This window comes from Nuphar pumila, chromosome 11 (assembly GCF_984573655.1).
Source record: "Nuphar pumila chromosome 11, dmNupPumi1.hap1.1, whole genome shotgun sequence".
Lineage (NCBI taxonomy): Eukaryota > Viridiplantae > Streptophyta > Magnoliopsida > Nymphaeales > Nymphaeaceae > Nuphar > Nuphar pumila.
This window is the reverse complement of record NC_143259.1, coordinates 112,995,484-113,067,572: the sequence shown is the minus strand read 5'-3', so window position 1 is coordinate 113,067,572 and position 72,089 is coordinate 112,995,484. Positions and strand designations below refer to the sequence as shown.

The window sequence follows — 72,089 nt, the reverse complement described above, 5'->3', positions numbered from 1 at the left end:
ATAACCAAAAATTGCAAAACCCCCATCATGGGTCCGACCTATTTGCATCCCTAGTTATGAGGCTTAGGCCTAGACCTTAGGGATGGCAGTGGACCAGGGGGAAATGGGGCCCCGCCCCCTCCTTGCCCTGTTTGGACCAGGGATGGAGGACATGAAATGGGAATGGAGGCGGGGTTCGCTTTCTCCCTCTGTGCCTCGTTCTCGTCCTGATCCCCGCCTTGCCCTGCCCCGTCCCCAATATTTCTTTAGAGATGGCACCTCGCACCGTTTGGACCGAGGATGGAGGACATGAAATGGGAATGGAGGTTAAAATCAAAACCCGTGCGGGGATGGAAGCAGGGATGAAGGGCAGGATTTTGAGACGGGGCGGGGGTGAAGACCTTGTCCCCCGGCCCCACTCCGGTCCACTGCCATCCCCACTAGACCCCATCCTTATCAGGCCTAGTATCAAAACTAGGCATGACTAGGTCATATGTAACATCAGGCTGGCTTTGTGAGGATATATTTCAATAGTGATGATCTTTATTTCTATAAGATAATAATCATGTTCTTATTACATTAGGCACACAATGAAAGCAACACCAAGGTGATTGTAAGTCTAGACTTGGACCTGACTATCCTATCATAGAAAAAACTATACTTGGTTCCAATAAGGATTACAGGGACTAAACCTTTTGTTCATGCCCAAATAAAATAACATAGTTTATTTTTTATACTAAAAATTTGTAGATCTTAAATGGAACTCAAGTCGGCCCCAAGAAAATGCTAATTGGACTTCACGAGTTTGACCTAAATAATTAATCAAAGTCCTTCCTTTGTTATCAAACCCTGATCCTACCAGATTCGGTATGGGTCTGCAGGATCGAGTCATACTTATTGACACCCCTATATGACACCATATTGATGATGATGATGATGAAGGTAAGGATGAAGATAACAAACTGGCCTTAGCAACTAACAGGACAAACCAGACTGACCTGGGGAAGACTAATAAGTGCGCTAATTCAGCCATCCCTGATAAAAGCAGTTCCAAGAGTAACAAAGAGTAACTACTCATTTTTTCTCTTTTTTTTTTTTTGCAAAGTAAGCTCGATCCATGGACATAATCTATATGGTTGCTTTAGTTAAAAACATCTTTTAAATGGTGAGCTTGCACTTCATAAGTTGAAGAAATCAATGGTTGATTACGCATCAAAATCTTATCTTATCTTACTATTTAAAGACGGAAGAGGGGCAGTGGTGCACTAAAATAATTTGCTTTAAAAGCTTTTTAAAAATTACATAGAGGTTTTGTTGGGTTCCAATATCATTTTTTAATTTTTACTAGAAAACGACCCCTTCTTATAAACGCATTGAAAAATAAGAGGCTTGCTGCCAGCTAGTATGTCCAATACTCAAATTTGTTATAGCTTTTATTCAAAAATATTAGTGTGAATTCATTAACCATCTCTAATTTATAATCATGTGCATCATGCAACATATTGTAAATAAGCATCCTAAGAGTACAAAACAAAATTGAAAGACAAAGTTATTTAAATAGACAAAACATAGAATGTGCAATTTATATGAGAACATTGGGAAAATGCCTGCATTATAGAAAAAAATATATGTAAAGATGCTGCTAGCATCATTTCTGATTATCAAATTTCATCATCATAATTTAGAGCCAATCTTTAATGCACATACCCTTCTTCAATCTTATTCTCCAACCATGTTGAATATTAACATGGCATATTGTCGAAATTCTTTATTCGAACATTCCTAATATATCAGGAACTTGAAATATCCATCTATTTCATGCTAAGTTGTACCTCCTAAACAGATTATATCATATTTTTCCTAAAAAAAAAAACAAATAAAGTTGAGCTTCTGACTGTTAACCTTCCAAAAAAATTTGTTTGCTTTTATAATATTGGCTTCAATATTTTTTAGTCTTTAAAAGTTCTAGTGGCAACATAAAGTGGTCCTGGAAACTCTAGTCTACACGTCTAATAGCTCCAGTTTGCAAGTGGTTTTAGGAATTGAGATATTTCTGGCTAAACCACAAAATGTAAGAGCACTGATAATGGCAACTCCCTTGGGGGCAAGGGGTAAAGCTCATGGAGTTTACGCTGCTAGGACAGTGATCGTAAGTACAGCAAGCAGAGCCAGTGCTGCTAAGTCTCTGATCTTGGTGGTGGTTTCTCCCTCTAAATATAAAGAAAGAGCATTGATGAATTGGCTTAGGAGTAATATTAGTTTTTGCTAGATTGAGCTTTTAAACTGGAGTATTATTCAAGATCAACTGCAGCATAGGAGAAATGAAGAAAAGATCACATTTGGAGCTTAACATTTTCTTTTTTACAGATATTAAGTTATTAAAAGGTCTGAATTTTGAAAAAAGTTCAAATTTGGAACAAATCCAATCTATGGATGGCATATATGACATTTGAACCTAAAAGACAGACAACTAGGGCTAAAATAAAGAGGATACGGGTATATTATGGATCTAGATTACACCATATATATGAGCTACTCAACCCACGTCCATTTTTTAGTATTACCAAATTAGAAGTTGACCATGTACTAACCCCTAGATTGACGAAAGTTTTTTTTTTTTAATCTAAAAGGAATAGGTGCATGTGTTTAGTATTACCAAATTATTCTTTGAAAATTTTCCTTATTGTGCATTGAAACATTAGGCTTCAACAATAAATTTTCACAATAAATGAAAAAAAATAAAAAAATGATAGCACAAGACATTTTTTTATCTGATGCACTTTTGTTGTTAGTCATTTTGCTCAAAAAATTATTATGGAAAAAGCACACTTGAGGGGCTTCGTTTCGAAAATTGTTGATTGACTACAATCTATGTCACGATGATTAGTAGACTTGAGGATGCGAGATGAGATTTGGGTCCGAGATTTTGAAAATATTTTCAATTTTTTAATCAGTACAAACTATTTTTTGCATATTTTAACATTTAAAAATATCTTTTTAGATGAAATAAATTCCAAATAAACTTAATATAATCTTAATATGTATGCTATATCTAAAATATATATTATATATTATATATTAAAATATAAAATTATAAACTGAAAATATAATTCTAATTATAAATTAAATATAAACTTATATATATGGCGGATAAAACAGAGTTACCGAAAGCTTCTTAGATTGGTGGAAAGCCTACTTTTCGAAAACTCGCTTCAGAAGCGCGATATTCCTTGCTTTCGAAACTTGATGAGAATCTCATTTCTCTCACACTTTTTCTATATTTTTCACTTGCTTCTAACTCTACTTTTCATGTTTTTTATGTGTTTCCTCACAATTCTCACTTACTTTGATGTGCTTACTTTAAATTAGTAGTCGATATTTTTAGATTTTGTTGAAAATTTAATTTTTATACTAAAAACTCATAACATTTAACAATAGTTACTTTTATTTTAGTTTTAATTAGTCTTTTACTTTGATTTTCATTCATTTCTTATATATATTTTTTATTTTTTATTTTGCTTCACTCATTCTTTACATGTTAAAATGCACCACTTCTGGCTTCCCTACCGCTTCCTAGTTTGAGAACCATCGGATAAAATGGTGTGTTCGATGTACTCTTGTCGACACTTACGGAGAAAAGAAATGTAGTGTCCCGCTACCATAGTTTTTGACTTATGATTAACCTGAGTTAAAGTGCAACAACAAATATAACGGAAGCTATATCTGAAATACAAAAAATGTAATGATTTTTTTAAATTAAAGGCAAATTTTGGCCCTCAAATGGAATTTTGCCTAACGAATTTAGGAGCTAAACCCGAGCCTGTTTACCGCCAACTATAAATTTCCTCCCTCCCCTTCTTACCCTTTATTTTTCATAAAACTTCCTCTATCCTTCTGCGAATCCATGGCGGATTTCGAACCACCGTCGTTCTCCCTCGGCTTCGATCTCCAAGCCGATGATGACAAGCCCCAAGAAACCCTAGCTCCGCCAGAAGAAGCCCTACACCTGACCTTCGAGTTGTTACCAGAAGGAGAAGAAGAAGAAGATCCGCCGCGTCGCGTCCTGAAGCGACTGAAACGAGGCCCTTCCTCTCCGCCTCGCCCTCGATCTGCCGCTGAAGAGCCCACGTCGCAGGGCATGTCCGATGTGGACGATGAGATCGAGGAGTTCTCATCGCCGGAAGATCGATGCAAAGGTGAAAATATAGGGTTTCTTTTTGGGTTTTCGGAATGGGCAATGCCTTTTTCTCTATAGTTTCGCTACTTTTCTTTCTTGGGGAATGATTTGGTTGCCTGAATAGTTGACATTCTTTGTGGTTTTGGGTTTTTATTTTGTGTTTCGGAATGCGATCTGTGATCGTTTATGTTGTTATTTTCGTTCGTTTTGATTGTTGGGTATCTGGGTGTGCACTAATTTGGGGGAAATGATTGAATGCTCGTGTTTTAGCCTTTTTCTTGATGTTTATTGGAGAAATTTATGGAAAATCTAGCTTTGTGGTTTCTGGATTGATAAATCTACCAATGAGGGTCGAAAAGGATTCAGGCGCAAACTTTAAGTGCGATTACAGCGAGCAAATAGTTGATTTTTTCTTCATTCTCCTTTAATTGGAGTTGAATGCCTAATTCTACGTAAGATGATTCGAGAGTTTCTTGACCGCAATTGGTGTTTGTCCCTTCATGTATTGATACATTCATCTAGAATTAGAATTTTATGCATTGATTCTAAGGGGCATAAAATTTTCCAGCCTTTGTCAGAAATGCCTTGTATGCTGCAATGCTCTTTGCTTTATAAGCTTATGCTTGGTAGGAATGAGAAGGTGCACCATGGTAGCTAGCTGAGGCATTGATACCTTTTGCACAATGAGCATTTCTCCCTGTTCATTAGCATAGTATTTTCTTTCGGTGACGCATTATTTTCTATCGTCTCAGCTCAAAGACATTCGATATGTAGCAGCTCAAAGCTTTCGTTGCGCAGCCAGAGTGTGTTGACTACTCAATCAACGGATGGGTCTAGTGTGAAGAGAAGCTTAGCTGGTTCTAATGCCTCTGTGCTTTCAAAATCTGCGGCGAGTACCAGCAAACCGGTGTTCCCTTCAGCAACTATTAGTCCTCTAAGGAGAATCCATCTACTTGATTCTGATTCTGATGAACCTTCTGCTAGAGCGGACACATTCGAAATTGATCACAGCGCAGATGCACCTAATGGGAAGGGGAAACCAGGATCTTCCCAAAGCAATGCGAAGGTCCAAGAAAAACTGGGTGTGAATGCCTCGTCCAAGAGCCATTTGGAAACATTATGGAAAGACTTCAATGAAAAGCAAAATATAAGTTTGGCGACTCCTGCTCTGGATGAGTTCTGCAATGAATATTTCAGTTCTGTGAAAGGTAAGGGGGTGGTGCAGAGCAAGAAAGGAGATGCTGGCTCTGGAAGCACTAGGTCATGTTTCTCAAGTCAATTTGAAGATACCAGCATGGGTTGCTCTCAGAAAGCTAAAATCCATGATCAAGTGAAGCACCTTGGGGGCTTGGGTGATGGTAATCCTCCTTCTTATTGTTACTTCTATCATCACGATTCTAGGATCCAAAAGCTAGTATCTGAACGATTACCATATTTCCGCCCTCTTGGCTATGAGGATCATGGAACAAATGATTTGGCAGGGGAAGGAGTCATTGATTACATGTAATACCTGTCACTCCTTTTCGTTTGAAACTCTATTCTCTTGTTGCCTTTTTGAAAGATCTTCCAGATTTGGGTGAAATTAATGATGTGCTCTTGCTATGCCATACAGGAGTCAGTTTGGACAAAAGGAAGCTCCAGCTAAGGCACTACAAGTTCGTAGAAGTTTGAATAAAGGATCTGAAGGAAGCCGTAGAAAAACTACAAAACGTCAAGGCCGTGCAAAGACAACTGAAGACTCTCAAGCCACAACAGGCTGGGTAAACCCCAAAAGCTCTGTGGCAGTTCCAAGGGATGCTGGTAAAAGGAGAGTTCAAGCAGAGGTACACTCTGTGGGCCACTGGTACACTGCTGGAGATGGAAGAAAGGTACCTTGAAATGTTCTGAGATTGTTTGGTACTTCAATTGAATGTTAACTTGAAAAGGGAATGGTTACCCTCCTGCTTGATGGTGTATCATGGAGATCATCAGGATCTCTTTGTGCCAATGACTATATTAAGCCATAGCTCATCAAGCACCGTCTATAATTCTTCTTCAGGTATATGTTTCAAAAACTGGACAGGAGCTGACTGGTAAAATGGCATACAGGAATTACAGAAAGGTACTCCTTGCATTTGCTTGTTAGTCGAATTAAATCATTAAGTTGCTAAAATTTGGTGGGGATGTTTCACAATGATCTTTCTTTATGTTAGTGTTTTCATCAGTTGCCTGGTGTTGGTTATTGTCTTGTAGTTATATCTTAGATTTGTGTCCGTGATGGTGCATTAGGTGTTTCTGTGACATTTATGTTAAATACACTAGTACGATTTGCTTGCCATTTTCCTCCTCACATTTCTGTGCAGACATGCACTCTAAAATCTTTGGCGGATACCTTCAAACTTGCCAGCCATTATATTTGTCTTGCCCACCACCTTCCATGTTTTAACATGATATACATCTGGTTACATCTTGCATGAGAAATTAGCTTGTAAATCAACATCTTGAAATTTCAAATAACAGCATAACAGGGCTAAATTAGCTATTAAGGTCCGTAGGAAGGGTGATAGAATTTTACACTGCCGGTCCCAAGCCCGGATAAAGGAGGAGGGTTGCGGTAGGCCTGTGACAGCCAGCATAAAAACTTTGTCATATCCTATGAAAATGAACCAATATGAGAATTTCGTTGGGGCGTTCCCTACTGAGCGACGCGCTGTACTCTCTAGGCCCGGAGGCAGTGATAAATGTGCAAGGGTTGCTAGGTCGTCGCCCAGAAGCGACGCGTCACACCGGCGCCCGGGTGTGGTGTCAAATAGGCAAGGGTTCCCTCACTTTGTTGGACGGGTGGGGGTAAAGAAGTTAGTCCAAGACCATAAAATTAGGTTAGCCACTTGGAACATAGGGTCTTTAACTGGTAAGTTGGTAGAGTTAGTAGATGTTATGTGTAGGAGAAAGATTGATATTTTATGTCTTCAAGAGACCAAATGGGTAGGTGAGAAAGCTAAAGTGATAGAACCTTGGGGATATAAGATTTGGTATACAGGAATAAATAGGAATAGGAATGGAGTAGGGATTGTTATGAGTCGTCAGTTTATAGATAATGTAGTTGAGGTCCGTAGGAAGGGTGATAGAATTTTACTTATTAAATTAGTATTAGGTACGGATATTATTAATATTATTAGTGTTTATGCACCTCAAGTAGGTTTAGATGATTCCATTAAGCATCAATTTTGGGAAGATTTAGATGGAGTAGTACAAGAGACATCTTATGGAGAAAAGCTTTTCATCGGCGGTGACCTTAATGGACATGTAGGCATTAGTAGGGATGGATTTGAGAATATCCATGGAGGCTATGGTATAGGAGAAAGAAATGAAAGTGGAGAAAGGATTTTAGATTTTTGTTTGTCCTATGATATGATCTTAGCAAACACTTGGTTTAGGAAGAGGGAGTCTCACCTAGTAACATTTAAAAGTGGGGTTAATACGAGTCAGATAGATTTTTTCCTACTTAGAAAGAGAGATAGGGGTTGTTGCATCGATTGTAAGGTTATACCGGGAGAAAGTGTAGCTACACAACATAGAGTCTTAATTTTAGATCTTAGAATTAGACAATGCCGCAAAAGGGATAGACATAGGATAGATCCTAGAATTAAGTGGTGGGCACTGAAAGGAGCTAAACAAGGAATGTTTGTAGAGCAGGTAGTTAAGGAAGTTGATTGGTGTCTCGAGGAGGATTCAGAATCAATGTGGAATAAGATAGCGGGTGGTATGAGAAAAGTAGCTAAGGAGGTATTGGGTGAGTCTAAAGGCGGTGCACCACTAGGTAAGGATACATCATGGTGGAACGAGGATGTCAAATTAGCTATTAAGGTTAAAAGAGAGTGTTATAGAAATCTAAGTAAGAGTCGTGATAATGAGAATTTGGAGAAGTATATGATAGCAAAGAAGGAAGCTAAAAAAGTTGTTCGAAACGCGAGGGCTAAGGTATATAAGGAGGTTTATGACAAGTTGGATACCAAAGAAGGCGAGAAGGATATTTATAGGCTTGCAAAGATGAGAGATAGGAAATCGAAGGATTTGGGTATGGTTAGATGTATCAAAGATGAAACGCAAAGGGTTTTAGTCAAAGATGAGGAGATTAAGGAGAGATGGAAAGATTATTTTGATAAGCTATTTAATGATAGTCATGCTCAAGATCTTGGAGACTTCTCCATTCCTTTTCATGAGATAAATCGTGACTTCATGCGCAAGATTCAAAAGAAAGAAATTGCAGAGGCTTTGAAGAAAATGAAATCAAGAAGGGCAGTTGGCCCAGATGGTATACCTATCGAGGCTTGGAAATGCTTGGGAGAGAAAGGTTTAGAATGGTTGACAAATCTTTTTAACTTGATTTGGCGAACAAATAAGATGCCTAATGAGTGGAGGAAGAGTACTTTGGTGCCTTTATATAAGAATAAGGGTGATATACAAGATTGCACAAACTATCGTGGTATAAAACTCATGAGTCATACTATGAAACTTTGGGAGAGGGTGATTGAGTCTAGGTTGAGGAAGGTTGTCATGATATCGGGGAATCAATTTGGTTTTATGCCTGGAAGATCAACTATGGAAGCTATACATCTTCTTAGACAACTTATTGAAAGATATAGAGAGAGGAACAAAGATTTGCATATGGTTTTTATTGATTTAGAGAAGGCATACGATAGAGTACCTAGGGACGTTCTCTGGTGGACAATAATGAAGAAAGGTGTTTCTCTCAAGTACATTAGTATAATTAAAGATATGTATGAAGGAGTAGTAACCAATGTCCGCACTTGTGGAGGGGTGACAACCAATTTTCCGATAACGGTTGGGTTACATCAAGGATCTGCTTTAAGCCCTTTCCTATTTGCGATAGTGATGGATGAGCTTACGAGATCAATTCAAGATAATGTACCGTGGTGTATGTTGTTTGCTGATGATATTGTTTTGATTGATGAGTCTAGAGCTGGGGTTAATGCTAAGTTAGAATTATGGAGACAGACATTGGAAGCTAGAGGTTTTAAGTTGAGTAAGAGTAAGACTGAATATATGGAATGTCGGTTTAGTAAGCAACGAAGTAGTGATGGGAGTGTAGTGAAGCTTGGTGAGCAAGATATACCGGTGAATGATTATTTCAAATATTTGGGATCCATCATTCAAAAGTATGGAGAAATTGATGGAGATGTAAATCATAGGATAAAGGTTGGGTGGATGAAATGGAAAAGTGCTACTGGAGTGCTGTGCGATCGTAGAATGCCATTGCGGTTGAAGGAAAAGTTTTATAGGACGACTATTAGACCCGCTTTACTATATGGTACGGAATGTTGGGCTGCCAAGAGACATCATGTTCAAAAAAATGAGTGTAGCTGAGATGCGGATGCTTAGATGGATGTGTGGAAATACAATAAAAGATAAGATTCGGAACGAAGAGATACGTAAGAAGGTAGGTGTTGCACCCATTGAAAATAAGATGCGAGAGAATCGTTTACGGTGGTTTGGACATATTCGGCGAAGGCCTAATGATGCTCCAGTTAGAAGGTTGGAGAAATGGGAAAATATATTAGTTAAAAGAGGTCGGGGTAGGCCTAGGAAGACTTGGATGGAGATGATAGGAAAGGATATGAATGCTTTGAACCTCACCGAGGACATGGCGTTGGATAGAAATGATTGGAGGAAAAGGATTCATGTGGAAGACCCAAAATGAATTTCTTTTTTGGTTCATATCGCTGACCCCAATTGTTTTGGGATGAAGGCGTAGTTGTTGTTGTTGTTGTTGTAGCATAACAGGGCTAAACTACCAAATTCATTAGTAACCATGACGTATATTTCTATGCTAAAGGGTATGCTATGACCAAAACACTCACTGTCCCTACCATGCAAGGTCTGCAATTTGAGTTATATAATTAATGATTAATCGAAGGTAGAATGTTGGTCTACATGTATGCATTGTTTTGCTGTCAGGGTTTGAGTTCTCATTGGAGAGTAGCATAAGTTAGCACTTGTAGCTGCATATGATTGTGTTGACCACAGGCTTTATGCTGTGGGAAAAGCAAGCTTTTAGGCTTCTTGTATTTTGATAAAACATGAAATCTTATTAAATGGAAAAGGGGTGATGAGAAATCCTGAATGGCAAAAAGAAAATGGACAAAACAAAGGAGATCAGATTAAAACATTTCAATTCTTATTCCACCCAGAAATAGTGCCTACTGCCTATCTTATTAGGGCTTATCCATGCAAGATAACGCCCAGCCATCTAGTGCATGTACTGATTGTATGTTGTAATATAATATAAATAGCTTCCACAGTTCCACTCTATTACCTGTCTCAAAGTCCTCAAGTTCCTTCCCAACCAGCTAAGCCACCAAACAAAGAAAAAGCCAATGACACCAAACCAAAATATCAGTCCTATACACACATCTCCTGGTGCTCGAGCATGTATTCCACCTAGTTCGTGGATCCTTGGATTGCCTCTTCCATGTGAAGTTCTTTTCTGATTATTCTAGCTGGTTGAACATCAATTACCTGATCTCTATCAAAGGCTTTTGCCAAATCTAAACCAATTGCAAAGAACCTGTTGCAGCTGTTGCCCCTTCAGTGAGGTTACCCTCATTCCTACTTGTAGATTGTACAAAGGGTATGAATCTTTTGTCTCAGGCACTCAAAGATTTTCTTATATTTGAAGACCCAAGCGTGCATTTTAAATATAGGAATGTAAAAGAACTTTGGTTTCCAGGCACAACTGCAGAATAAGGTTGTGGTATAATATAGTCAAGGTGCAATATCTCGGTATTCTGGATGGAAATCTCGAGCTTTGTAGGTCATCTTCCGGAAGTAGCACCTATTATTTCGAATAATAGATATCACAGCCATGGTGGCTGCAAGCATAGACACTTGAAGCCACAACTCCTTTCCAAGGAGTTGATACATAATACTCTACCGGTGGCATCAAAACATGATGCTTTTCCTTTGTTCAATATTCTCAGAATATGCAAATTGCTGCACATTAATCCTTCAAGCTATGATTTTACCTTCTTGTCAACTACATGGTAAACCTGCCTAACACACTGCTTGTAGCTTGTATACCATCTGTTCATGATCAGGCTGTGGCCATAATTGTCGTTCACCATTTTTTTGCTTCACATCATCCCCTCTCCTTCCTTTATGTATCTTTTTCTTTTTTGTTTATTACAAGGAGAAACCACAATCAGGATAGGAGACCTGGCCACGCTGGTCTTAGCCTGCCATGCCTACGATCACCATCTCTGTGATATAAAACTACCTCCTGCTTCTCATCTCTTTTACATATCTTTTAACACTATAAAGCCATTTAATTTCTAAAGTTTGTTGTGATATTGTTTGTATATGGTGGTTTAACTTGCAGGAGAGTGGAAGGGGCTTCAAGAGGAGGAAGAAAGCAGCGACAAGAAAGAAATCAAAGTGATTGAACACACTGTGTTGCATGTCTCTCCAACCTCTCCTGAAACCCCTTCAAGCATGGTCTGCATCAATTTTGAGTCACTTGAAGTTTGGGGGCCGAAACTCTAGCACGATAATTCGGCAATGCTAACTACAATGACTGGCTGTCGTAGTTCACCACAAAAAATTAACTGTCATGGTCGAGAACTCGTGTGTATGGCAGATGATGTGCAGTCATGCTCGGGCTGATTTGATCTGTAATAGTGCAAGATGTTTGATTATGTAATCGAACTGAATATTCCAAATAAGAATTGTACTAGTACTACTTGGAAGTTCGAAAGAAGCTGATGTAAATTCTTTTTTTAGATGGAATAAAAAGCTGATTTAATCTGTCTTTGACCATCAATCAATCACCCATGCCACAAGAAAATCTTTTAGAAAGCTGCCTGTTCACCTGCTAGGGATGTAAATGGTTCGATTCAGTTTGGATATATGTAGCAAACTAAGTTTAGTTTGTGAGTTTGATATGGCCCAACATAAATCATATCTGGATTCAGACTTGGGGTGGGAGACCTGTTACAAGATTGAGTCTGACGTGTACAATAACATAATTGGCCTTGAGACTTTGCCAAATCTAAGGGCATGTTTTGCAACACCCTGTGATTCTTGGATTTTCTTAAGATCCTGCGGTTGTAAAATCACAATCACAACGCCCTCGAGGTTAGTGAAACATGAGAAAAATACAAAGTGATTAATTGCTAGCTGTGATGCTTTTGCCTTAATCTTGTGAAAGTTGGTCACAAGATTGACCTTATGATCAACAGTCACAGCTTCTACTTTCTCAGCTGTCATTGTTCATCTCATCCCCACCTGTGACCAAAGCAAACATGCCCTAAATGTTCTAGGGGTTCTTAAGAAATCAACTTTGAAAACCTATGCAAACCCACACATGTATCAAAACCCGGGCACAGAAGACTAGCCAAATCTAATCTAATAGATTCAGTTCAGTTGGGGGCTGGTCTAAATCCATATTGTTGACATTGCTAGCTCCACCTGTAAGGAAGCTGCCAAGAGTGGATCCACAAACAGATCCCCAACTCAAAGCAACTTCATTTCAAGGTAAAGTACCTTTCGAAAATATCGATCAGTGTTAGTGTCACTAACAGCGTGTCAGTTTGTATCATCAAGGACATGCGGCTAAAATGACGTGTCACTGTGATAGTGGTGTGCCAGCATGCACTAATTGAGTATTGATTCCACTGCAATAAGGACCGTAAATACAATATTAGAGTCGCATGAAATAACTGGATGGTAAGGTTGCGTTATCATAACTGAAAAAGGTCTCCAAATGCCACGAGTTATCCCACAGCTTGTCTACTAAAAAGAAAAGCAAAAAAAAAAAAAGATAATCCACTCTGACCTGAACTGTACCATTCTCTTTCACATGACAAATATTCATTAGAGGGGTGATGGTGAAATAAGTTGACAGATAAGCCACATGTCCTGGCTCGAGTTATGTGTGTGTATATATATAGGGATAACTAGAATATGTAAACCAGTAAAATATGTACACTGGTTGAACCAACAGGAAAAGTCCGATATGAAAACCAGGCGGTTCTTGTGTAACCCTAACCCACCCACACTGGAGGACCACCACCACGGCAGGAAGCCGTCCAGTGGGGATGCCATCTGGTGATACTAAGGGAGAGAGATAGTAAGAGAGGAAAGAGGGGCGGCAAGGCAGTGGGAGGCTGTCCGACAGGGCAGCGATTGGTGGTTAGAGATCGGTAGGTGGTAGGAGGGTGATAGAGATAGTGGGAGGGAAGAGGGAAAAGAAGAGAAAGAAGGGTGGGATAGGGTTACTCAGGAACCGTCTGATCTGAAGGAGAAAGAAGCGTGGCTTAGGGTTACATAGGAACCGTTTGATCTTCAGACATGGTTCCTGTTGGTTCAACTAGTATACATATTTTACAGGTTTACATATTCTAGTTATCCTATATATATTATACATATTACATCTGACCATCCAGATGTAATCTATATGTTTGGTTTAGTAGATACCAGATCTTAGTCATGTTTTAATGATGTGTATGTCAGATTTTTTGGAGTTGATTTTACTGTATTGAATTTTCAATTATAAAAAAAGTTTGTATTTCTATATAAAAAATACGATCCAAGGATCCATTCCTATTATTTTGACAATGATATGCACATCCATAATGGACATAAACAAATGTTTTAGAAAGAGAAACGGAAACCAAACAGTATTTGAAACACTACACAATTCCAGCGGAACATTGGGAACTTTTATTAGATATCTCACAGAAGAAATGCAACTACGTTGCCAAACCTATAAACAAATAATAGGTCATATTATCTGAAATTATGAAGACATACTGGCAGCACCTCCGAACCGGAGATCTCCAAGAAGTTCAACTACAAAATGGACACTGGTACACTGACAATTGATTTTGTTCTTTACATGGACTGGAGCCTTTCTCTGCTTGAAAGAAGATGGCATACCTCTACAATGTGCCTTCACTGGGCATGCAAATAGGAGTATGCAAGAGAGAGAGAGAGGATCATAATGCCACAAAAACCATGAAGGATGCTAAGAGTAATGAAAATGCACTCTTCTTTCCCCGGCCTGCACGGAAAAAGAAAACAAAAAGAACTTGAAGAAAATTAAAAATAAATAGAGCTTTCACATGGACAAAAGAAATGGGTGCCCTGATGAAAGTTCTACACCAAATATACAAATATCGCAATCAGCAAGCACTTTGTAAAGTGACTAATTATTGATGAATTGGCCTCATCCGATGAAAACAATAATGGAAGATGCTCTTATTAATGGCATCGGTGACAGCAGGACAATGCAACTAAGCTATTATGAAAAGAGAACTGCAAGAATGCATAAAATGGATACACCATCTATCAGCATGTTGGCCCAGCATTGCAAGAGTGTAATCATGATATGTTTAAGCTTTTCAAGGCAAATAAAGACAGAAATTTCTCTAGCATGATTGGTACAAATTAATATACATAAAAGCCATAGTAGCATGTTCTTGCCCGATATTTTTTGGGGAAGAAGATCCATCTAGTCTATTACCATACATAACCAAATACATGGATCCAGACGCTCTCAATGCCATGGAATACTACATGATGTCACACAATTGAATAAGAGTTATGTTGATTAGTGGGGATAGAGAAGAAAAGTGAAAAAGCAGCTCACCACTCTGAGAAGATGTTGCTGTAGGAAGTGCCGGTAATGAAATTGCTGCAGTATAAACATATTAATGGTCAGAAAATTATAAGCGACTTTAAAATAGATAAAGTTGCATGATCTGATAATCCTTAGTCTAACTATAAAATAATATAGACTATAATAGATAGCATTTAATTCCAAGGGTTCTCAATGTTATCAGCATGATTTCCATGAGGAGGTAAGCGACCTTGTGATAGGCTTTCCTGGACCTTCATATTGTGAACTTGAGAAGAGAAAGGGAGAAGGGTGGCAGCTCTGGAACACCAAAAGGGATAGATCAACTGATTTCCTCGTGTTATTTCATTTATATATTAGGGTTCTGGGCAGGTTTCCATAAACACCCTTGATGTGGACCAATATTATAGAACTGTAATTACAGCATATATGACTGTTGTACATAAACAATACATATTATTGCATTAATAACCACATGGATGATGTCTAAAACCCCAGTCAAGCCGTGCACGGGCAACAACCATAGACAGCTTGACCTTTAATCCCCAATCCTGATGTGTGGTAAAGTTTTGGTAAACAATCCCACAAGTCTCACCAAAGATAAATTTGGTTTCAAGTTTTTGATCTTCAACCTTCTTACAACAAAATGCCTATTCAGCTCAGTATGCTTGGCCTTTTTATGATGAATTGGATTGAATGACGTGGGCATAACATTCTTATTATCACATCAGAAGAGCATGTGATTGGTTATTCTAAAGCAGTGAGCAAATGAAACAGCGAAGAAATCTCCATTATTGTTGAGATCATGACTTCATGCTCAGCCTCACTGCTAGATCTTACAATTGTATGTTGTTTCTTGCTACTCATTGAAACTAAGTGCTGCCTCAGGAACACACAAACACCCTATAGTAGAATCGTGCATCATTGGATCTCCAACCTAATCTACATTTACATACACAAGGATATTTAATGGTCCTACAAGTAACGGAGGATGCTGCATAAATCAAGACATATTCAGACACAGCATTTATGTGTTTTATTCTCTTCACAGCTTAAAGATGACTCTTTAGGGGCACACAAACTGTAAGGCCTGATTCATGGAAACACTGCGTATCAATGTGAATGAAAGATATTATAGTACTCCCGGTAGCTTCTATATTTATCTAGAGATGAGTATGAGCTTCCTCCCAACATCAGTGAGATACTTATTCATGGAGATGGGACTTGCACCGAGACATCTCAATCTTCTGCATAAGATCAATTGCATACTTGTCTGGGAAAGAAACAGACAATCTTCTTCGATCTACTTCTATCTAAGAAAGTATTGTGATACAAAAACGGCACCAGAGAACTCAAATCCACCCAAAAAAAAACTACCAATAAATCCTAGAGCATCAGATTTCACAAATCTGCCCCTCAAGATAGCCGATTTCCAGAAAATTTGCAGAAAATCAGATACACCTCTGATGATGCCGATTTTTTATTCCAGGATCTTCAAAAAATGAGTTCTAGTGAATCCCCAACTCAAAACATCAAAATCCAGACCTTCGTAACCCAGCCTACTGAGGCCAGCTCTCCTGAGCATGAGCCCCAATGCAGGAAATGGACCAGCAGAGATGAAGCCTCCTGCTTTCTTTCACTCAGCAACACCCTCCTCTCTTGAGATATGGCTTTGATACCATATCGAGCAATGGAGAACTCTCAAGAAGAAGAGGAACAATGGTGAAGAAGATAGAATACGTCATTCATTAGAGAATAGAAAGGAAATACAACTTAAGGGGTCAACCTCCTTTGGTTACACAACAGGACAAAAAGTATTTACTACTAACCACTAACCACTAACCACCTGCTAAAATACAGAAATGTCCCTCATTAAATAATCTATGTACATTGAAAAGGAGGGTAGCACAAGAGTATCATTGCATATGGTACAATAGCGATATTACACTTCTCAAAAATAATCTCACTGACATGAAGGCCCTTGGAGAAAGCATACTCATGTATTGAAAAAGAATGTTTAACACATGCAACGCCGACATCACTAGTCATTGAGAAATGCCCTAATGCTGAAAGTTGTACTGATAAAACAAGCACAATAGAACAAATAAGTAAGATAGGCTTACGGATAATTTCAAACAGATAAATAAGATAGCTTCAGGATAAATTCTAAAAGAAAAGCAAAAGGGAGCATACATTTATTGCAAGAGGGTGATGACACTAGAGATGCGGATGGCCATGGAGCTGCAATATTGTCATTCAGATCACACGTGAAACTGAATCCTGATGTGCGGTCAAGTGTTGCATCTGAAGGCAAGCTCGGTAACAGGCAACCAGATTCTAAGACAAATGAAAGAATATGCAGAAGTAAGGACCAAAACAAGAGAAAATTCATTTTATTTTTATACTAGAAATAGTAAACACAAATACACACATGCAAAACACAAACAAATACATTGTGGGTGTGTGCGTGCGTGTATGTATGTATGTGCTACTTCACAAGTATCGGCAATATTTTGAAAATATCACAATCTTATCGCTATATTTTCACAGGCTGATATATGCCCACCAAAAAATGATATTTTTGAAATAGGTGATGTTTCAAAAATATTGTGTTTCTATCCTTATATCAATGTGATAAAACACATTTCTATAAAAACTGAGAAAGCATTTTGATAATTTTGTAATAATATCAGAACAATATCATGATAAATACATTTAAGAGATTTTCAATTTATCATGATGCTTTACCCTTTTCATTTATAAAATGAAAAGCTTCAAGAATGCAAGTAATTGAAGATATCGTGACATAGAGTGACTGTATATGTATTCCAACTGAAAAGCTATGTCAATATCGGACATGTGTTGACATGGATACATACACATGTACAACTTGGACATGTGAGAACATTCCAACTTTTACTTTAATAGAGTATACCACTTTTAGACAATGATGCAACCCTTTTTATGGTGTCCAATACTTTGAAAAAACTGCAATTTTTTCTTCCAATGGGTGCCAAACGATTTTCCATACATACACCTTTCCATTGCTACCAGAGTGAAAATCATCAATATCATAAGTAGGGTTGTCAACAACTTAGACCTTGACAGGATACATCCAGGTCTGAACTCAGGCCCGATCCACATTGGAGTGGTTAAAAACATACTAAGGTTAATCAGGTTAGACCCCTTGTAAACCCATAAGTAAATTATTCAGTTCTTAAACACATCTCAGGTTAGGCTTAGGTCTAACACCCAAACCAGGTCTAAATGATCAAATTCAAGCCAGGTTTAACATGAAATGGACCGGGAAAAATGCATTTCATGGATTGATCGAATAAAAATAAACAAGTGTGTGCCTCTAGGACCAAGATTGTTTGGAAGAGGAAGAATAATAATAAATCATTCCTCCAAGCATGACCAAAATATGCCACACATAGGAATTATACATGTTTGTGTATGTGGGTATGTGTGCATGATTGCATGTCTTTTGCATTTGTGTGTGTGTGTGTTTCATGCTACTGAAGAGGACAACTTCCAAATGTATCAATCTTCTATACGTGTGCATGCACTCTTAACACTTTCATAAATATAAACAAGTATAGTTCCAGAGTGGACTTATCATGCACAAGTTGTGTGCTTACCTTGTGATCCAACTATCCAGAATCGAAGATCCAACCATAGCAGTGTTCGGAGTCCAGAAGCCAAAACATCATGTTAAAATCAGTATACTGAAATGGTCTAATAGTTGTGATGATAATAAAGAAATGATGAGAATATGAACTACAACAACCTAAATACAGAAAAATAATGTCTTATGGATAATAGCAGCACCAAGTAGAATCTAACCTTGAAGAGAGAAATCTTTGAGGGTTATATGGCACAACTCATAAATGTTATCAGTGATGTTAGCGTTTTGCAATTGCATGCCAAGCAATGCAGCACAATCCAAAGCTTGCAAGTTTGTAATAAGACTTTGCCTTTGTAAATGAGATATGTAGTTTGCCAATGTCTTGCAGCAAGCAGTTTGATTACCAATCACACCTCCACATTCATTTGAAACATTTTTAGTGGTGGGGAAAACCAGTGGACAAACTGCAATCAGAAAGACAAATGTAAGCAAAGTTGAATGATATGAGAAGAATGGTAGCAGCAGTAAGAATTAAAAGAAAGTCAATTTTTAATCAGACTGTAAGCTTATAGTCCGATTGAGCTCTGAACTTTCATCACAAGATGCCAGCTTAACAGCTTATTAATGTCCTGTTGTGGCCCATTCCTTTATTAACCAGCAAGCATTGCATTTTACAAATGGTAGAGGATACCTGCATGCACTTAGACGCAGGACTCTGCACAAAGTAATCTAATAAGAGTCCTGAAATAGGCAGCTCCAACACAAAGATTTATGGCATTTTTGGGAGAAAGATAAGAGTAGATAGCCTGTACGAGAAAAGTAAAACTTTACATGCACAGGCCACACCATGCTCAACCGATAATAAATGAGCCAGCCAAGGGTGACAACAGATAATGAGCAAATCGGCTGGGGGAAAGTAAAAATTTACATGCAGAGACCACCCTATGCTCAACCAATAATAAAGAAGCCAGATGGTGACAACAGATAATGAGCACACTAACTGAAAATAAATGTAAATCTAACCATGAATCGAAATACCCATAAAATAAAGGCATCTTAACCTCAAACAAAATCATGATAGATGACCTTTTCTCCATACCATGTCAAACCCAGGCTATGTTTTGTAAGCTTTCAGTTTCCATCACTTGCGCTTGTTAAGCTAAAATAAGATTATTAAGGTGGATGTGGATTTTGGGAGTTCACGTTTGGTTGATACACTTGTTCAGCATTTCATAGACTTTTTTTCACATTTTGCTATTCTTGACAAGCTAAGTGTTAAAAGATTTTACAAGTGGTTATGCTTAAATTTTAAGTCAATAATTTGGACTGCTTGATTATACATCAGCTTGGATCTCCATCACAACTTCTGTCGTCTTCCATCGGTCTAGAATCTGTACTATTTTAAGCAATTTCCTAAAGCTGAAGATCATTGAGCTTCTTGTGAAAGACAAGGCCTTGGCTCATTCATTTGTGGAAGACCTGAAATGATTTTCTTTTTTGGTTCATATCGCCGACCCCATTTTTTTTGGGATGAAGGCGTAGTTGTTGTTGTTGTTGTTGTTGCTTTCAGTCGGTGTCAGTGTCTGCATCACACCGTGCCCGCTCATTTCGCCATGGACAAACTCCCAAAACGGCATGTCCTTGTGTGCAGCTTGTTGGTATTTTCACTCATACAACCAAAATTTGGATCACATCTTGAGACGAAGAAAACATAGTCAAATCTTGTCTAAAGATCGAATTGCCATCGTTGATGTTGCTTATTAATACAACTGAATAATTTCATTCAATCTGCTTACCAATAATTTATCTTCACCTAAATTCATGATTAATATGAGAACCTCCTTGATATATTATGTGTATGCATGCACGCATGCACACTTTGATGAATTTAGACAATTTTGCAACATTCATTGTAACATCATCCTACATTCAGTTGTAGGCATGTAGCAAGTTCATATTTTACAAGTGAACAAATTGCTTTCGAAAACAATGAAATATTGATACTTTTGTGTCTTTCATCATTTTTCGTTTGTGATGAAGAACCTTACGGAAGCAAGGAAAACCCCAGGTGATGATCACCTTGCCTTACGTGGCCCACCCCTGAAAGTTATGGACACATTCATGCACCAGTGGGGTTTAATCCAAAATCTCTATCTTAACGCCTTTACAACCACCCTACTAGCCATGTGAATGACCCTAGCGGTGGTGTCTTCCATCAATTTTCAAGTACATGGTAGCACATTCTTTTCAATGACAAGCTTTTTCATGAAAAAAAAAAAAGAAAAAATGAAGAAGAATTTGCCAACCAATTGAGAATACTGGAAGTTTCTATTCTTTTTCCATGCACTTTGGTGCTGTTGAAAACTTTGCTACTTACATTCAGCATTTGGGGTGTTATTCCTTGCTTGAGGTAATTGTAATTTCAGTTGTGAGTCATCCCTATTTGTGTGCATGTTGAAGATGAAGATTGCTTGGTTCAATGGCTAGAATTTAGTCTCGTGAAGTTTTAGTTGGAGAAGTAGTGCTTCAAGAAAACAAGTGTAATCAGTTTTAGGTGGGTAGATGAAGAAAGGAAAATTTCACCAAATTTACAAAAAAGCTAGAATGACTCATAGATGGGCAATCATTAACAGTTCTGAACTGAAACAGATACAAATTTTACAGCTACAAAGCTGATCCCAACTAAAAAAAATTTCCAGTAAATTTAACAATGTTTACAAAGAAAGAAAGAATTAATTAAATATGTATATTGAAGTCAGCGTAGGTCATGAAGCTCTTCGTAGACCAGATCAGGCATGACTATATCAGCTTTTCAAAATGGCATCAAAGCACTGAAAAGCTTTTAAACAGAAATCATTACCAGAAGTCTTAAAGACTTATTTATACTGTAATTTAGCACAATGCAAAGCTGGTAATTAAGATCGAAAAACCTTTCGACATCCACAAAGAACCAGTAAAAAATTGCTGAACAGCTATACATAAAGAAACAAAAAAGAAAACAAAATCAAAGTGTCAAATATGTTGCCCATGGTTATTTTCAAGAAAGCTGGCCTGATGCTTTACTCCCACAAAAAAGAATGGACAGAAAAACAGCTTCTTTCCCACACAGACATCAGTGGAAAAGAAAAGAAAGCACTTGGAGAGAAGAAAAAAAAGAAAAGCAGAACTGAAGGAGAGAACTATTAGTCACAAAAAAAAGGAAAAAAGGTGGATAAATCTCCCTTGAAGCAACCACAATCTGTATGAAGAGGAGCTTCCTTTGATTACCTTTATTGACATTGCAATTAGAAATACGTCTCAGAACCTTCTTTGCACCGTCTGGATCCAGTCGACTGGCTAACCATCTATAGACAACCCTCATGCAATCATCAATTGCAGTTGAATGCTCAGGAACATTTGGACCCTCCATGGGAGTCGAAAGAGAAGAATCCATCAAGGCAATTCTCTTTGCAGACTCAGATACAGCACTTTGACACACCTGGCTGCAACACTCCTTTACTGCATCAACCTTCCCACATGCAGCCAAAAGTTTAGACACATCTGCAGTGGTCTCAAACTCATTTACATCTTTAATTGGACAAGAACCTTCAGTAAGATTGGAAGGCTGTATGGAACATATGTGTTGAAGGTTTTCATTTGCACCCTGGTTTGTCAAGATCTTCTGAACATCTGACAGGCAGTAATTTGCATGATTCATGTCTAAAGCAAGTAAACCAGATGTTTTGCTAGATTCCCCTATAAGAACTGTAAGAGTGGCTTGCAACTGAGGACAACAGATAACATTGGCAAGAAAGGGGGCAAATGATCCCCAACAATCAACTGCAGTCATCCCTAACATACTCTCAGCAGCAGAAAAATTCAATGTACATACTCCTGCAAAAAAATGAAGAAGAAATGTGTGAGTCATAGCAACAAAAGCTCCAGCCATCATTCAGTATTTTCATGAAACAAGGAGTATGCTATGCAAGCTTCACCTGATAACAATGGCACACTGCTATTTCCAAATGGTGCCAAAGGTGACGGAGCCAGAAGGGGAATAAATGTGTCAGGAGCGCTGCTTGGGGAGGGAACTGGGGAAACAAGACCCTTTTTTTCTGCCTTATTAACAGCATCTATCTGATATGAAGCAGATGTGTATCTTACAGGAAGGCTGTAGTTTTGAAAAACATCTTCCCATGGTTTGCTCTGGTAGCCATACAAACCTGGAAATTGGAAGCATCAAAGAGTTTTGCTTTGACAAACAGGTAAGGTAAAGACGACTTAGTAATTTGAGCCTATAAATGTAGGAATGTCTCAGCCCATACACAGAAAAATAATAGTTGGCTTTAAAGCAAGAAATAACTTGGATGATTCTACATAAACAAGAGCCATAACGGAAAAAGAGAAGGTAGCAAGAATACCAACAGATCAGCTTGTTGCTGTATTATATCTGATAGAAGTTGAGTTTGCATCAGATCTAGTCTTCAACAAAGAAAGAAAGAGAAGAAGAAAGGTAGAAGAAGAAGAAGAGGGAAAATGCAAAGTCGTGTGGCTGCACAGGTACACGATTTTTCTTAAACATAATTGTGACCTGTTTTGTGTATATAAACATTAGGTTACAAGACAATACATTTGTGGACATGATTGTCCTACAACAAAAGGCAATATTACATTTGTGCCCCAGACGTCAATGAGATGCGCAATCCCAGTTTGGGTCTGGATCCAGCTACACGGCACTTAATACCCTCCCTCAAGTTGTGCATGGTCTTGAACCATGGACAACTTGTTCTTTAGGAACCAAAAACTCTTTTGCGTCAAACCCTTTGTAAACAAATCTGCCACCTGGTCTTCCGTAGGAATGAAATGAGGCTCAATCTTTTTGTCTTCAACCTTCTGTCGAATGAAATGCTGATCTATCTCAATATGTTTTGTCTTACTGTGGAAAATGAGATTAAAAGATATTTTAATGGCACTTTGATTATCACATAATAAAATAGATTTGAAGATCTGTTCCTCCAATTCATTCAACAAATGCCTTGTCCAAGTAGCTTCAGCAGTTGCAGCCGCCATTGATCGAAATTCAGCCTCAGTACTTGATCTAGCTACTGCCTTTTGTTTTCTACTGCTCTAGGATACTAGGTTTTCCCCAAGAAAGATGCAATATCCGGAAACCGATCTTCTTTCATTAGGATCTCCTGCCCAGTCTGCATCAGTGTAGATCGTAACATCATGCATGCTTCCTCTTTCCAAACTTTTCTTATATACCAACCCATCTCCAATGGTACCTTTTAAATACCTCAATACTCTTATGCCCTGTTCGCGGCTCATGCATGAAGTGCGACACTTGATTGACAAAATAAACAATGTCAGGGCGAGTAAAGGTAAGATATTGAAGCATACCGACTAAACTTTTATATCTTGTAGGATCTGGGTACAAATCTCCATCCTGTGAACTGAGCTTTTGATGTAAGACACTCGGTGTAGACAAAGGCTTGCAATCTTGCATGCCAAATTTCTTCAATAAATCGAGTTTGTATTTATGTTGTGTCAAGGTCAGGTAACCATCCTTCCTGTCTACCTCGACGCCAAGGAAATAACGCAAATCTCCCAAATCTTTCATCTTAAACCTCTGACTTAATAGTCCTTTTATTTCTTCAATGTGATTTATTGAATTCCCTATAACTATAATATCATCAACGTATATTAACAACATGGTGATTATGCCTTTACCCTTGAATATAAACAATGAGTGGTCTAAGAAAGATCTACAGAACCCATGCCTCTGTATTTCTAAGGAGAAACTCTCAAACCACGAGCGTGAAGCTTGCTTCAAACCATATATGGCTCTTTTTAGTCTGCATACATATGTGCTTGGGTCTCCCTCAGCATATCCTGGAGGTTGTTCCATGTAAACTTCTTCTTTCAAGTCTCCATGAAGGAATGCATTTTTTACATCTAACTGACTTAATGTTCATCCATGTTTGACAGCTAAACATAGTATAATTCTTATTGTCCCCATTTTGACCACGGGACTAAAAGTCTCATTCATAATCCTGACCATATTCCTGTGTAAACCCCTTTGCAACAAGTGTTGCTTTGTATCGTTCTATGGTACCATCGGGTTTGTACTTGATTTTATAAACCCACTTGAAATCAACAACATTTTTGTTAGGAGGTCTGGCCACAATTTCCCATGTCTGACACTCATGAAGCGCTTTCACTTCTTCATTCATTGCCTCAATCCATTTGTTTGATTTCACAGCTTGATGAAACCCTACGGGTTCATCATGCTTATCAACCTGAGACAGAAAAAGTTGAAGATCCATAGAAAAATTATTGTAGCTGACCCACCTGTCAATAGGATGTCTGACCCTATTCGAACTCCTTAGGTTTTCAGTTGGCACACAAGTATCTGATCCAATGTGAGGAGTAGCAGGGGCACCTTTTTCTCTCCGCACATACACATACCATTTAAATTTATCAATAAGGTGAGATTCTGAGTCTGCCCCTTCTTCAGTGTGTGAAGTTCCACCGACCTGATCGCCAGATTGAGGTAAGCACGCTTGACCTGAGTCAATATCATTTGGGTCTGTTGGATGTGTTTCTTGAGTACACTGAGGTGAGCAATCACCATAAGCATCTGCAAATAATTCGGTATTCATCCACAAATGATAAACCTCTTCTCTGGGAATCCTCTGACAAGTATTAAACGCTACATCTCCAAGATCATTCTCATCAAACACAACATTCCTGAAAATCTTGACACGCTTAGTCATAGAGTCATAACACCAATAACCTTTATAATCATCTGCATATCCCACAAATTTGCACCTGATAGACTTTGGTTGGAATTTATTCTTGAGAGAGTCATCAATATGAATATAACAAATGCATCCAAACACACGCAGAGCATCATAATCGGGTTGGATGCCGAAAAGAGACAAGAACGGTGAACTATTTTGCAAAACTGTCATAGACAGACGATTTATAATATAGACAGCTGAGTGGAATGCTTCTGTCCACAGACTAATGGGAAGATTACTGTCGTGCATCATGCTCATGGCCATTTCAATAATATGTCTATGCTTTCTCTCAGCAACCCCATTTTGTTCTGGCATATGTGGGCAAGACACTCTACGCTTTATTCCATTACTCTGGAGAAAATCAATAAATTCCTTCAATGTATACTCACCACCTCCATCACAATGAAAATGCAGAATATTAGAAGAAAAATGGTTTCGAACAAAGGCATGAAAGTTGCGAAATATGGGAAAGGTTTCAGACTTATGCTTCATAAAGAATATCCAAGTATAACGAGAGTAGCTGTCAATAAAGATGAGATAGTATTTGCTACCAGAAGAGGAGCATACGGGCGCAGGACCCCAAACATCTGAATAGACAATTTCAAAGGGTCTTGAAGCTCCTTTATTTATAGAATCAAAAGGAAGTACATGACTCTTACGCATCTGACAACTGAGACACTTTTTATTACTGTCCTCAAGAGTTAAACTTGATTTAGGAATTAATTTGCTTGATACAAGTTTCTCAAGAAAAGAATAACTTCAATGACCAAGACGATCGTGCCAAAGACTTGGCTTATTACATTTAGAAAGACTAAAACAGACTTAGATGACTCAGACTGAAAGGACTTAGACTTTAATAAGGGCTTCAAGACGAAACTGGTACGCGCAAATGGATCTTCTTTGAAGATATACATATTTTGTTTTCGCTCTCCTTCAGCAAATGTCACCCTTGTTTGAAGATCCTTGACATACACAAAAGAGAGAGTAAATTCAACATAACAATGTGTATCATTAACAAGTTTGGACACAGAGACAATATTCTTTTTTATGTTAGGAGCATGAACAACATTAAGTGTCGTGTAGCTGGACAAACCCAAACTGGGATTGCGCATCTCATTGACGTGCTTACTGGGGCACAGATGTAATATTGCCTTTTGTTGTAGGACAATCATGTCCGCAAATGTATTGTCTTGTAACCTAATGTTTATATACACAAAACAGGTCACGATTATGTTTAAGAAAAATCGTGCACCTGTGTAGCCACACGACTTTGCATTTTCCCTCTTCTTCTTCTTCTACCTTTCTTCTTCTCTTTCTTTCTTTGTTAAAGACCAGATCTGACGCAAACTCAACTTCTATCATGGTATCAAAGCGAGGCTGGTTCTAGGGCTCGGTGTTGCTTCCAAAAAGGTACGACTATAGAGGTAATCTGATTCCAGTCAGGAAAGTGTTCTTATTTCTCTCTCTGTTTGATTTCTTCTCTCTTCTGCAACCTATTCTATCATGTTTTCTTCCAAAGGACAATCCCTGATTCTCCTATCGTGTTTTCTTCTAAAGAACGCCCCCTTTCTTTCTCATCTCTATCTCTTCTTAAAACTATTTCTCGTGTTTTCATCTGAAACACGTGTTTTACCTTTAAAGGCTGATTGAAACCCTATTCGTGACTCATTTTGAAGCTTGTAACTTTTCGGTTCTCCTTTGAAACCCTACGTAACCCATCTTAGAATTCGCTCCAACTAAAACTCGTGTTTCCTGTCAACTCATCTCAAAACTCATCGCTGATTCATCTGAAATCACGATTCATCGTGATCTTGGTCCACACTAATCGAACACGGCACTTAATAATATCAACATTCCATTACATGTTAGAAACTAATAGATGCACAAAGAATGAATTAAATTTATGCTTAGGAATCATTTAAGAGAAAATTCTTAAACGTAGGAGCTTTATGAGGCCTTCTGTGAATCACATTCTCATACCATCAGAAAGATGTACTTGGACATATTTCACATGATGCTCTCACTAATTCATAAAGGCTATATTTGGCGTCTTGAGAGAATGGACAATGACCCAAAGCATCTATAAGGGGCATCTTTGATTTTTCGTTGATATTCCTCTAGAAGATCCTACAAGAAGAGCAGTGGAGCTCAAAACAACTTGTGAAACTTCATCAGCTAGAAATTGACTTCCAATAGAAGAAGACAACTACTAGCTGGCAACCTCTCCCTATTGGTCTCTGATATCATGCCCTTATTTTAATAAAATGGACACCCTGGCTTGATTAGCTACCAAAGGACAAAGGAAAGAACAATACCAACAACTTACAACTACCACTACAAAATATGCCAGTGTACCCCAAGGGTTTGCTAAGGAAACTGATGAATTTGGAAGTACAAGTGGTAGAACTGTGCACTGCAGATTTTTGTGAATCTAAATGCTCCAAGTATGTGGAAGGAATCATAACATTAAGCGGTAAGGATAATGTTACAGTTAAATGATGTTAATGCAAAGCTATGGACTTAGTCGAACTTTCAAAGTAACATCACCCATATCACCCTTGTCAAGTAGCTTCTCTGAAGTTTCTACCAAACGATATTGATAAAATGATCTGTTTTCCTCCACCTTTTTCACCAACGAACATATCCAAAAGCCAAGCACCCTCCAGATGCAGGTATTTGATTTTTTCCAATACTTTTTGTCGTGGTTCTGCAGAGAAAATGCATGCTTGCTGCCCTGATAAACCTCAAGGAGCTCATACTTAGGTTTGGTTTCCCAACTTAGGCCCAGTCCAATACTTTTGGGGAAAAAATGAATGAAGATAAACTTGGGAGCTGGGCTTCTTTGGCAGGATATGCACTCAGGTTCGGAAAATTTTTGGGGCCTCCGTAGAGCAATAGCTTCCCAGAAGTTTCTATAGAAATTATAAAGTAATATGCCACTACGAGAAGCTCCTTCTCTCTCTCTTGAAGCACCTATCTTTTACCAATCAAAGAATATTTTCTATCTTTTTCTGACCCAAACAAACATTCTCAAATTAACAAAACTTCACCATCCCCTTCCTTTAGCAATGTAAATCTTACTTGCATCAATCCAGTGTCCGTCAGATCCTCGATTTCAAAAACCTATCAGTTACAACTTGGTAAAATGATGATTTTTAGTTACTCTCAGCTTTCTCACACAGAACTATCTGCTGGGAAATTTCGATCTCCCAAAACCTAATGAATTTCTCTTCTTTGTATCATGTGTCCTTCTTGCATCCATGAAGACTTCACCCCCGTCTCTTCAATGTTTGCATAATGATCCAATGCAGCCCAAAGGTTCAATCATGCAGGCAAGCATCCTTGACTATGCGAATGAATGCAATATCATTCTAGGAAGTATACAGCGTGCAGTAAACCGAGTGGGTTTCCATTTCGTATGGAGAGATTAGAAAATGGTCCAAATTCCTTGAATTTTCATTAAGTGATGTATGGTTATTTTATCATGTGCATTTGTTTCTCATGTGGCGGGCATCAGTAGGGTTAAATTTGTCTCCAATATCATGGGAACACCAAATGAGTGTGCTGCCATTCTCAAGTGGGGAAGAAGGCACAATCAACTTATTCAAACTATTGTCAGTGTTCCATTTTCCCCAGTCACTTGTGAAGAAAATAATCACTGCGTCTAAAATAGTTCTAGTGAGATAAACAAATCTTGGTTTCCACTAAAGAACTCATGTATACAGCACAACGTGATTAAACGTTAATGCATAAGCTTGGTTGCGTCCAAGAACTTCGAAGATATTAAAGTTGAATGTGTAGCCGCAGTAAAGGTTGTATACACATGCTATGGAGCAGAAATTTAGTTTCTCCTTTTTTAGAAATTTGAAACATATAAGCATCACAACACAATAAAAAAACTAAAAGGGGATTTGATGAAATTTGGAAATTCTTAGAGCTTGATTTCATGCAATGATCACCTTATTATAATCTCGCTGCCATGTTTATCTCAATATTTCAGGACACAACAACCCATTCCATACACGAACGATACCAAAAAGATGGGTTATTTTACAAAAGCACAACAAATTACACAACATTCATTTAGCATTTCCCTGCATTACAGTACAGCATGTCGAAACAAAGCAGTACATTATCTGATTTTCTTGTTTCCAATACTATGATTCCTACTCCCAAAAAAACAAAAAAACTAAGGAAATGAAATGAAAATGAAACCTGCTCAAACTAAGCTGCAAACCTCATTACCCACAAACACAACTTCTGAGGCTTAATGCATCTCAAAGGAAGGATTTGGATCCTTCCAAATCCTTCTGTCCCAAAATTCGACTATTAGAAAATGCAACAGAAATCTTTAGCTCAACAAATGCAACAAAAGCACCACAAATTTTCCAAAGAAAGAAACTAAGCAATCCCAACCAAAGACAACAACAACCCACAGCCCATAACTACCAGTTTCACTGCCACTACACTTAAAAACATCCACAAATTGAACCAAAACCACCAAAAATTCAATTTTTGAGGTACCCATTATCAAAAGAGTGGCAGAAAACACTCACAGTTGAACAGGATCAGTGCTCGCAGGAGCTTGAGCCTGAGAGAGAGCCCTTCTCTCATTTTCTGCTCGCTACCCACAAAGGATCGCAGCTACTGGCATGCCAAATCCCCTTGGTTAACCCTGAGAGAGAGAGAGAGAGAGAGAGAGAGAGAGACCACTGTGGTGGGAACGTGAGCAAACATACCAGCTCTCGCTTCACACGTGCCGAAACAAGTGGGGAGTTACTGGAGTCACATAATGAGCCAACTTGCGTCGGCAGAAACCGGGTGTGCTTAAAACGATACGGTTCGATTGAGTACGAACGATTCGATTCGATTCGATTAGACAATGAATCGGTTGGGTTAGTTGGCTGCCGTTTACTATCTGGCTGTTTGTCAAATGGAAGACCCAACAAAGTGCCTGTGGTCCCTTTGGACCTCACTAGAACGTCACCATGCGGTGCAACAACTTACTCTGACTTGGCCAATAGTCAGCTAACCAGGCCATGAACTCGAAGAATAGCCAAGCATGCCAAGATTCACCGGATATGAATCCACCAACTTGGACAATTGTTATCCGGTCCATTTACATTGCTCTTTGTTATGCTAACCTCAACAAAAAGCCAAGTAAAACAAAAGATAGAGAGCAAAAAGAAAACAAGAAAAGACGTGGGATTTATGTGGTTTGGCACTCACGCCTAAATCCATGGGTGAAAGGAAGAATAATAATCCACTAACAAGATACAAGAAAAATATAAAGGTGATAGAGAATTGTCAAAAGTGTAATTCCTAATACACCCTAAAACTCTCATACTCAACTCTCAAAGGAGGCTGCTATATATGACCAAGGGCATAAAATACTAGTTGGTATAAAAGGAAAATAAAAATTAAAGTGTTTTAAAAAAATGCCTTATAATTTATTAAATTCATCAAAAAGAACAATTTTGTATGTTTCTATTTTTTTGGCTGCTTTTACCTTTAGTAGCCCTAAATTTTTAATTTTCACAATTCACGATACTAAAAGTGGATTGGCTCACTAATCATGAGAACAACGTGGAATGTAAAGTCAACAATGGCATATTGTGTTTTCTCCTTATCAAAGATATGGTAATATACAATATTCTTGAGGCCCAAGAGATGGAGGTAATTCTTCATGTACTATATTTTCTTTTGATAAAAAGAATAGTGAGAAAAAACATTATTGCAAAAGAATAAAGTGAATGCAATATATGAGTAATTTTAGTTTATAACAGAATAGAATAAATGCAATATATGAGTGACTTCATTTTGTAAAAAAATAAAATGAATGCAATATATGAGAGACTTCGCTTTGTAAAAGAATATAATGAATGCAATGTATGAGAATCTTCATTTTGTGAAAGAATGAAATGAATGCAATGTATGAGTGACTTTATTTTGTAAAAGAATGACGTTTTGTTTCCTTTTTGCACCCTAAAGCCTTATTTTCGCAAACTCTAAATGCTACCTCTTTTTATGATTTTTTCAGCAAATCTCTTGTGAATGGTAGAGGTGAATAATAAATTTTGCAAGAAAAAGAATTTTGCAACTTTCATGCGAAATTTCTTATGATTTTTGCATTTATAGTATAAAAATCACAACATTTCTTGTGAAGTTCGTCAAAAGTTTCGCGTTGTTACTTATGAAATTCATGAAAATTTTGCAAAATTTCTGAAATATTTATGAAATTTATGAAGTTTCCCATGCGGTGTTGCAAAATTTATTTTCAATGTGCAAAATTATTGCTGCATTAAATGCAATGTTTTGTCTTCGGTGAAACACACATCAATGATACTTCATCGACGATACTTCATATTGTCGCTAATTTTTTACCCAAAACATGAAAGAATAAAAAAATTACAAAAAATAGATATTCTAAATGAAAATATATTTTCAATAATATTTTATTCATTAAAAAACAACAAATGGGCACTAAGATAATGTTCCTAAAACAGGAGATGAATAGGTGCCTATCCCTATAATTATATGTGATGTTTCAGCTACCTATGCCGAGAATACAAAGAAATAGAAAAAATAACATAGGAAGATCAAGAAGTTAACTTTTCAATGCCTCCAAGATTACAATGATTTGATAAACGGTTGGAAAGAAAACTCCTTCTGGAACACAAATTGTTTTGTTGTAATAGTCTACAGAATAATTTTTTGTTTCAGTTTTAGATCTTAGATATGAGAACCCTAAAGGGGTTTTCAATTATGACTCAAAACATGTTCGAGGTTTGTGTCTCTACTTTCCATTGGCTATAAAAAATGAGTTTTCAATATCGGATGACTGAGATATAGATATGTGAACATAGGCTATTTTACAGATTTTTGAGAAAAATCACATGAGTTGCAAAATGTGAGGTTTTCACTTGAGAAAGGTAAAAAGGTCCTACGTGGACTCAGAATCCATTTGGCATATTATTAAATTGTGAAGAATTTTTTAAAATATATCATTTTTGTCATATAGTACGATCATTTTCTGAATAAAAAATTACAAAACTAAACAGATACATTCTAAATTAGAGCCCTTGCATCCTCCTCCCTCTCTGAGTCTTGGGCCTAAGAGCTTGATCCCTCCCCTACTATTATAAACCTGATTGAAAATTCTCATTGGATGGTGACCAAAATATTTTTAAATCAATTCATGGATGAGAGTGAATAAAAAATTCACCCACAACACTCTTCATTTATCTCAAAGTTACATGGGTCTATGTCAACTATCATTGGGCTTGATCGGAGCCAGTGAATTCACTCATGTACATGCAATATAAAAGTCACGTAAGCCAACTCATAACTAGTCCTAGTTTGTCTGATCCATCCAAGCCAAGCTGAAATTAGGAATTTGACTCATTAAAAGCATGCTTTGCTTGAACTCCTGCTTTGATTACACCTAGCAAATCCAATTTGAGGGCAAAATCGCTCTTCATACTTGGCTTTTCATTTAGTGTTATCCCATTCCATGGTTTTATTCTAAGTTATCTATTTCTTGAATCAAATTTATTCCAAGTTATCATAAAACTATGTCCATAGTATATAGAGGTATAGACAAGAAGAACTGAACCAAGTTTTAGGTTGTTAGGTTTGGTATGTTAAAAAGTGTTTTTACAAACAAAACATGTTGTCCAGGGTCGATCTTTCAGAATAAGGACAGGTGTAGTGTGGTGCTCTACTGAGTGGAAAATACATCGAGTGTAGAAACGTGCGGTATGCGTTCGCTTGATCGGTGACATGCGGTTGTAGCAAGACACGTGATATGCATCAGTATCATCGTTAGTGCATCGTTGTATGGCGACACAAACGTGGAGCGTTGTTGGGTTAAACAATGTCAGCGGATGTTGCCTTTGGGGATTTGGTTAAGGACCTCTCGACTTGCAAGAGATGTCCTACGTGTAGCGGTTGGATTCACGGGAGTGCGTGTGAGTTAGGGTTAATTCTCCCAGGGATCACATTAGGTGATTTCAACCGAGTATGGTGACTTAAGGCTAGGTGAGTGAATGCCTAGGCGCCGACGAATGAGTTTGGGTGGTGCTCTTTGCTATGGTGTTTAATCATCAACTGGTTTTCGGACTGGGGGCCGCAAGGTCTTGCTCCTTCAGTGGCAAAGTTTTGCTATGTTGTGTGCATGGAGCTGCAATACGCTTCATGGTATGCAAAGCTAATGCAAAGCTAATGCAAAGCTTGTGCCTCTTTCAAAAGTGACAGCTGGTATGGGATGACTATGCACTAAGCGACATGGACTACATAGAATGCGTATTTGAAAATGTGTTTGATCAGCTTCTGCTAGGCAGCTACGCACGGGGTGGTGTGTAGGGCCAATAAAAATGATTCAGCACATAAAAAGGTGTTGGTACATAGCCTTTGGTCGTTAGGCTGGGCAGCTTGGAGCTTCACAGGTTTGCGAAGCATTTTATGCCTGTGACAGAGCGATAGAAAGACTTGTGATGATAAGGAAGCATTGTTGCGCTACACTGGCTTATAGGAAAAAGTAAGCTCGTGACAAATTGGCATCAGAGCAGAAAGATTCACGGAGACCTTGTTCTTCATTGTATGCAATACTGTAGAGGATAATAATGGTTTATCTTGGTTATACAAATTTTTACAGCTAAAGTGTGGTTGACTGAGCACAGAAGTAAGATATTGGCAGGATGGTATATGACATCTTATCGATGATAAGCAGAAGTGTAAGGTTGTTGTTCAGTTGGCTAAAGAAATGTAGATAAACCAAAGATTCCTACTAGTTGTGTGTTAGGCTCACAGGTGGAGCGTGATGTTTGTCTTGTGCATGCAAAGAATACACATTGGATTCGACTGAATGGATTTGCACATTTGGGTATGGGAGACTCAATTAAACTTCTAGATACTCTCCCAAGATTGTGGGTTAGCGAAGTGCCCACGTTGAGCAGAATGCTTGTTGTTTTAGTCTCTTGAGTTGGCAGATCCTCAATGGATTATGTGTGTAGAAAAAGTTGTTATTCGTGGCTCATTGGTTCATGCAAGAATGTTTTGTTGACTCTAAAAAAATGTTACGGCATGCTAGCTTCAGGAGGAGAGTTTCAGCGTTGGGCCAAAGATGCCCATGTGAGGACGAGTGCCTAGGAAGACGCTTTGAAGGACCACTTTGAGGTGATACATAAGAAGGCGTCCCCCCACTTGAAGACTAGTTTGAACCATTGAAAAACTGCAAGTTGGTGCTTAAGGGAGTTGATATCCCTGCGGTACACATTGGTAGTCATCTTTCTCTTTGAGGACCATGAAGGGCTTGGACTTTCCCTTGCTGGGGTTGAAAGGCACCCCAGCTATGAGCATGGAGATGATAAGTTTGTCGTGTAGGCGAGGATGATTCGTTTGTATTTGAGATTACACTAAGGTCTCACGAGCAGAGAATGTTCAATGTTGATAATGTAAAAGACTGTTGTCTAAGTAATCGAATATGCGTTAAAGAATGTGACTTGGAGTGTTAAAGGTTGCGACGATGGTGGATGTAATCTAGAACAAGTTGAGTAGGCTAAAAAAAAGAGTAAACCAAAGATAAGTACAAAGAGAAACTGGCATATCAGTGAAGACTGTGTTCTTACCTGCACCAGCATTATCGATGATGACAATGGTTTTGGGTAGAAGAGAATGTCCAGGGCTGATCTTTCAGAATAAGAACAGGTGCAGTATGGAGCTCTACTGGATGGAAAATGCATCGAGTGTAGTAACGTGCGATATGTGTTTGCTTGATCATTGATATGCGGTGGTAGCACGACACGCGATAGGCATCGATATCGTCGTTAGTGCATCATTGTGTGGCAGCACAGGTGTGGAGTGTTGTTCGGTTAAGTAGTGTCAGCGGATCAAAGGATGTTGTTTTGGGGGATTTGGTTAAAGATCTCTCAGCTTGCAAGAAATGTCTCACACATAGCGGTTGGATGCATGGGTGTGTGTGGGTTAAGGCTAATTCTCTCAGGGATCACATTAGGTGAATCCAACCGAGTATGGCGAATGAATGTTTAGGCGAATGAATGTTTAGGCATTAGCGAATGAGTTTGAGTGGTGCTCTTCGCTATGGTGTTCAATCATCAACTAGTCTTCGGACTAGGGGTCACAAGGTCTTGCTCCTTCAATGGCGAGGTTTTGCTATGTTGTGCATGAGTTGCAATATGCTTCATGGCACGCAAGGCTAAGGCAAAGTTTGTGTCTCTTTCGAAAATGATAGCTGATATAAGACGGCTATGCCCTAATCAACATGGACTACATAGAATGCACATTTGAAAATGTGATTGATCAGCTTCTGCTAAGTAGCTGCGCACAGGGTGGTGCGCATGGCCAATAAAAATGATTCAGCACATGAAAAGGTGTTGGTACGCAGCCTTTGGCCATTACGTTGGGCAGCTTGGCGCGTTGCGGGTTTGCGAAGCATTCTATGCCCGTGACAAAGCGTTAGAAAGGCTTTCGACGGTAAGAAAGAACTATCGCGCTGCAATGGCTTATAAGAAAAAATAAGCCTGTGACACATGTAATAGATTAAGTTAATCTAATGAATTGAGCGGCAAGAAATAAGAATAATGAAGAAAAAAAGAGGGACATTAAAAAAATCAATACTTTAAATTTATTATTAAACTAAAAAGTAAAGGTTGGTTGAATACATGTGTCACATTATTAGTTTTTCTTTTTGTGTCCGTCTCTTTCTCAACTTAAAATTAGTATTCGAGCTTGCATTGTTGACTTAACAAATCAAGCCTCGTTAGTTATTATAACAAGTCAAATTGGAGTCAAGCTAAGTATCTTAATTTAATAGCCTCGCTTGGCAAATATCAATAAATATAAAAACCAATGTTTAGAATTAGGTTAATGCCATAATAGATATAGTGAAGGCCCATAATCGAATCTTGTTGGTGCATAGTGACTGTCGTTGCTTGATCATGGTTTGGGCACCTAAGGCTGAGTGGTCGTATCTTCAACTCAGAGTTTGACGGTTTACCTCTAAGGAGGCAAACCCATTAAGTGACCCAGTTCTCCGTGAGGGTTTTTCTTCATCATAAAAAAAAAGATAAAGTAAACATTTTACAGCTATATCATTGGTCGCCTTAGATGGCCCTTTTGCTCCTAAACTCCCCAATATCAGACGTGTTCTATCGTGTTGCCATGCTTAGTACGAACAGACCATGAAACATATTATTAACGAATAGTAGTTTAATGGCATCTAGGGATGGCAGTGGATTGAGGCAGGGGCGGGCGAGGGACAAGGTCTCTACCTCTGCCCCATCTCAAAATCCTACCCTCCATCTCCGCCCCGCGCAGGTTTTTATTTTAACCTCTATCCCTGCCTCCATTCTCATTTCATGTCCTCCATCTCCGGTCTAAATGGGGTGAGGCGAGACAGGACTCCATTTTTCCTTGGTCCACTGCCATCTTTAAAAAAGGATCAAAGACAGTGCCGGGCAGGGCAGGGTGGGGATCGAGGATGGGGATGGGGCAGGAGAAAGTGTAAGTCCATCCCCGCCTCCATCTCGGCATGAGTTTTGATTTTAACCTTCATTCCTGTTTCATGTCCTCAATCCCTAGTCCAAACCGGGCGAGGCAGGGTGGGGCCCTGTTTTCCCCAAGTCCATTGCCATCTCTAATGGCACCCCATGCAATTTATGACACTGCATTTTTACATCATTTGACAAATTTTTTTTTTATGGCGATGAATCCTTTTTGTTTTTTGAAAGTCAAGCTGGGGTTACGTAGACCCCTACTATTTATACAACTATACCATTGGGTTTTGAACCTGCAATGTCTACATGCACTAGCTGCTCCTACTAGACAAGCTGAGGTCCATTGGTATGACAGAGGAACTCTTGCCTAAGCAAGCGAGGAAAAACCTCGAGTGAGGCCGCACGGCCACCATGCCTTAAGTAGGGGTGGCAATCGGGTCGGGTTGGCGTGTCAACATACCTCAACCCGAACCCGACCCGTTTATTAAACGGGTCGGCTGTGGCAAACACGAACCCGACCCATTTAATAAACGGGTAACCCGACACGACCCGCCAACCCATTTAATAAATGGGTTGGGTCGGGTAAACGGGTTTTCAGGTTGGCGGGTTGATGGATCGGGTTGGCAGGTAGGCAGGTTGGCGGGTCGGGTTGGCGGTTTGGCAGACGGGTTGGTGGGTCGGGTTGGCGGGTTGGCATACCCCCAACCCGAACCCGACCTGTTTAATAAACGGGTTACGTGAGTCGACCCGTTTATTAAACGGGTTGGCTTAAGCCCAACCCGAACCCGCCTAAGAGGCGGGTTGGCAGGTCGGGTTGGCGGGTCGTGTCAGAAATTGCCACCCCTAGCCTTAAGTGGTCTGCTTTGGAGTTAGATATTCAGTTATCTGAGAGAGAGAGAGAGAGAGAGAGAGAGAGAGACCAATCTTGGGATGTTTCATTTTCTTTAATGTCGTTGACAAGAGATAGCTAGGAAGGAGGATGCTGATTTCAATTGTATTTACTTTGGCAGTAATAAAGGAAACAAAATGTTTTTTTTTTTATGATAAGGGAAAAAAATGTTGATTATATAAGAAAAAAATTCTCCTCTTTGAAAAGGAAGAGTACTCCTCCTTTGAATGGCAAAGAAGATTTTCCTTATCATTCCATCACCTTTGAGTTCTTGTTTATATTTTCTACGGCGAAAAGGAATTCACAATGATTCAATTGATCAAAAGAAATATTTTGTTAGGTTGGAATTATAGTTTGTAAAAGATACTATTTTATTATGTGGATAGAATATGAGTTAGCCTAAGATAAGGATTTTCTTTTTTCTTTTCTTTTTTATAATTTATGCTACCCGGACCTTTTTCTTTTTCTTTCTTTTTAATTATAAAAGCAAGATCATTATTGAGAATCAAACGGACCCACTTCTCCCATTGGCGATACGCCCCACTTTGTTTATTTACAAAAAATTGTCTATTGGGAGAGAAACTAAAGAAGATACCCACTCTCTACCATAGTGACAAACTTTTTTATAGGCAATTTCTCATTTTTTCAAAAACTCATGAGAAATTGAAAAAAAATCATAAATCTTGTGTTTTTTTCGGCAAAATCTCGGTAATAAAAATTAATTAAAAATTAATTAAAAATATTTTTTATAAAAAAGTATTAATAAGAATTATTTAAAAATACATGATTTTTTTGCGATAAATAGCCGTTTAAAACGTAAAAATCGCATTTAAATTACAGTATTTATGTTTTTTTATAAATCTCGTGATATTTTGTAAATCTCGCGAGAAATTGCCATTTTAAACTTTCAGGTAATTTCTCGCGATATTATCGCGAGATTTTCATAAATCTTGCGATATTTGTCACACTGCTCTCTACGGCAAAGACATGGTTACTTGCTTGATCACATTTGAAAAAAAAAACTCCATGACCACCAATCTCTTTCTAGGGCTCGCAAGTCGCAAACGAGCTCAATGAACTAACACAGCTTGTTCAGGCTCTGCTCATTTACAGTTTTTTTTTTTTTATAGGCAAACCCCTACGGTTATACTATACCATTGGATTTTGAACCTGCAACGTCCCAACACAAGGTGATGTGCACTAGCTGCTCTACCAGACAAGTGGAGCCCCCATTGGTTTTCAGTTAAATATTGTTCGACCCAGTTTGTATTACTCGAGCTAGTCGAGCCGAGCTTGTGATTGAATGAGCTTGAGCCAGAGAAGCTGAGCTTAAGCTGGCTCGCTTAAATAATAAAAATGGTCTATTCTTGTGGGCCATAGGGAGAATGAAACCTCTCACCTGTTTTGTTTTTGAAAGGCAAGCTGGGGTTAGGCAGACACCCATCAGTTATTATTTACATACCATTGGGTTTTGAACCTGAAACGTCCCACCATGAGGAGACGTTCACTGACAGCTCCTACCAACCACGCGGGGAAACCTCCTACCTGTTGGCTACAAGCATACCACCCAACCAGTTGAGCTAAATTATTATTTTGGACATAAATAATACATATGATTGTCTAGACAAGCGTAGATAATGCCCGTACCAGTTGAACACCATTGTTTGCTTATACTATACGAGATGCTTGTAGCTTAGCTTGGAGAAACTCTGGGTGGAGTCACTGACACCCAACGTCTTAGGGAGCCCATTAAAGGCACCCACACACCTGGTGGGAGTTGAACCTGGGATGAAAAGGTCAGCACCTTCTTTTCAGGTTCGCCGCCACTCCGGCGACCCGGGCGGGTGTCTGCTTAGTACTCTACCATCCGCTTAAAATCTTAATGTTGGAGATGGGGGCATAGAAATGTGACCCATTACATGCATGTATTGAATAACACAACCTTGTCCTTGTGTATATTTAATTTGGCCAGCCCATTCATAGAAATGAGTTCCACGCTTTAATGACCCACCAACGATTCCAGCAAGTTGGCTTGAGTTGTGTTAGTCCGGGATGTGAATTGAATAGAGTGGGTGGCTCACAAAAGACTTTGGGCAACGCTACTAACATCGTAGTGGGTCCATGTCCTAATGGATTGAGGTGCATTGATCATGGTTGATGTATGTTGTAGTTGGCCCAGAGAGGAGATTAAGTGATTTGGCATCCTCACGCAATGTGCACAAGGACCATGAGGTCTTTGTGGGATGAAGCGATGGATGGTAAAGATGACTAGATCTGCTCTAGTGTTGCTATCCTTTTCCCTCCAATTTCACTATACAGTGAAACAAACATCTAAGCATCATGATAGGAAGTGTCATGCCAATGCAAGTGATCCCATGAGTGCTTTTTAGAAATTCATGCCCTTCCTTATATAAGACTCCTCCTTTCCTTGGAAATGACACAAATGAATGCTAAGATCCATTTCATTCTCATGTTGATGCATGCACAAAACACTACAAGAAAATTTTTTCATTAGCGACGAAAAATTGTGATGAAAATAATCCGTCGCAATTTTGCGATGAATTAGCGAAAGAAAACGAGTCGTCCCTAATATTGAAATTAGTAGCAGGATTAGCGATGGAATAATATACATCGCTAACCCGTCGCTACTTAGCGATGGATATTATTTCATCGTAAACATGTCAGAACTTAGCGACGGCGTAACGATGGATATTATTCTGTCGCTAATTAGCATTGGTGTTGGCGACAAAATTGTTCTGTCGCGAATCCATCGCTAAGTTTCGATGTTAAACGCCCATCTAGGACACAAAAATGTGTTTGCTCTCTCTCTCTCTTTCTCTCTCTCATCCTCATCGTGCGCCCCGACTACCTACCACTCTTCAGCGACCGCCCTGACCACCTTCCGCTCTTCGGCGACCGCCCCGAAGACCTCCCCGGCCACCTCCTGCTCTCCGATGACTGCTTCGCCCACCTCCCACTCTCCGGCGACCGCCCCGGCCCCCTCCACACCTGTTATTCCCCCGACCGCCCCCACGTTGCTCGCTCCGACCACCTATCACGCTCTGACCACCTCCCGCTCTCCGGCGACAGCTCCGGCCACCTCTCGCTATCCGGCGACCGCCCCGGTGATATCCACACCTACTCTTCCATCGAATAACCCTGTGTTGCTCTCCGGTGACCGCCCCCACTCTTTTGCCGACCGCCTACGCTCTTCGGCGACCCACCGACAGGAAAGTACGCCTGTGAGACTCCTGTACCAACGCCTTCCCTCTGTCCCTCTTTCTGAAATACTGTCAGCAGGGGACCCGCCCCCCTACCGACAATATTTTTCGGCAGGGGATCCGCCCCCCTGCCATTGTTATTTTTCGACAGGGGGTTGGACCCCCTACCCTTGTTTAAGCAAGGGCGGCAGGGGATCACCCCCCCTACCGCTGTTATTTTCGGGCAGGGGGGCAGACCCCCTGCCCTTGTTTAAGTAAGGGCGACAGGGGATCTGCCCCCCCCCTGTCGTTGTTATTTTTCGGCAGGGGGGCGGACCCCCTGCCCTTGTTTAAGCAAGGGCGACAGAGGATCTGCACCCCTACCGCGGTTATTTTTCGACAGGGGGGCGGACCCCCTGCCCTTGTTTAAGCAAGGGCGGCAGAAGATCCACCCCCCTTGCCGCTGGTATTTTCTAGCAGAGGGGTCACCCCCTGCCCTTGTTTAAGCAAGGGCGGCAGGGGATCCGCCCCTCCTGCCGCTGGTATTTTTTGGCAGGGGGCGGAGTGCCCCTTCCCTTGTTTAAGCAGGGACGACAGAGGTATCTACCCCCCTCCCCCCCTACCATTCTTTTTGCTCGACCGGCAGGGGCGGGAGCCCCCCTGTTGCTGGTATTTTTCAACGGCAGGGGGATCTGCTTGTAGGAGGTGGAGCCCCCCTGCACTTGTTTAAGCAACAACGACAGGGAGATCCTCCCCCACTGCCGTTGTGTTTGCTTGACCGACAAGGGGGGCCCGCACCCCTACCACTGGTACTTTTTGGCCTTGTTTAAGCAACAACGACAGAAGGAACCGTCCCCTACCGTTGTGTTTGCTCTGTCGGGCTGGTACTTTCTTATGTTTTTGTCTTTGGCGGGCAAGAGTAATATGCATTCCAGGTGCGTAAAAGAGCAAAATGTGCGATGCTTAATGCTAAGTATCACATGCGGCTTAAAATGCTATGTGAAAATAAACAAGCAAAATGCAAATCGGGTAAATACCTGTGGTGAGTAAGTGATGCAAGCGCATCACATGTTATTTAATTTCTTGGATGCAATACTTTTTTATTCACACAGTCACTTAGTTGTAGATATCTAGGACTGCTTTGATGGAGTTTGAAGATCATGCTAAGCATGATTTTAATGTATAAAAATAGAGGTGTTCTTATTTTTGCAGTACGGATTTCATGCTAAGCATGGTAGTAGTTAGGGGGATATTGGAGTGCGTTTACTGCAGGTAAATGTTTGACATTATTTTGATATGAATGATTTAAATATATTGCAATGTTTGATGTGTCTGTATTCATGCTTGCATGAAGTTATTTTTATTTGATTATGCTTTCCATGTAAAATTGTATCATGAAAACATGCTTCAAATGAATGTATCGTATTATAGAATATGATTTCATATTTCTAAATATCCTCGTGATGTGTATAAATATAATGTGATGGTGTTACACACAAAAATATTGAATTATCAATGCATGCATAATAGTTCATGGAATTGCATTTTATGTTAAGCATGTTTGTGGTATAGAGGGAAAGAAAATTTACGCATTAATTGAAACAAAAAATCGCTCACAAACAATCACCAAACAAAAATTAGTAGATAAATTAGATTTTTTTTATTATAGCATTATTAAGATGCTCTTTTAACTGGTGATGATAATATTTGTAACATTATATGACGAAATGACTGCAAACCGTGAATGGATGTACCGTAGGATAGTTGATAATGAGGTCTCACATGAATATATGGATGATGTTGACAGTTTTATTGAATTTGCAATAGCAAGTGTCAGTACAGTGGATTTCATTGGTCAGATCAGATGCCTCTGCACGATGTGTAAGAACAATCGATTTGTAGAACCTCATGATGTTAGACACCACCTATACAGAAAGCGTTTTGTTAGTGGTTATCAGAATTGAACACTTTATGGTAAAGAATTTTAAAATAATTTTGACACACGGGTGGATGTGGTGCATGATAATTCATATGTGGATTTGATATTTGATGTCACAGGACCGAAAATGGGTTCTGCTATGGGACATAGTGATGCACCAACTTGGGTAGAGGAAGAAGCAACAAAGGATGCAACTAGTAGATTTTATGACTTACTTAGAGATGTTGATGAGCCACTGTGAAATAGTTGTGAGAGTCACACTATCTTGTCTGCAGTTCTTCAACTATTGAATTTGAAGTCAGAGTATAATTTGAGTCAATCATGTTTTGACCGTCTGTGCTCTATTGTGAAAAGTATGTTGCTCAAAGATGAGAAATTGCCAGAAAATCTCTATCGTGCGAAGGTCATAGTCAATGCTCTAGGTATGGGGTATCAAAAGATAGATGCTTGTCCAAATCATTGTATGTTGTATTTCAAAGATCAAGAAAATAGCAGATCATGTCCATCATGTGGACATCCTCAGTTCAAGCCAAAGACAAAGAGAAATGGTAGCACGAGGTCAAAAAAAGTGTCATACAAGTCACTCCACTACTTCTCTCTCACTTCTAGATTGCAATGACTGTATATTCTCGAGGACAGCTAAACAAATGATATGACATGCAAATAAAGTTCGACATGATGAAGACAAGATCATACATCCTGTTGATGTGGAAGCTTGGAGGTACTTTGATCGTACTCATCAGAACTTCACAATGGAAGTGAGAAATGTTAGGCTAGGTTTATGTACAGATGAATTTAATCTATTTGGGGGTAGGTCAACCCTATACTCGTGTTGGCCGGTATTTGTCACCCCATACAACCTTCCTCTAAGCTTGTGTATGAAGCGTCAAAATCTTTTCTTGTCTCTATTGATCCCTGGTCCGACTTCTTCGAGCCAAAATCTTGATGTATATTTAAGGTCATTGATTGATGAACTGAAAATACCATAAGATTACGGTGTTCAAACATACGATGCTAAAAAAAAACAAAAGTTCAATATGAAGGTTGTTGTTCTATGGACAATCAATGATTTCTTTGCATATGGTATGTTATCTGGTTGAAGCACACATGGGAGGTTGGCATGTCCATACTGTATGGAGGATATAAAATCTTTTAGATTGACGCATGGAAGGAAGCCGTGCTGGTTTCATTATCACCGTCGATTTCTACCCAGCGACCATCCGTTCTGACGACAAAGGAATGTGTTTCGAGCAAACACAACTGAAATGGAAGATCCACCGACAAGGTTGTCTGGCATAGAGATTTTAAGATGATTGCGATACTTTTCATGTGGACTGACAGATGCCCGTAGCCCGACACCCTTCCTTGGATTTGGAAAGGATTACAATTGGACAAAGAAATCTATATTTTGGGAACTACCATATTGGCCGACCTTATTGATACGACATATATTGAATGTGATACATGTGGAAAAAAATGTGTTTGATAATGTGTTCAATACGTTAATGAATGTGAAAGGGAAAACGAAGGATAATTCGGAAGCCCGTATAGATTTAAAAGTAATATGTAAAAGACCAGAATTGAAACTCAAAGAGTACAATGGCAAAGTACTGAAACCAAAGGCAGGTACGTGCTTAGACCAGATCAAGTAAAGCAGGTATGTCAATGGTTGAGACAGTTGAGATTTTCATATGGATACGTTTCTAACATTGCTCGGGCAGTGAAGATAGACGAGAGACAGTTATATGGGTTGAAGAGCCATGATTGTCATGTCATTATGCAACGGTTGATACCCCTAGCATTCCATGATATGTTAGACAAACCTATATGGGGGGTATTGTCCGAGTTAAGTAGATTTTTTAAAACATTGTGCACATCAGAAGTCGCAGTATCTGAGGTAAAGAATTTTGAGGATTCTATCGTCACTACTATTTGTCAGCTAAAAAAGCTTTTCTGGCAACATTTTTTGATGTTATGGAACATGTGATCATACATTTTCCATATGAACTAAGGGTTGGTGGTCTTGTGCAATATCGGTGGATGTACCCATTTAAAAGGTATATATTTTTTATAATTTTCTCTTCAATGCTATTGAAAAATTTATTGTAATCTGAGATGTATATTGTTGGCAGATGCATGTTTGACCTCAAAAAAAAGGTTCAAAATAAAACAAGAGTAGAGGGTTCTATTTATGAGGCGTATACTTTAGAAGATATTTTAAATTTCTCATCTATGTACTTTGAACCTCACATTCCAACACGTTACACATACCAAGCTCGTAATGATGATGGAGAACAATTTACTGTAGCTGACAAATTGTCGATATTTTAACCACTTGGGCATGCATTTGACAGTTGCCAGTCAAGACTCTTGGAAGATCGAGAGCAAGATGCAACACAAATCTATATTCTTTTTAATTGCTCAGCAATCGACCCATACATCGAGTAAGTATACTTAATATGTAACACAAAGTTCTATATGTGCATACATGGTTCAGTAATATAAGTATTTGTTAAGTGCAAACGATTTGATCTAGAGTTGCGAAGAAAACTTCCACATCTCATTGATGCATAAGTACAGAAAGAACGTGAAAATAAATTTGTGGCATGGTTGAAAGAGTTGGTAAGAATGATGACGTACATTCTTTCCATGTAAACAACAATAAGATACTTAATTGGTCATGATCACAGTCATTGTTTATACTTGTAGGTCCGCCATGGTGATGTTAAAGATCAAGGAATATGTGATTTACAAAATGGTCCGACCAAAGTTGTGCAATATTACAACGGGTACATCGTAAATGGTTATTGATTTCATACAAAAGACTACGATGTCAATAAGTCAATGATGCATAGTGGTGTGTGCATCAAGGGTAGCAGCTACAGTGAAAATGAACATGACTACTACAGTGTTATAGAAGAAATAATGGAGTTGACTTACTTAGGCACAAATAATAGTGTAACTTTATTCAAGTGTCATTGGTTTGATCCCACAGTAACAAGAGTCGATAAGGCCTCAGGCATTGTGGAAGTGAATTATAAATCAAGGTTTGAAACATATGAATCATTTATATTAGCCTCACAAGTTCAACAAGTTTACTATACTTCATATCCGAGTACAAGGAAGTCAGATAGAAATGAATGGTGGGCAGTTTGTAAGGTAATGTATAAACTATACCCCGAGTATGATCAGTTATAGGAAGACAAGATTGCTAAAGAGGGTGATTACTATCAATCAGATGATATGTATGACTTCTCTTATGGTCACGATGTCCAACATGATATGCATGTCATATCTCCATTGTTCGATGGCACATGCATTGAAGAATATGATCCAAATGATATACCAAGTGGATGAGTTCTTAATGAAGAAGAAGAAGATGATGACAAAGAGGAGGAGGAGGAAGAAGAAGAATATAAAAGTCAAACAAGTGATAAGGAAGCATTCTCGAGCTAGTAAAATACATCTTGTAATACATACCTCTATTTGATGTGAATGATTTGAATTATTTGAATGTATTGAAATGTATTGCAATGATTTGAATGATTTGAAGGTATTGCAATGTTTGAATGTATTGCATGACAATTTTTATTTGTTAGAATATGGTTCATGGAGGTTACAGTCGTCGAGCACCCAGTGGTAGCCAGTCTCAGCCTTCATCTTCACGGACTGCTTCGATAGTATATCATTTAAATAATTATATACTTGATTAGTTTAAATATGCATTGTATGAATTTCTAACTCATTGTTTTGTCGGTGATACTTCGCCTACACATGACCCACCTACACCAGCTACGTATACACATCACGAGATACGCTGGATGCAGGGTCTTCTCAGTGTGACACACGACGACTAATTTAAATAGTGTATATTGATAGTCGACCGTAAGTATTTCATTGTTACTTGTCTAATACTTATCTTATAAACAGTGTATATCGACAGTCGATTGTTAATGTGTATCAATTCATGTGCAGTGCGAGATTTGAGCAACAAGAAGTAATACGAGAAATTAGGAAGTCACTATTGCAGCATCTTCCAGGACCGATAGCGCAATGGAAAGAGTACCCCACGGAGGTGTTGGACAAATTAATATCCTCATTCATGGTATACAATCATTTATCATAACTAATGTATTTCATATTTATGTGTGCTAACTTTCTGAAAGTATTTGTAGGCTTACCATCGCTTCGTGACTATGAATGAGGAGAAAGATGCGAGGGTAGTGTGGCAAAAGGTGGTTGTCAATCGATTTGCCGACATGTTGTACAATATGAAGATTACAACAAAAAAAATAGCTGGTGGGATAGATGATCCATTGTAGTGGAAGGGCCATGTGCCTTCTACTATCAGAAGAGATTATTGGGAGGGCATGTGCGACAAGTGGGCGAGCAATGAATTTCGAAACCGCTCAGCAAAGGCTGCACAAAACCGAGCGAAGATGCCTGATGCCCATCTATACATAAGTGGATCAAGAACTTTTGGGAGCCACCAGAAGAAAACTCATCAATATATATTTATATATATATATATATATATATATATATATTGTCAAATTTATAAGTATTTATGCATACTTATTAATCGAGTTTTTTATCATTTAACATTGCAGGAAGAAAAAAAAAGAGACATTGTGCCTTACAAGGATATGTTTGTTGAAACACATAAACGTAAGAGCACGGAAGATTTTGTATCAAAGAAGGAGAGAGCGACATCGGTATGTATTTATTGTATTAATAAACATTATAATATATAAGTTACTATGAATTACATTATCATAAACATTGTAATTCTTAATTATTAATTCACATTCTAATCATTACTTTATAAGAGTCATACGAGCAGAAAATGGTACAATGATATGGCAATGACTCAGCATCCACTTTTTGATCCTACAGCATGGGTGACTGCAACTGGTGAACCTAAAAAGGGTCGTGTGTTTGGGTTTGGGAGTAACATGAACACCACACCAGTCGTTGCCTCCTGCAGCCATGACTCTCAGAGTTCTCCCACTAGCATCAACTCCCAACGTCCGATTGACCCTGCTATGTCTTGGGATGGTGTCTGTCAGCGTCTTGAGGACAAAATGCAATACTTTTTAAATGAAGTCATTCCCAACATTGTCCGTCATGAGTTGTGCAACTTTTTTCAGAATAGAGAAACTTTGTCTACATTCAACATGAGCTCCGGTGCCTGTCAGGTATAAAGATTCATGTCATATATTTCATGTCATTAGATTTCAAGCTAGTATATGCATGATTGAATACATATATGCATGATTGCCTCACTATGAATTTTTTTGACACCTTATAACACATATATGCATGATTGATTCACTATACAATTTTTATGACACCCTTATAACACATATACACATGATTGAATCATTATGAACGTTTTTTTTACAACTTTATAACACATATATGCATGATTTCAACACTATAAAACTTTTTTAGTGCCTTATAACACATATATGCATGATTTAATCACTATAAAAGTTTTTTGACAACCTTAAAACACATACAAGCATGCTTTCATCACTATGACAACCTTAGAACACATATGATCCTGATATTAGCATATATGAAAGTTTTTTAATGCCTTATAACACATATATGCATGATTGAATCACTATAAAAGTTTTTGACTGCCTTAGAACATGATACGCATGATTGAATCACATATAAAGTTTTTTGACTACCTTAGAACACATATGAGCATAATTGAATCACTATGAAAGTTTTTTAGCTGCCTTATAACACATATGAGCATGATATTAGCATATATGAAAGTTTTTTGACTGTCTTATAACACATATATGCATGATTGAATCAATATGAAAGTTGTTTGACAACCTTAGAACACATATATGCATGATTGAATCACTATGAAAGTTTTTTGACAACCTTAGAACACATACAATTATGCTTTCATCACTATGAAATTGTTTTACTGCCTTAGAACACATATATGCATTATTGAATTACTATAAAATTTCTCTTAGAACACATTTATCCATGATTGAATCAATATGAAAGTTTTTTTACTACTTTAGAACACATATGAGCATGATTGAATCACTATGAAAGTTTTTTTACAACATTAGAACACATATAAGCATGATTTCATCACTATGGAAGTTTTTTTACTGTATTGTAACACATATATGCATGATTGTGATACATAACACATTTATTTGACAGCCTTATAAACCATATATATATGTGTGAATTGTTATGACATTCTTTGACAACCTTAGAACACATATCTGCATGATTGAATCACTATAATTTTTTTCCAGTCTTAGAACACATATTTGAATTCTGTTAATGTTCTTAAGTTTATTGTTATTCTATGTGTTATTCAGCCATTTACTTTGTTGCATTAGATTAGGTGCATTGCATATAATTTATTTCATTATATTTTATTTATAAATACTAACATTTTTGTTCTCTTGTAGGATATTGAAGATGATCAGCGTAGAGGAGTTGATGGAGGCATGGAGGGAGGGGCAGGTCAAGAAAATGAAGAGGATGATGCCCAAAATCTTGGCGAGGATTAGATTCATTTGTTTAATTTGTTTGACGTACTTGTAACTAATTATAACTTGGCAAGGACTGTATTTGGTTGTTAAAGTTTGCTTAACTCAGAACTTGTGTTAAATTTGTTTCACTTGTATTTTTTATGTGTACGTTGTTTTTTATAAGCAAGTTGTATGAATTGTATAACGAGAAAGTTTTCTCGAGTTTCATAATATTTCAAAAAAAAATTAGCGCCAATTTAAATCAGTCAGTGGTTTGCAACAGAATTTAAGCCATCGCTAATGCTCGTCGCCAAATTTAAGCGACGGACATTAGCGACAAATATGTATTCATCATTAAATAGTAGCGATGGATTAGCGACGGATTAAATTCTGTTACATAACCAAATTAGTCTCTATTTAGTGACGAATTAGCGACGGACATGATCTATCGCTAATCCATTGCGATGTCTCTCTCTCTCTTTCTCTCTCTCTCTCTCTCTCTCTCTTTGTGTGTGTGTGTGTGTGTGTGCAAGGTCTCCACTAGAGCGGCGGGTGGCGGCACCACCGCCTCAGGCGCCAAGAGGGGGCGTCCCTTCGGTAGCGGGGGCAGCCAACCCTCCTCTCTCTCGTGCCTGACCCTCTCTCTTAAAAGTTAAAACTGTCTCTCTCTCCTATGCAGCAGCCGGAGGGGCGGAGAGCTCTCTCTCGATGAAGGGGCACCAGCTGCCGGCGAAGGGGCGCCAACGGCCGGCGAAGAGGTGCGACCGACGGAGGCGAGGCCGCTTGGCCCCCTTCCTCTTCTTCTTCTTATTGTTCCTCTTATTCTTCTTCTCTTGTTCGTTCTTTTTCTTTTTTTGATTTTTGCTTAATTAGGGTTTTTTTCTAATTTCTTTGATGATTTTCTTCTTCATTCTTCTTCTTTTTTTTTGTATTTTCTTCTTGATTAGCACTTTCAAGAATCTCCATTGAAGCCTATTTGGAAGAAGAATTTCATAAGACTGGTTCTTGTGGCAGGAATTTTGTGGATATTATTCATGCTCATTGTGTTATTATTTCAAGTCTCGTCATGCCAATTGTTTGTGGCTTCATTTTCAGGTGGGCTTTTTGAATTATCCCATCTAAATTGTTTGTTAATCATTTCTTGGTCATGATTTTTTATGACGCATTCAGAATTAGGGTTTATCAGCAACCACAAAAGTGGTTGTTTGTCTTCTGTTGGTTGTTTGATAACATGAATCTAATAGAGACATATGCCAAATACTCTGTGTTAGTTTTCGATGACTTGCATTGATAAATGTATTATTTTTGTGATTTTTATGAACTTATTATACAGGGATTTGTGGTTTTTATGAACTTATTTTTATGTTAGTTTTTTATATATGCTTTCTGTATCATAAATATTCATCAATTGAAGGTGAAAGTTTACTCTTTTGCGTCTAAACTTGTGCCCATTCCAGTACATCATCATCAAACAACAGACATTTGGAACATGGCATCTGAGTACAGTCCAAACAAACGTTGGACTTGGAACAGTTGTTACGTAACAAACATAACCAATGTTCAGTTTCGTCTATTTTGTTCATTTTGTCCAACCCTGGACAAGCCATCAAACATACCCTAAATAACACAAAGTATGCAAGATTTTGATAGATGGGAGAGAAGTAAGTTTTTCTATATGGCAATTTATCAAGAGACAAGGTCGAAAAACATTCAAACTGTATTGTAGTTTTATCGTCAAATATTTATTTATTTTGAGTTCAATGTTTCTTTTAATTATGAGAAATCAACCTACCATAGATAAAGCCCCAAAGGAGTTTGGCATAGTGGGATGGGACCTAGGCCGCTAAGAAGGTGTAGGTTCAAACCCCATGGGCATCACCCCTTGTATAAGCCAAAGTGTGGCGACCCTCTGGAGGAAAAGGGTAAGCCAACAGAGTTTTATGCCACCAGGATAACGACGGTAAGTATGACAGGCAGAGCGAGCCTGACTAGGTCTTTAATCGTGAGGGGTGGTTTCTTTGTGTAAATAAAAAAAATTGCAATGCTTTTTTAATAGCCTATAGCTTATGTCTCTATTGCCTTCCTATTTACTTATATTTTTTGTCTTGTTATTCTAAAAAAAATTGAATTTGTTTAATGCAATGTTACGTGTCTTGGCCCACTGGGTAAGTCCAGGTTCACCCTTAGGTTTAGGTAGGTTGATTAGATCAAAAACTGAGTTAGGTATTGTTTGGGCTTGGCAGGTTTTGGAAAAAAATCCAGTACATCCAATTTACAACTGATAAAATATTGAATATTTAGGGAGAACTCAAAGACACGTGGAAGTAGTTCTTGACAAATTTTCAAGGCCAAACTTCCCTTAGTTCTGAATTTATAAGCTCAAGATTAGGTTGTAGACTATGTTTTGAGTTCGGCAAGATTCAGTAAAAAAGTCAGACCTCTCTATCAGGTTAGGGTCTAAGGCTGAATTTTTAAAGGTTGGTTGGGGCACGTGGGAGCACTTATGATTAAAATCTTAGCCTTAGATCAGGTCGGATTGGGGAGATATAACTCAGACAAGTCGGGTCAGGTTATGTAGTTCACAACAAACAGAACATGTTGGGTTTTTTGGAATCAGTTTGGGTAAAAACCATGCAGACGCGGGTTTGGGATAAGGTAAGGGCTAGATTTACTTAATGGGACTTAGAGAGAACTCTTGAAAAAGTCTGCTACTAGGCTGCAGTCTTGGGGTCGTCTGGTCGCAGATTAATGCAGCAAAGGTTTGACCACAATCGAGATCAAGTCCATCGTTCATACTTAGCCTGGGCCAAGGTACAAAGGTCTAGACCTAGTGAAGGTCCGAGCAAAGTGAGAGAGGACCTAGAGGCTCAAGGAGAGAGAAGTGTGGACACTACAAAGGGATTAGGAGAAAAGTTGGTGACATATGAAAAGGTAAGGAGTTGGTGGGCACTGGAACATAAAGAGAAAATAAAGATAGTGAAGTTTTTTTTTAGTTATAATCTAAAGAAATCGCACCCGACACGAAGACCTGGTTGTGTTGGCTCAGCTTGCCATACCTACGATGGTCATGCCAGCAGTGTAAAACTCTGAGGCTAGGACCCCTGCCCCGGGGCCTATACTACGCAATAGTGAAGATGGAAACAAAAAAGAAGATGAGTTACTTGGCGAACAAGAGTGCTAGGTAAAGAAGAAGAGAGATAGAGATGGAGAGAGAAAATGGTGGAGGGTATTTTTGAGGATTTATAATATTTAACTCACGTTAACTTGGTTAGGTTAGTTGTAAGTTACAATAGGTTCTCATTTGATAATTGTCAAGAAAACTTGGGACTATATAAAAAAAATGGCACCTAACATGGAATATATGGTAAAAGATGGGTTGATATATGAAAATTATCCAAACAAAATCAATGTCATATCAGAGTTGGCCAAAAAGTGCTGTAGATTTTGAAGAGAAAGTTTGGCAAATTGAAAACAGATCTTTTTTATGATTTATTTTTCAACTCGTTATCAGGCCAACTATCATGGTTCTTTCATTTTTTTTCCTTTTCCCCAAATTGTCAAAATTAGTTAGTTCAAGCACATAGGCTCAATTTTTATAGGAGGCTGAGACTTTTGCACCTGCTCTTGTTTTGTTTTTTTTTATAACCTGAAGAAACCACATAGGGCACTAAGACCTGGTCGCGCTGGCTCAGCCTGCCATGCCAACTAGGGATGGCAGTGGGGCGGGGTGGGGGACAAGGTCTCCACCCCCCGCCCCGCCTCCATTCCCGGCGGGGAATGGATTTTATCCTCCATCCCCGCCTTCATCCCCGTTTCATGTCCTCCATCCACGGTTCAAACGGGGATGAGGCGGAGCGGGGATGAGGCGGGGATTGTGGCGGGGTGGGGAAAAGTGCACGTCCATCCCCCCCTTCACCCCCGGACGGGGATGGATTTTAACCTTCATCCCCGCCTCCATCCCCGTTTCATCCCCGGTCCAAACGGGGCGAGGCGGGGCGGGGCCCCGCTTTCCCCCGGTCCACTGACATCCCTAATGCCAACAATTTAAAACTCCGAGGCTAGGACTAGGACCCCTGCCCCACGGGCATATCCTACACGTTACCTGGTCTTGTTTAGTAGGATGAGATCTTTTGACATCAAACTGTCCATGTTAGGACCACGGTCTTATATATTTAGGGCTGTTGTGGGTCCTAATTAGATCTACCTTTGTAGATCCCGACCCTAATATGTTCGGGTCGGTACCGGGTTTGCTTGGCTAAGATATATATGACCCATTGACAAGACTAGTTCTAAGTAATGTGAGGCTAGATAAGGTGAACTTCCCTTTGAATCAATGTTCTAATTGTACTTCTTCTATTTCCCCATTAAATATTGAAATTGAGGATGGATACTAGTTCGAGATTGGGCCTGCAGGTCCCATCATATTGGGTTGGGCAAAACATGTTGGATCCATTTTGATAGTTGGCTATTAGGGTTACCTGATTCTACTAGTTCCAAACTCGGATCTTGGTGAGGCTCATACCCAACCTGAGTTTTCCAACACTGTGAACATATGGATCCAATACAATTATACTTAGAGGATCAAGTTTGGTCCTACCCATGTTATTAGTGTTGGTGAGTATCCTCCTGTATCGGCAGACACACATCGTAAAAGCAGGAAATTGATAGGCTTCACCCCTGAATCAAATAAATGTAAAAAAATACTAACAAATAATTTTAATATTATTTTAATGGTTTTAACACATGACACATTATGATTGACACGTAATATATTATTATTATTTTTTAGCCGATACAGAACGATTACTGGTACATGTATAGGGTACTGAGTACGTGAGAGCTTAAAAGGTTTTGTGTATGTTTTCCATTTGAAATACATACTTATACAATTCCAAAAAATAGTGATACAAGTTTTTAATAAATGTTGATATGGTTTCTAAAAGAAATGTTATAGAGTTTTTAAATAGTTGATACAAAGTATATGTTTTTATAAAGACACCTACAAATTAAAATAGTTAAACATTACATGTAAATCAATTAATTATTATATAATAATTCATTTATGAGTTATAATATTAAAAATCTTAATAAAAACAGTGTCTTTATAAAATGAAATTATTGTTTGTATGAAAAAATGCTAATAAAAATGAACTTTACTCGCTTATAATGTTGCAGAAATGTGTTTCTCAAGTAATTGAGACAAGTTTCTTAAACATTTATTACTTTTTTTTGCCTTCGAAAACAAGTTTCGTACTAGTATCTGATACTGATATGCATAATACGATACGTTAGGATGTATGAGTACTAATGCAACTAGCTCTCAACCTAGTAGGAAACCCACAAAAAATCCAAACTCTTTGCCTTTTTTTCTTGGATAATCCAAGGGAAAACCCCCTTCACCAACTGCACCTTGGCTGGCCTCCGGTTGGTAAAACCCTTAAGGTCCCCATGCCCACGAAGTAAACCCAGCATCTACCTTGCAGCGAGGGACACCACCTGTGGGTTTCAAACTTGTGTCGTCCTGTCAACTTGGTGACATTCACAAGTCGCCCCTACCAGGTGAGCGAAGCCCTTGTGGGCAACTCTTTAGCCTTTTGGACAACATTAAACTAGCTTCAAATAAGTTCGTATCCAACCCATATATGCATGAAGAGTGCAATATCTACAATAAAAAGTGCAAAACAATCTCATAATTGCAAACGATCCAAAATATTGTGATAAACTAAAAAGAAAAAGTCTTTTAAGAAATATCAGCATAGACAAAGTTTAGAAAGCATAAATGATATAAAATGCAAAGCAATGTATAAAAACCCAAGTGTTAATGTTATATAGCGATATTTTAAAAACAAGTTAAAAAAAATTGACTATATATCATACAGGGATAATGTTGTCACAGGCTATTGAGGCAAACAATAATTTTTCGTCCTTGGCATGCCTCGGACTCCCATGATTTCGCTAGGCAACTCAACCTAGCATCCTCAAACACGTATAAACACACATGGCAAATACTTTCTTTTTCCAAGACTCCTTTTCAAGGATCCTTGAACCTTGTCATCGCATAGTTGATCGTCACTTACGTGCATCGCCATCTCATACCGACGAGCACTTTCTACTATAGAGCCAAACATGCATTGTCACTCCCACAGGTAAGTGCACGTTGCTACCAAGGCCAGACCATGTCTCTGTAGTATTACGAGCAACCCAATGTTTGACACAGGTCATAAAGAGCATAACACATCACTTAAGCAATTTCGATGCAAAGATTGCTCTCGAGTTCCATTTTGAATAACCGTTCCAAAGATATGACCGTCCGAATGCAAAACACATAAAGATGTCTTAACTTCGCTTGTCATTAAGCATATAGTGATTCCATGACACTGCTTTTATGAAACCTCGCCCACCAAAGAGAAAGGTCTTTCAAAGTCCGAAGACCAGTTGATAGTTGATACGTCATAGTAAGCAACACTACCCAGATTGCTTATCGACGTTTAGGCATTCACTCGCTAGCCCCGAGTCACTATAGATGTGATACTTGAGAAAATTAGTCTTAACTCACACGCACCCCCGTGCAACCAACACTACGCATAGAATACTATTCAACCAAGTTGAGAGGTACTTAATCAAGTCTCCAAAAGCAACATCCTTTAATCTACTGACATACTGCTTAATCAAACTGCTCTACGTCGCCACACACCATCGCATCAATGATGATATTATTGCCTATCGCATGCTATGCTACCACTATCATATGTCACTAATCAACCGAACATATATTGTTCCTACACTTGCATTTTTTACTTAGTAGAGTTTCTCGCACTACACATACCCCATTTTAAAGGTTCGGTTTGAGACAAATGCAATGGTAATATCAAACCCAACGTTAACAATTGATTTGATTCTGGATTCAAATCTTGTACGATGGGTCAAGATCAGTAAAAAGAATTCAATCAAATTTGAATATAAAATACACATAATTGTGGGGTAACACCAAAACCTTGTTAATCAAATATGAATTCAAAATTGCAAACTTAAATCTGGATCCAATTCGGCAATATGAAATGTTTTTAAAACAAAAAAAATGAAAAACCTTAGAAATGTATTTGAACCATACTTGTGTCCATTTGACAAAATATTGTTCCAGATCCCAAATCAACTACATTAGGATCTGACATGGTGACACATACAAGATCCAAAAATAGAAACAAATCCTATTACCTAACACCCACAAAACCTAAATTCTCATTATTTTGAAAATAACGTGATCCATCATGATCCAGTAAACATGACATCTTCAAAATATGCGTTCTTTTAAAACTATAGTGTTATACAACTTTATATATATGAGTAATGCTCTCCTTTTGTCCCATTTCTCATTCTAACTCGTTAGTCTCTATAATGCCTCAAAATTTTAACCCAAACTTTTGAGAATTTTTTTTTAATAACAGCAAAAACAATTATTTCATTGGGTTAAGCATTCAGGCGCATTGCAGGAGTGATCAAGCAACATTAAATTTATTCCAAATAAATAATGATATCAGAGTTTCAAATAACATGAATTCTAATAAATTGAAATGTAATCTAAGATATCCTAGGAACACAATAAACCAAACATCTCGATCAACACCCCATCTCGCAGTCACTCATGATGTTCTATTATTCATCTGAAAATTGGTAAATTGATTGAAATTATACTACAACTGTCTAAGTAGGTAATTACTGCAAATTTGACAAATATACTAAGTAACAAGTATGCAAGGGTTTGCTTAATTACATGCAATAAAGCATGACACTAAGCATATCATGAGAATATGAACATGACTAAACTGTTGCACATTGCCACATTAAGTTTTTAACTAGTATGTATGAACACTAACATGATCAATCAACAATCACAGGAATAAAAAATTTATTTCATGCTAAGTTAACTAATGACAGATAAAAACACAAGGTAAATAACCATTACAAGAAAACTGTGGATTAGAGATGGACGCTATCCATTGCTAATCCATCGCTAAACTGTTTAGCGATGGATTGACTATGGATTAGCGATGGATAGCGTCCATCGTAAATTTTGGTCGCTAATTAGCGAGAAAATTGATCTGTCGCTACTTTTGTCGCTAATTTACGACAGATTAGTGACCGACATGATCCATCACGAGTTCATTGCTAAATAAGCACCGATTTGGTTTTACAACAGACATGATTCGTTGCTAATCTATCGCTAATTTAACAACAGATTAGCGACAAATAATATCTGTCGCTAATCCGTTGCTAAATTAAAAAAAGAATTTAAAAAAAAAATGCTCCCTGCCGAGCAGTATTTCGGCAGCAATAGGCCAAACTTGTATCGCACCCCACATGCATTGCACAAGGTCTTAGACCCGAGTAGCCTGACCCGCCACTGCGGTGACTTCTACACAAGGCAGTGGCTGCACCTCCAAACCGGCGCACTCTCTAGTGCACTATCAGGTGCCCTCCCGACCTGGTTCCCCGCTTGTCCGACCCAACCCGCCACTGCAGGGTCTTCTGCACAAGGCAGTGGTTACACCTCCGGCGCCCTCCCGACCTGGTTCCCTCGCTTGTCTGTCGACCTGAAACCAGAACCCCCAACAGAATCGTTAGGCTGAAGAAATAGAGGCTCGGAATGGAATGCCACACTCGGAAAAGAAAACCACTTACCGGAATGGAAAGCTCGCTGTCTTTAAGAACATCGACGAAACCGACAAAAGAAGAGTCGTTCGAGTCTGGAGAGGTCGGGCCGACCTGGTCCTCCAGCGTTGACAACTCCGACTCCTCTTCTTCCTCGTGTTCCTCCACCACTAAGCCATCCTCGTTCGAACGTCCTGCCAAAAACTGGTTCAAATTGAACGACTTTTGGGTCGAGTTAAATTTTACACGAGGAGAGAGGGAAAATTTCGCGCCCTAGATGGGTCGGTTTAAATCGAAAAGTAGCGACGAAAAAATTTTGTCGCTAATTTCCTCGCTAATTAGTGACAGATTCGTGACAGAAAAATTATGTCGCTCATCCATCACAGAGTTGTGACAAAAGTTTTTCGTCGCTAATTAACAATTTTCTTGTATTGGGAATTAGCAATGAAAAAATGCCATCGCAAATCTGGTGCTAATTAGCGACGGATTCATGATGGAAAACTTTCTATTGTTAAGTTGCGATGGAGTTTGAGACATAATTTTTTTGTTATGAATCCGTCGCTAAGTAGCGACAAATTAGCGATAAAAGTTTTTTTATCGCGAATTCATCGCTAATTAACGACGGATTCATGACAGAATTTTTTTCGTTGTTAATTTTATAAATCATTCAAATGTTAGCGAGGAATAATTTTCTCTAGCTAATCCATCGCAAATTTGTGGCAAAAAAATCCATCGCAAATTTTCGTCGCTAATTAGCATTTTTCTTGTAGTGAACATAAACTAAAGTACTACATCAATAATTTTTAAGAATCTAACATATGCGAACAATAGCATGCTCAAATCAAACTCACAGATATACTGAATTTATTTTATACTAATTTAAACAATTACATGCTAAAAGTAATTATTAACATGTTAAAGTGCAAACCTGCTAACTCCCTACTCAACTGATGTACACAAGATATTTTTAGTTAGTGTTTTTTATTAATTATCTCGCGGGTACACGTGGGCCAAGGCAACCATTTGAGAAGAGAATATTTGGGGGTTCATTATTCATTGGTGTTTTATTAACCCGAACATTCTAACTGAAACTGTAAATCCTAAGAGAGCGGTCAGTGACCGAGAGAGCCTCCCAAAGGCTCAAAACCAAAACATGATGTATGCCTAACTTTTGCAGAAGAACGTGGAGCTACCGCCTAGGACAAATTTGGTAGTCTGGGTCCCCTAATTCCAAGAACTGGGGGCCAACGAGCCGCTGTCGCTCGAAGCCAGAAACACATATCCTTGAAGTTTTGTACCACCTACCCTCTCCATGGTAAGCCCGAATCTGAGTGAGATGCTCTATTTATTTATTTTTTTTCTTTGTTTAGAAGTACAGAAGTATTCTCCCAAAATTAATTCCCTACTACCACAGTAGTAGATCCCCAAGCTTTATTATCTTATAAAGGTATATAATCCAAATTTTTCTCTATTTGATTGCACAGACCTACTTAGAGTGCTCCGGTACCTTTAAACCAGTCAAGCACGGATGCCCTGGTACCTTTAAACCAGTCAGGCTCACAAAATTTAAATTTAAGTTTCTCACCAGTGTTATTGACATTGAGTGCAAGCTCATCAACCCAAGTACACGCATCAGGTACCCAACCCATATTGTCCAATTAGGCAAGATTTCTCAAACACTCACTCAGAGCGCTCCAGTACCTTTAAACGAGTCAAGCACGAATGCCCCGATACCTTTAAACCAATTGGGCAAAAATATTTATATATTACAATTTTCATGTGAATTCACCTTATAATTTTGATGGTCCATGCATGACCCTCAATACCTTGGCTTGACACTCATGTGTCCATAACAAATCAACCCGTAGGTTCGGTTACCAGATCATCATTCTTCATCATTATTTTTTTTCAATAACAAATGGCCACAACCTACCATTAGGTTTTAGATGATACAACTTAATGGGCATTTTGGATATTTCAGTAAATATGCATTTGAACATTAGAAGTTATGTCCATTAATATTCATTTGAATCATTAATTTATTATGCCGTTAAATATGCATTTGAGCATCGTCTTAACATGCAACTAACTATGCATTTGGACCACAACTGAATATGTAGCTAACTATTAAATTGAATAGCAACTTGATATACAACTAAATAAGCATGGAGTATTCGAGCATCTGTAGCTTAACAGGCATAAGAGAATATGCAGCTTAATAGGTATATAAGCTTCAAAATTATTCAGCTTAACAGGTTAAAGCATTGCAGACATGATCAATATTTCAGAACCAATTGCATATCGAGTTTACGTAGAAAATGCAGAGTCTACAAGCACGCTAACATGCACCATTAAATACTTAAAACTCAACTATATATATAATAAATAGAGCTATCAACTTATATTTATTGAATTAACTTATGTATGTCTTGTACATGCTTAGACACTGACTTGTGCCAAAACTCAAAGTTTCTTAACATATAATGCGATATGAGTATTAACTTGTCAGAACATGTGGTAGTGTGATCATGAAACTGTTGAGAAACTCGGTTTTGATGTCACATAATATGATACACTGTCTTATTTAATTTTGTATGATATGATAATATGTTCTTTTGAAATAATGTTATATTATGACTAAATATGTTTTGCCTTAAATCTAACGAGTATTTGATGCAAGGATATCTCACCCAATAAGGATGGAGACTTCCTGTTCAAGTACAACTATGGTGCAATCATACTCCTTGAAGAAAAAGCTTGATGAGCCATGCTTTCCTAAAGTTCAAATGAAGAAATCGGCTACCTCAAGTTGAAGATTTTTTTTCTTCTTTAGAGTCATATGTAACAGAACCTTCAGGAACTTGCATATTGCATATTACATACTCATTCATACATACTATATCATAAAAGTATACGATAGTTTCAAAAAGGTTCTTTTTTGAAAACCAACAAGTGTACCTTCTTACAACCTTTTATGAAAAAGATATTTTGTCATATAATAATTGTACCTTCTTACAACCTTTTATGAAAAAGATATTTTGTCATATAATAATTGTACCTTCTTACAACCTTTTATGAAAAAGACATCTTGTCATTATACCTTACACTATATACAAGACAACATAAAATCGGCTACATAAGAAAAACAAATAAAATATGTTTTTGAAAAGACTTAAGTTATCTTCTTTAAAATGTTTCTTAATACAAGAAGAAGACAAAAACATAAATCGCTACACAAAAGAAAAACAAATAAAATATGTTTTTAAAGGACTCTAGTTACTTTTTCTCATAACTATAGAATGTCGACTTACTTGAAGTCATCATTCTCTTTACAAAGCATTAAATGCCTTCTGTAACAAATCCCTTCTAAATATCCTTCCCAAAGAATGTCGACCTTCTTTTTGGGTCCTCATTCTCTCTGGAGACTTTAAAATACACTACATAAAGAACATACTTGACATGACTATGTACAAATAAATATCTCAAAGCACTCATAGTACTTACACTCATTTAAAGTAAAGAAGTACTAATGTACCTCAAATCATTAATTAGAATAAAGACAAAACTACAACCCAACGTTCAAATGTACTATTGTAAGAAATAGACTTTCTTACATAAAATATGTATTACCTAAAACACTACAACGACTAGTGTACCCTCTATCTTACTCTTCTGGAAAAAGGCATTCTTGATCTTCTCTAAAAGATATTTTTGAAAAGACATAACATTTCATATTTCAAAAAGTTACAATTCCAAAATGTAACGACTACTTTTTATAAGCTATATAAACACACACACATAAACTATTCAAACAAGAGGAATGAAATAGACGTGTGAGCTTACAAAGAGAAAAAGTTCTATTCGTGATTTGAAAAGAGAACCTTGAAAAAGAAAGAGAAAAAGAAAAAGGAAGAAAAGAGAAAAAGTCAAGTCCAGCTCTTTGACAAAGAGTATCCTCTGAGTGACAAACAGAACATTCTTAGAATCCTTCATTTGTGCATTCATATCATTCTGAAGGTTCTATAGGAAGTATTGTAACTCTGTTTATTCACTGTACTCCTTCTTTGTTTAAAGAAGTAGACATCTGTGAAAGAGGGTGTTGCCTTCTCTGTTGAGAGAAGAAGACCTCTTGGGAAGAGGGTGTGCCCCTTCTCTGTTGAGAGAAGAAGACCTCTTGGAAAGAGGGTGTTGTACTATTTATCCGGTAACTCGGATGTTATAGTGGAATCTCAAGTGGTTTGCTTGGGGACTGGATGTAGGTCTAGATATTGACCGAACCAGTATAACTTCTGTGTTTTATGTGTTGTGCCTTATTGCTTAATTATTTTATTTTATCGATCATAATCATATTTCACTATTCACCCCCCTCTAGTGGAATTTCAGAAACCATACTCCAAACATCGCATATCTTGAGCATTCATATGTCAAGATCCATGATATTTTAACAGAAGACATAATGATACTAATGTCTATGCATAATACTCATACTGATGGCATCCACATGCGGATAGATCAAATGCCCATCAAATCTATAGAATGCGACTAGGTTGTTGGTATTCATAAGTGTAAAAACTAAATAACAAAATAGTAGGATACACATATGATGTGGGTGTTCACACGTCAAAAATTTCTTGGGTGCCCTACCAATACACACTGGATGGATAGTTTCCAAGAAACCATTTTTTTTAACAGAGAACAACAGTAGGTAACATTTCAATGTTTGATGTCCATTGACAGGGCTGATCAAAACAAGATTTTCAAAACCTCTCATAAAACAAATTTTGAAGATCCGAATACACAATCCCTCTTTGGCTGTCACATAACACTGTAGCTAAAATGAACATTTTTAGAAATTAGCAATATGGAAAAAATAATATTTCATAACACCATACTCTCACACACATTACTTAAATCAAAGTACCTACATAACTGAACAAAGGCATCAGGTATCAAATTTTATCAGAAACAAAAACCCACTGAACAGGGGTTTCCACGTATTAATCAAGACCAAATACACATATGAATATTTAGCTTGTTACAAATTGTTTTCAACCCTGGCCTTACATATTTGATCGCATTTCAAGTGTTGCTGACAGATGTCTATCAAAACGAAAACCACACTATAGGGGTCTCAACCTATTATTCAACCTACAAACATACATTGAGTTTTGAACCTGCAACATCCCACTACAAAAGACGTGAACTGACAACTCCTACCATCAATATATATATATATATATATATATATATATATATATATATATATATATATAGAGAGAGAGAGAGAGAGAGAGAGAGAGAGAGAGAGAGAGAGATTAAAACTAACGAGAACTACAAAGAAATAAATACAAATTTTTCTTTGCTATCTTTAAGTTAACATGGCATCATGATATTGAGGGGATTGTGCAACCCTTTTCCAGAACACAAACAACAATCGACATTGATTATGAATCGTACATGAACAACAAAATAATGAAACTACAGACCTCTATATCTAAAACAACAATTCTGAACTAACAGTAAACTCAGAACCCCCTTTTTTTTTCTTTATTTGGGTTTACGGTGAAACATTTCATGCTTGAAACAGGGTACAAAAGTAACAAGCACAGTGAATCCTACATAACTGGTTTAACAGACGTTACTTAACAGGAATGAAGAAAGAAAGAATCACTTTTGCTAGTGATGAACCAGACCCCCAACCAAAGATTGATCAAATAGATAAATGTTATTTCATAACGGAGACCATCAAATTTTTTTTTAGAGACTTACCTTATCCAGGCTAATAAGTTGAATATCCAACCAAAAATTCAGATGATCAGTTAATATCCAGCGATTGAATAACATAATTATTCAAATCATTCAAAGCATAACATGATAGGCTAAATCAGAACGGGTATATAATATAGCAATACTCAAGTTCTACGCTTCAACAAAGAAGACATGCTAAAAATGAATATTGAAATGGATCTGAATCGATATTTAGAAAAGGAAGTCCCAATCCTCATTAGTTACCTGAACAATTTCCTGATGCTCCTATTAGGGTTAATGCGCATACATGAGGGTATGTACTGTTCGCATATAGTTGAACAGAGGGAAAACATATTTGGAATCATTAATCGATCTATAGCTCAGCCGCAACATACGGAGAAAGAATGCAATGTGCCATTGCAAATCCTTGAACAAAGTACACAACAAGATTATAAGACCCTACATTGAACCGAAAATCCCCAATTTTTCTGATATGAGTGTTACGACAAAACATTGCATACCTGAAACTAGCACATATGCAAAAATCACAATGAACCCTACCTTGTTCGATGCTTTTTCCCTCTCTTTTTCTCCAGCCGAGCGCTCCTTTCACCAAAACGAGTGAGAGGGAAATGTAACTAATGAAAACAGAAGAGAAGAAGAAGGAGAAGCGACTAGTGGGAGAGAAGTAGGGGAAGGGAGATGGCAGAAGGGAGGAGAGTGCGTGTGGAGGGAAAAAGAGGGAGGAGGACCAAATAAATAGAAGGAGATGAGGAGAGGGGACAGTTACGAAAACTGTGAGAGGAGGGGGATAAGCCTGATCGGCTGCGGCGTGAAGGAGGGCTTCACGCAACCGCCCCTCTTCTCATAAGGGCAAACAAAAACCCTATTTAGTTTTTTTTACGTGATTTCTTTTTAACACGCATACCGGTGTGGGTCCGGGTTGACCAAACTCGTGACCCGCGACCCCCCCCCCCCTCGTTGTGTCCACTTTTGGGCCTATCCGAATCCATCTGTGGATCAGGATCTTCTAAAAATTTATTTATTTATTTATTTTCATTTGGGTCACCCTCATGGTGACCCGTTTAAACTTTGGGTCCAAACTAAAACCAACCGGATCTATGGATCCAAATCTTTTGATTTGGACCACGTCCTAATGGATGCTATGGGTCCATGACCCAATATATTTATGGATCCACCCAAAAAAATCTGGATTCACCCAAGGATCTAAAATACTATAAAAATTTTTGTACGTTCTTTTTAATAAAGTACTATGGATCCCAAGTAATTTTGTTTTGGATCCAAATAGAATTTTAACTGGACCCGAGTATTACCGTTGTAAAATTGATATTGAAAATTAAGGTTCCGATATCCAAGATCCAAATAGAGTAATATAGATCCAAACATGGCCTAGGCTATTACGGATCCCAATAAAGTGTTATAGGTCCGATATAGAAATTTTCTTATTAAGAATCTGATTTAAACTTCATGGATCCACTCCATTCGTCCTGGATCCAATATCAAATTTGATCATGATATTTAGGATCCAATACCAGAGATTCGAACAGAATTTCAACCTCTATTATTAGATGTTCATTGGAATCCAATATCGAAGATCCAAATAATATTTTAGGGATCTACCATTGAAGATTCAAACATAATATCTGATATCCAAATACGATTTACCAATTAAAACAATAGAATTATCATTATACTAACTTAATGATATAAATTTCAAGTTTATTTATCTGATAAAATTCTCGAGTATTAATGTACCTTTCAAAAATCATAGTTTTTAATATTTTTTCTCACATCTAACATCATAGATATGATCTATGGGTTTTGTTTAGTAGGAACCAACTTTTTGGATCATGAATCTAACCTATATATAGGTTTTTCTGATGATCTAAAATCAATGGCTATGAAGACATCATTTTTTTTGGCTCATAAAAATACAATTTTTCATAAAAAAAATGATCCAAGAGTTAATTCCTATTAAATCTAGCTTGCTAAACACATCTAACGGTTTAGATCTATTATAAAACACTTATGGGGCCTAACCTCGCAAAACAAGAAAAGAGGGCTTAATAGGTTGAGTTCTTTATATATATATATATAAATATTTTTTTTTGAGATTTTTGTACCTTTTTTATATGCTGATACTTGATGGAGATTTTTCTCAAGCAAAAAATGCACAAAATTATAATTTATCTGGAGATTTTACTTGCCGCTGTTTTGGATGCGTGTCCTTGCCGATGACAGGAATGGACACGCCGACACAAACACTTAACACACACACACACACACACACACACACACACACATATATATATATATATATATATATATATATATATATATATATATATATATTTGAGATTTTTGTACCTTTTTTATATGCTGTGATGCTTTGGAGATTTTTCTCAAGCAAAAAATAAACAAAATTGTAATTTATCTGGAGATTTTACCTGCCACTGTTTTGGATGCGTGTCCCTGCCGATGACAGGAATGGACACGCCAACACAAACACTTAACACATAGATATTATTATATTATTCTTAGTAATTCTTAAACATTTTTAATAATATTTCAATAAAGATGCGTTTTTAATATTAATTCATCGAAAAAATTGTTCTATTGATTAAACTAAAAAAAATTTAGTTCCCTCGTGTCCTATTTTCAAACAATTTTCGGAACTTGCCAACGAATCCACGTGTCGGGTCTCACTTATATCATTGTGACATAGCCCGTCAGAATGTGATAGTGGATCAGTTCAAATCCCGCCCGTTTTTCACCCCCATTTTACCAGATCCATTCATCAGCCCTAGGGTACACTATAAATACCCACACACCCTATTAGGGTTTTTCCTCCCAAACCCTAATCGTCTTCTCGCTTCTTACAAAGAGAGAGAGAGAGGGTCTGCAACCATGACGACCGTGCAATCGGTGCAGTGCTTCGGGAGGAAGAAGACAGCGGTGGCGGTGACCTACTGCAAATCCGGGAGGGGTCTGATCAAGATCAACGGCTGCCCGATCGAGCTGGTGCAGCCGGAGATCCTGCGCTACAAGGCCTTCGAGCCCATTCTGCTGCTCGGTCGCGCCCGCTTCGCCAACGTCGACATGCGGATCCGCGTCAGGGGAGGCGGCCACACTTCACAGATTTACGCCATCCGCCAGAGCATCGCCAAGGCCCTCGTCGCCTACTACCAGAAGTTCGTCGACGAGCAGGCCAAGAAGGAGATCAAGGACATTCTCGTCCGATACGACCGCACCCTTCTCGTCGCCGATCCCCGCCGCTGCGAGCCCAAGAAGTTCGGCGGTCGCGGCGCCCGTGCCCGCTTCCAGAAATCCTACCGTTGATTCCTCTTTGGCCGATGTCGTGGGACGAGGAGCGGGAGAGAGTTGGATGTCATTGTTCGTCTTCTTCTTCTTCTTCTTCTTTGTTAGTTCGTCTCTCGTTTGTTATGTAAACCCTAGTTTTTGCTAAATTGTTTTTCTTGTTTTGAATTTTTGGATGTTTAGGAAAGGATACTCCTTTTGTTTTGTTTGAATTGGTTATCTACATTTCCGATGAACTAGCGAGATTATCTATCTGATGTGGCGATATAATGCGTTTTTCTTCATGAATTTATAGTATCTACTTTTGCTCTCTCTCTCTCTCTCCTATAGCTGGTTTTTGGTTATTTTATTGAACTTATTCATCAAATATATTAGAAGGGAGGTGGAAATGCTAATTCTAATGCTCGTTTGCGGATGGTGATATGCTATGTTTTCTACTTTTTTGGTATTTTTGTTTATATACATGGTGAATGTGGAAACCCTGACTCTTGAATATGGTTGTTATTCCCTTCTATCTAAAAAAAAGAATATGATGGTTGGTCATCGATACACACGTTCTTTTTTTTGTGAACTTGTGTTTTTTTGCTTAGATGACAAGAAAATGTAAACTATAGTTCTAATTCGTTGTTTGTGGATGGGGTATATCTTCAGTAATCATATTTAAATCGTGGTGTTTCTTTGGTGCTTATTTATATGAGATTTTTAGGATTGTTTTTGAGTTAACTCGCTGATTTGTTCGGATTTTTTCCTGGAGGGATTGCTGGCAGATTTTGGTTATTGGAACATGTGGTTCTATTGCTAGTTAGAAATGCAGGCTAGTGTTTTTTTTTCAGATTTTAGCTTGCGGTAAATTAGTAATATGGTCTTTGGACCTTTGGTTTACTGCATATGCCAGTTCATAAATTTTTTTCCTGTTCTAGTATCAGAGTTGGTGTTTTTCTCAAAGGATTTGTGTCTATGCCCTTGCAGTTTTTCACATTGATGTCTATTCTGTGGTGTCTATAACTCTAGAGTCTAGTTAAGTTCATTCTGGGTATATTATCATTTTGAAGTATTTATTATTTTCATTGGGGATCTTTCGGTTTAATTAATATTATCTTTTTTTGTACGGTGATGGCCTGTTGATACTATTATATGTTGATGGTCTTTTTGTGATTTCTCTTGTATGGATTGTTTCTGCGATGGATAATGGGTGTTCCTGGAAGTCTATCTTAAAGGAAATGTAGCTCAGGAGTGGTAATGTCATTCCAATGTGTTGTTGATGCAAGCATGTTCTTTTTTAGATGGTTACTTTTTCGTTGGGATTCAATGGTTCTAATGTTGATGGGTAAGTTAGGAATAGGATTCTAATAGAATTTTACCAGGATAGAATTATTTTTGCACACCTTCTACCGTTCTACGTTATCTTTTGAGGACCAAAGCTTCAGGGAATTAGTTTACCACTTTATCAGGTGGTAAAGTGGGTTACTGTGCCATTGAAATAGCAAACAGATTGGATCCAGTAAGAGTTTTCAAAATGAGAATTGTCACCCTGGGTGCCCAAGCACATCCATGCAAAGACATTTTTTGCTTTTTGATCTCCACGTCTCTGATGTTGCTCTTATGTTGTTGTAGGGTGAATGCCCTGAGGTATGTTTCAATATTGTCTCACAAACTGAATGTCTCTTAAGGTGGTGTTGATGATATGAGAAGTGGGGTGCTTCCTGGTATTTGTTTTGGCTGCAAGCGTATATATTGGTTGAATCAAGATTGTAAGTATCACATCATTTTACCCATACCGGTCGGGCCCAAAGTAACACGGTATCTTTTACATATTGTAAATTTTTAATAAAAAAATTCCAAAAAATAAAAATCAAGAAAAATCCAAAAAAAATTGCAGAAATATAAAAAAAATCATAACAGATGAAACAATGATGAATTGCACAAAATACAACCATGAAATCACATTTATGTCTCTATGAGCTACTTAAGACGTCATCAAACATCAAGTAATATTGAATCATAGATAATATTGCATGCATATCTCACAAGAACAATGCCACAAGACTCTTACTTTCATATTACATGAATATAAGCAAAATAACCAAGTTTTTGAAATACGATTAATAAAAAAACAATACCTGTTGTATAGTATAGGGGGGGTGTCATACGATACATCTGATCCCGATTTGATACACACCCGTATCGAGATAGGAGTGTGTATCATATCGTTTTTCCCCAAAGTAATGATATGTATTGTACCGGGATACTTATAACCAGAGTTACCGGAAGCACCCCTATAGTAGGGGAAGCGCGCTTCCCTGATACACGCTTCGGAAGCACGGAACGTCGTGCTTTCGAAATGCGTGGGGGAAGCGTCCCCTTTTTTTGGGAAGCGTGCTTCCCTTTTATGGGAAACACGCTTCCCATTTATGGGAAGTGCGCTTCCCCCACGCTTCTCCCTCGCTTCCCTATTTTTTCCATTTTATTTTTTTATTTTTTTTCTTGTTTTTTCGCTTCACCCTCGTTTCCTATGTCTCTTCCGAGACGGTTCGTGACTCGCTTCTAAGTTGTCCCACGCTTCCCGCTTCATAAATTTTTGAAAGTGCCTCGCTTCCCTCTCCCGCTTCCTCGACTGGCAACCATGCTTATAACACTGTTGAATCTTTAGAAAATTGTAGATTATGTATTATAGGCTATAGCTGGTATTTGACTTCATGATCCTGTATAGCTTCAAAGTTTTCTCTTCATTTGTGATGCTTTCATGGAAGTGATTAGTGAATTGATGCCCAAAACATGTGGATGCAGTTATAGATTGTAAAACTTTTGCCATGAAGATAATGACATGAAATGAACTTTTTGGTTCTATGATGTTGGATGAAAATGGATTAACATGAAGTTTATTCATGAATAGTATCCCAAAGATGGGGATACACTTGTAGATTCTGAAACTTTGAATTTATCCACTTAAATTGTAAAGTGAGAAATTGCAAGACTACTTTATGATCGTTTATGGTGTACAATGATTCTTATGTTATCCCCCTTATGTTGGTTGGTTTTTCGTCTGGACCTGTCCTTTTTCCAGCATTGAATCCACAAGGTCATGATGAAAGGGCTTTCTTCTATGCATCTTTAATGTAAATATTTTTTTCTTTTGTGGGTACAAGGAAGGAGTATAAAGTCGTATTTTCAATGGCAAGTAGTGGTCGGGTAATTTTCTTAAAGATGGTCAGGGAGGCAAGAGAAAGGATTTGAAATGCTGTTTCTTTTGTTTTGTTAGTGATGTTTTGTCATAAAATAGAAAAGTGATTTCTTTATAAGCCCTTAAGACAGAATGAGATTGAACGGGTCTGTGTCCAGTTTCTTGATTAAGATTGCAAAAAAATGGACAATGATATCCATACAAGTGCCCTTGCCTGTAACATGACTTGTTAGACCGGTGTCGATCTCTGAAAGGTGTCTATGACCATAAAATCAATAACTGGATGCATTAGTGATGTGTTAAAAGGATGCAAATAAGCTACAAAAATTAAAATATATTAGATTATTCTAAAAAATATGAGATTAATAAAGTAAATAAAAAACTGATTACATAACTGAAAAATATATGAGATTAACCAACAAAAGGTAAAATATATTAAGAAACTAATTACATAACTTAAATAATTGAAAAATATATGAGATTAACCAACAAAAGTTAAAATACAGTAATATACTAAGAAACTGATTACATAACTGAAATAACTGGAAAATATATGAGATTAACCTACAAAAATCTTGTTGTAAATTTTTTTTTTTGTACCTCAGGCTTGCGCCTTGAGGCACAGAGGACCTCCCGTCAAGGCAAGGTTTGCCTTTTGTGCCTCAAGGTGCGTTTTTTATAACACTGAAGAGTAGGATTCAACCAATGGCAACAGTGTGCATTATGAAGAAACAATATGATAATCACCTTGGTCATTGAGGGCATTTGCTGCCTTTTTTTCCTTGGGGCATGGTTTAGAATTCAGTTTTTGAGTTTCTTTTGATCTGTCGCTGTTGGTTGGAGAACCAAGCTTCAGCCAGGTAAGAACCAGTTTTTAAGTGATTTTTCTTGGGAAGATCTTAGAAAAATCTCATAATTATGAAAATTTAAACAAATATAAAGAATAATAAAAGAAATAAGAAATAAGAAATAAGAAATAAGAAATAAGAAATAAAGTTTTTTCTATTATTTTTCTTGCTAAAATACAAAGAAACAAGTAGAAAAATTCTTAAAATACAAAAGAAACAAAAAATGAAATCATAGCCTTAAAAATATATTAAAATAGGAAAATTTAAAAACTCTCATGAAAATATCATAATAATATTGTGATATTATCTCAATATTTAGTTTTTGAATTTCCTTTGATCTGTCTCTGTTGGTTGGAGAACCAAACTTCCGCTGGTGGGATTTTGGCTTTTTTATCTTTTCTCTTGCTTCTTATTTCAGATGATTGTATTGGCAGTGCTTTCTTAAGAGGAGCAATCCAAGGTGGGTTTTTCTGTTACGTATCTGTTCGACCTTTTTGGATTATGCTTTATCATTTATTTCTGGTTGAGGTGGCGAAATTCAACTATGGAGATATCATAATGCATCTTTAGTTCCCAAAAAATCAAGGAGTTGATTTCCCCTCCCAAAGAAACAGACGAATTTGGAAAAATAGTGTGATAAAGCTAGTAATCATTAGACCTATCATGCCATTTTGACCTCTTTCCCCTTGTCAATGAGCCTTGACACTTGGACACACCATTTTACCTTCTGTATATACCATTTTGTATTCAATTTATAATTTATAATTTTATTTTCAGTATATATATTTTAGGTATAATATATATATTCAGATTATTTTGATTTTTTTGTATTTATGTGATATTTAATATATATATATATATATATATATATATATATATATATATATATATATATATATATATAGCTGTGTTTTCCTGCTCACAGTTTTTGGAATTGCCATGTCATATCCTCCATACCCTTACCTGCAAACCTACACCCCAAGGGCACCAGTACCCAGGTGACAGAGCTTACTAGTTATCATCATAAAAGAATGCCCTTTCTTGTCTTCTGTTTATT

General features: G+C 37.9%; 3 protein-coding genes and 1 long non-coding RNA gene across 4 annotated transcripts; 2 read left to right on the top strand and 2 right to left on the bottom strand.

Annotated features, from left to right (window-relative positions):
- Nucleotides 1-3,849: 3,849 nt before the first annotated feature.
- On the top strand, nt 3,850-11,959 carry LOC149822895 (uncharacterized). Its single transcript, XM_089980152.1, has 5 exons — nt 3,850-4,175; nt 4,909-5,659; nt 5,769-6,024; nt 6,195-6,257; nt 11,535-11,959. Exons 1-5 carry the CDS (start codon nt 3,884-3,886, stop codon nt 11,592-11,594), a joined length of 1,422 nt encoding a protein of 473 aa, XP_089836278.1. The 5' UTR covers nt 3,850-3,883; the 3' UTR covers nt 11,595-11,959.
- A 1,894-nt stretch (nt 11,960-13,853) lies between these two features.
- On the bottom strand, nt 13,854-17,129 carry LOC149822894 (uncharacterized). Its single transcript, XR_016425758.1, has 3 exons — nt 16,986-17,129; nt 14,805-14,849; nt 13,854-14,216 (listed from the first exon to the last, which is right to left on the bottom strand). It is a non-coding gene; the product is annotated as an uncharacterized LOC149822894 (long non-coding RNA).
- A 1,461-nt stretch (nt 17,130-18,590) lies between these two features.
- LOC149822893 (putative GPI-anchored protein At1g61900) lies at nt 18,591-29,939 on the bottom strand. The gene is made up of 4 exons (XM_089980151.1): nt 29,759-29,939; nt 22,395-22,622; nt 21,688-22,293; nt 18,591-18,884 (listed from the first exon to the last, which is right to left on the bottom strand). Exons 1-4 carry the CDS (start codon nt 29,814-29,816, stop codon nt 18,634-18,636), a joined length of 1,143 nt encoding a protein of 380 aa, XP_089836277.1. The 5' UTR covers nt 29,817-29,939; the 3' UTR covers nt 18,591-18,633.
- A 36,598-nt stretch (nt 29,940-66,537) lies between these two features.
- Nucleotides 66,538-67,287, top strand: LOC149822892 (small ribosomal subunit protein uS9). The gene has a single exon (XM_089980148.1). It carries the CDS (start codon nt 66,593-66,595, stop codon nt 67,022-67,024), a length of 432 nt encoding a protein of 143 aa, XP_089836274.1. The 5' UTR covers nt 66,538-66,592; the 3' UTR covers nt 67,025-67,287.
- Nucleotides 67,288-72,089: the final 4,802 nt, after the last annotated feature.

Excerpts from the sequence above, each read along its gene's own strand:
- LOC149822895 (XM_089980152.1), top strand. The coding sequence starts at position 3,884 with ATGGCGGATTTCGAACCACCGTCGTTCTCCCTCGGCTTCGATCTCCAA. Across the intron at positions 5,660-5,768 it reads GAAGGAGTCATTGATTACAT|GAGTCAGTTTGGACAAAAGG; the intron begins GTAATACCTGTC and ends TATGCCATACAG. Across the intron at positions 6,258-11,534 it reads CATACAGGAATTACAGAAAG|GAGAGTGGAAGGGGCTTCAA; the intron begins GTACTCCTTGCA and ends TTTAACTTGCAG.
- LOC149822893 (XM_089980151.1), bottom strand. The coding sequence starts at position 29,816 with ATGAGAGAAGGGCTCTCTCTCAGGCTCAAGCTCCTGCGAGCACTGATC. Across the intron at positions 22,294-22,394 it reads CAGTGTGCCATTGTTATCAG|GAGTATGTACATTGAATTTT; the intron begins GTGAAGCTTGCA and ends ATTTTTTTGCAG. Across the intron at positions 18,885-21,687 it reads TAATTGCAATGTCAATAAAG|TTTGTCCACTGGTTTTCCCC; the intron begins GTAATCAAAGGA and ends TTCTGATTGCAG.
- LOC149822892 (XM_089980148.1), top strand. The coding sequence starts at position 66,593 with ATGACGACCGTGCAATCGGTGCAGTGCTTCGGGAGGAAGAAGACAGCG.